Source organism: Chiloscyllium plagiosum, unplaced genomic scaffold, assembly GCF_037043375.1.
Source record: "Chiloscyllium plagiosum isolate Xiang-an unplaced genomic scaffold, Cpla_swu_hap1 HiC_scaffold_37, whole genome shotgun sequence".
Lineage (NCBI taxonomy): Eukaryota > Metazoa > Chordata > Chondrichthyes > Orectolobiformes > Hemiscylliidae > Chiloscyllium > Chiloscyllium plagiosum.
The window spans coordinates 17,205,335-17,270,283 of NW_028270175.1; the positions used below are offsets into that span (position 1 = coordinate 17,205,335).

The following is a 64,949-nucleotide window of genomic DNA, read 5'->3' on the forward strand; positions in this document are numbered from 1 at the left end:
CCATCACCAGATCCTGACCACATGACGCCTGGAGGAAGAGCATCTCAACTTCCACCTAGGAACCCTCCAACCACACGGGATGAATGTAGATTTCTCCAGCTTCCTCATTTCCCCTCCCCCGACCTTATCTCAGTCCCAACCCCTGGATTCAGCACCGCCCTCTTGACCTGCAATCTTTTTCCCGACCACTCTGCCCCCACCCCCTCTCCGACCTATCACCCTCACCCTCACCTCCTTCCACCTATCATATTCCCAGCACCCCTCCCCCAAACTCCCTCTCCCCTACCCTTTATCTCAGCCCAGTTGGCACACCAGCCTCATTCCTTAAGAAGGGCTTATGCTCAAAATGTCGATTCTCCTGCTCCTCGGATGCTGCATGGCCTGCTGTGTTTTTCCAGCACCACATTTTTCAACTCTAGTCTCCAGCATCTGCAATCCTCACTTTCTCCTCGAAGTACCTCAAGTCCTCTTCTTTTCTTGTCTTTCTGAAATGTCAAATGTCCTTAAATATTTAGGTTCCAGCATTGGTCACTTTGCAACCATGTTTATATAATGACTATCATGGCAATTCTTTTTTTTTAAAAAGTGCTGTTAATTCGTCCATCTCGTTATCAGTGCATTCAGATAAACGTTCTTTAATTCTGTTTTTATTCCCATTTTCCCCTATTCTGACCTTATTTTCTGACCCACTCTTATATTGTACATTCTGTCCCTTACTTTCACACCCGGGCTATCATCACCTGCATCTTTCCCCAGCATGATTGCTTAGTCATTCCTCTTCAACTATCTCAATCTCCCTACACATGAACCATCCGCCACCGTTTAGTTGAAAATCCTTTGATTCTCTTGCCGATTATCTTAAACCTCTGACCTTTGGTTTCTGACCTTCTGCCTCTGGAATTTCTTTTTTTTTCATCCATCCTTTTCATTATTCTGAGCAGCTCGGTTTAATTTCCGTTTTGAAGGGAAGCTGTGTGTACATGTGAAGAAAGCGGGGGAATTCTTTGGCCTGTTCTTTGACTGCAATGCTGTTTGTACTTGGCACAGTTCTGCAAAAGGTGGAATGATAGTAACATTGTACCTTTGGGGAAAGTAAACCGCTCAAAGTGGAGTGGCTTTCTGCTGTCAATGGACCACTGCAATATTCCTATTGCACGTAACCTATGTCTATGTTACCAGGCTTGGTGTGAATGTGTTACACACACGATCATATTAAAAAGGAGTCAGGATTTGGAGATGCTGGTGTTGGACTGGGATGTACAAAGTTCAAAGTCACACAACACCAGGTTATAGCCCAACAGGTTTATTTGGAAGCACTAGCTTTCATAGCGCTGCTCCTTCATCAGGTGGTTGTGGAGTATAAGAACGTAAGACACAGAATTCATAGCAAAATTTTTGCTATAAATTGTGTCTTACGATCTTATACTCCACAACCACCTGATGAAGGAGCAGCGCTATGAAAGCTAGTGCTTCCAAATAAGCCTGTTGGGCTATAACCTGGTGTTGTGTGACTTTGAACTTTATATCACACGGAACTATGCACAATGTTGCTGGAAGCTCAATTAACACAATTAGGTGCAGCTTGCAGAGTTAGTCTGTGTGATGACTGAAAAACTGTGATAAATAGAAGCGGTTCATCATAAAATAAAAATCAGGAGCCTCGCTGGGAGTGCTGCCATGTCGTAATGTGGGAAATATCGAAACCTACTAATAACCGTAACACGAGGATTCAACACAACCCCTTCTCCCTCTCAGAGACAGCTGGCGTCTCTCCATTCAGCTCAGCTCCTCCCTCTGTTTCTGTACAAAAGAGTCTGGGCTGTGAAGAGTGCAAGTGATCTAATGGCTGAGGACGGGCCATTGAAGCCCCAGGTGTGCTTTCCAAACTGAATAGATTCAATATTGAAACAAATTATCTGGCGGTTATCACATTGCCGAGGTAGGCTCTGACTATGCGCAGGTTGGCCGCAGGTTTTCAACATGACGACACTGACAACAGTGGGTTATCCTGGGATTGTGAGAAGCTCTGTGTAAATGCAGCCGAATTAATTCTAAACCTGTGCAGAAAGAAACTTTGTTTTAACAAAAGATGATCTCCTACAGAAGATGATCAGCGACTATGTTTTACGTTCCTTCGCTTAGTGGTAGGATCCTTAGGAATAGGCCATTCAGCCCTTCAACTGTTATAGCGAAAGATTACTTCACCCTGAAAATCGAGCAGGCTTGGTCTTTAAATTTACTCAAGACTTGAATGAGGGAGACGTTTGATCGACAAGGATTTTTAACTTTGTACATCCCAGTCCAACTCCAGCACCTCCAATCACGATCGGCAGGGAGTCAGGGTGCGAGAGTGTGTTGCCTGAAGAGCACAGCAGGTCAGGCAGCATCGGAGGAGCAGGGGAATCGACGTTTCAGGCATAAACCCTTCATCAGATCTGACTCTCCTGCTCCTCAGATGCTGCCTGACCTGCTGTGCTTTCCCAGCAACACACGCTCGACTCCGATCTCCAGCATCTGCAGTCCTCACTTCCTCCAAGGAATCAGGGTGCACCTTGAGCAGGATCTGATTCCTGAAGAAGGGCTTATGCCCGAAACGTCGATTCTCCTGTTCCCTGGATGCTGCCTGACCTGCTGCGCTTTTCCAGCAACACATTTTCAGTTCACAACAATGGGACCTGTTGTTTCAATTTTCTGCCATAAACTCCATTGACTTGCGGCATTTCCCTCAGCACTTACTGGGTGAATGCGCCCAGTGCAACCCGTCAACCCGTGCATAGAGCTTGCTGATAACCATGAGCGCATAGCCAGGCTCCAATCTGACACTTTGAAAGAATACTGACAAAGTACATTAAGGTTGTGTAATCGGGAACTCTTCAAGGTCTTGCGCTGGTTGATGGCAGAGGACGAGGTTGGTGGCGGTAAGGTCAGCGGGGGAGCTGGAGGCTGCTGTGAGATTCTGGGCAGAAAATTGTGATTGTGCCAGAACATGGAGCTGATTAACACGGTGCTGGCTTTGAAAACAGAGCGTGAAACGGATTTGGGATTTACCAGAGAGCGAGAAATGAGAATTGAATAGCACCCCCACTATGACATTGGCCGCCAGCTCCTTCAGCGCCCTGTCAGCCACACACACACAGTGAGCAGCGGCAATGTTCCGCTTCATTTTCCGCTGGGCCAGGGATATTGCCGCACAAGATGTGGATCCCTGATCCCTCATCATTACATTTGGTTTGGTGGTGGTGGTGCCGGGGGGGGGGGGGGGGGGGGAGATTGCAGGCTACTTTGTAAAATGCCGTAAACATTTAATCGCTCCTTTTAGAATCTGAGCTGGCATCGCTGTCACATTATCCATAGCAATGTTCCCCATTTAACAAGGGTGAGGTTGAAAGTTAACAGAAACGCGGTCACAATCATATTGTGATCCGCTTTTTGATCTATAAAGACTCTCTCACACACGCACACACCAATATGTTGCGGTGACTAAAGTTTTATTGAATTCAGCGTGAAGAACTCTCAAAGGATCGGTTAAATGTTTTACAATAGCTACCCCACCCCCATCCGTGACCAACTGGTCACACCTTCCCAACACTCTCCAAATTTCCTCACTGCGATCCTGACTCCTCTGAATTCTCCAAATACTTTTTCATCCTTGCTGTCCCCTCATTATATCAGGATCACTCACCCCTCTCTCTTTCCAATTCAGCTCTCCCTTTCCCAGACGTGGATATCTGCTCTATAGTCTAGAAATTTCACACTTGGTGTGACTGAAAAAAATTCTTCTTGCCTCTATTCAAGCCTGATCTTACACGCTCTGTGTTTCTCAATGGTTAAGGTTTCTGCTCACATTCGCCTCTATTCCGAGGTATCTCCCAGTGTTCCAAGACAGTTTTTCAGAAAATTCAGCGGGATAATAAAAAATTGCGTTTGAAGCTTGTTTCTAAGACGCAAATAGGTGATTCCCTGTCCGCCCTCCCCTGTCCTTTCTACTGAATTAAAACTGTACCTGAAAAGAGACCCCGCGGGTTGATCAAGTGACCTGTCTCTCAGGAAGATTGGCAGGTTGGAACATTTGACTCAGAATAATTGTGCTGGACGTGGGTTGGAGGTCAGCGACCCCGCGTTACCCAGGCCTTGGCAGGCTGCAACCACCGCCTGGGATGCGCTTAATCCTATTTTGTGAAAATGCCTCTCTTTTTTTCTGCTCATTTGAACACCGCGCGAGGAAACAAAGAGTTGAGATAATCTGCGGGCGAGCATAGAGAAATGTCCTTTTTCAGTTAGTAGAATAGATCGTTTTTGATTTTTAATTGGATTAATCCATGTTGAGGTGCCGCAGTAATAACTTCAAATAGACACAGCCACTTTTCTAATTCTCTCACATTCTCTCGAACGTTTCCCCTCTCTAACTGGCTCTGCCTCTAACACCAGTTCCACTTTAATTCGCATCCCTGTAATGGGAAGAAAGTGCATTCTGTTACAGTATGACATGTGTTTGCCTGTAATTAGTATTTCTTGAGGTTTGTTCTGATAAGCACAAAATGAAAAACTTTAACAAAGTGTATTTTTCTTCAGCAATACTCAAATTCTTCACTGTAAAGGATTATTTTATATTTTAATAATCTATCATAGTTGGTTCTGTAGGTACTCTCACTTATTTAAACTCGCACATGCAGAGTTTAAACTCGCACAGGCACTCTGGAAAGCAGAGTGCCTGTTGGAATCAGAACCTAACAGTTTAAAATGTTGGAAGGGTCGATTATGTTCCTTAGAAACTATTTCCTCATGTAGGAGTATCAAAGGGATATGATCTTAAAGTTAAAGTGAGGCCAATCAGGAACCACTCCGACAGAATTTGACATCCTCTCCCCTTAAAGGCTATGAAAGCGGCAGCAACTGGACCTTTCAAGCCTGAGATCAATTGATTTTTGTCGGGCAAAAGGCTATCAAGGGACACGGAGCAAAGGCACGTTGATGGTTTTGTGGTGCAGATCAACGATAATACAACTGAGTGGAGGAGAGGGCCAAAGGCCCTGAATTACCCTTTCCTTTTCTCTTTGTTCCTCTCAACTGTTCTTCACGTTTTACACTAATGGCCTCAGAATTGAGACAGAGTTGAATGGCAGATTAACTGCCATGTCTCATAGATATACTGAAGCCCAGATACACATTCAAAGATAATTTGAATAATATGACTATAATTACGCTTGTGGTGTTCGGTTTTTATTATAGTGTATGGGCACACTTTGTTTTATTATGAACACCGTGAATAGAGAGGAAATAGGAATTACAATTCTTTGTTAATTAATGACTATTGCATTCTTAATGATTAACTTAACATTTTATGAAATACGAGGAGAAAGTGAGGTCTGCAGATGCTGGAGATCAAAGTTGAAACTTTATTGCTGGAACAGCACAGCAGGTCAGGCAGCATCCAGGGAACAGGAGATTCGACGTTTCGGGCACAGGCCCTTCTTCCTTTTAATTTAGCATATTGGGTCTTAGCTCTGTTTTATTGTTGGGCTGTGCGTTTTATTGTTTGCTTCAGATCTTGTGAATAATGTGAATAATAACAACGTATAATCCTATTGCAGAGCTAGAGTCCTCAATCTGTATATGAGAAGGCTGCAAAGAAAGATAGAAAAAAAATTATCAGCCAGTGACATCAGTGAGTTGAAAGATTAAAAAAAAGTTATGTTAAATTCCGATATGCAACTGTTCCTGATACACAGTTGCTGCTTCATGCATTTTTGAATTTGACCATATTGTTCTTGATAATCTATTCTTAGACACTTTGTATCAGTTATAGTGAAAATCTGAAAGTAGTGCATATACAGCTTCTGGTCTGAGGCAAACTTAGTAACACCGCTAGCACAGCACTTCACAGAGAGAACAGAGAAGAGTTTGCATGAGTATTCGAATTCAAGTGGAAATCTTCACACTGTAATGGGGATTGTGTTTGCATTTTTAAAATACATAAGTACTTATTCATCCTAATTCACTGACTGATATGTCTATGTTTGTCAATGCCTGGGTTTTATAATTCTTAATATCATTTCCAGATTTCTCCATATCTGTGCTACTCCTTATTTTTGAAACAGCCTCCAGTCCTATAACCCTTCAATATATCCGTGCCACTCCCAATTCTGATCGCTGACACATCTCCCAATCCCTTTACCCGAAGTAATTGTGTCTTCAGTTGCTTCAGTTTTAAGTTCTGAATTCCCTCCCTAAATCTTTCTATTACTTATTTTTCTTCATTTTAGATATTTCTCAAAAGTTCTCACTTTGAGCAAGCTTTTCAACGCCTATCCAAATAGCTCCTTCTTCATCTCAGTATAAATTTTGTCTGATTTAATCCTGCCTGTCCTTGGAAGAATGTACTTTGAAAGAGTTCAATAAGCATAGGTTCTTAGATAAGTTGTCAAAAGTGTTCAATTCCTAAACATTTTCTATGGGTGGTTTAACATCACAGTGACATTGCTTTCCAAATTCTTTCAATCAAAATGGGCATGAGACTGAATTCTAATTGGTTAATCTCATTTGCCACACTGGTTTATTCCATGGTCAAGTCAAGTCAATATTTATCTTTCAGTCTGTAGAGATCAGTTTGCACCAATTCTAACATTACATCCAAATATATTAATGTAACATTGTGAACTATGCTAGATTAGGTGAGTCTTGAGACTTCCTTGCTCCAGCTGTACCAACTTCTTTAATGTTTTGTTAAACAGTGGTATTGAAACATAGCCAAAGACAAAGAGACCTCAAGCCAGAGCTTACTTTTCTTTGCGAGCTTTAATGTAGACCTGGCACTGAATGAAATGGCTTGATCTGTGTTGAATAGTTGGAGCTCACGCAGAGAGACTGGGCATATGGTCCATGATGCCTGAACACGTTCTTTGAAATATCTATTAAATCAGAGCAAGGAAGTAGGATGCTCTCAATATCTGTGCCACTCCCAATTTTGATTGATTTTTTTCTTTGAACTGTTGATCCAATTCCATGCTTATGAACATATGAATTAGAAGCAGGCCATTCAATCCCTGAAACTGGGTCCACTGTCCAGTAAGATCATGGCTGATCTGATGGTAACCTCCAATACACATTTCTACTTACCCTGATAACTATTCACGTCCTTGTTTAAAGGAATCTATTTACCTCTGCTTTAATATTATTAATGGACTCTTTCAACTATGTTTGCAGGAAGAGAGTTTTAAATAGTGGCAACACTGACAAAAAAATCACTACTGTTTAAATGGTCAATCCGTGATTTTATAACAGCGACCTCTCATTTTAGTTTGTCTCATAAGAAGGAACATCTTCTTCACATTCACCCTGTCAAAACCTCTCAAGATCTTATATATTTCAACCGTCACCAATTATTCTTTTAAACTCCAATGGATGCAAGACTAGTTTGACCAGCCTTTCATCATTAGACACCCTACCCATTCCAGGCATTAGTCTAGTAAACCTTCTCCGAGCTGCCTCTGTCATGTTTATATCCTTCCCCAAATAAAGAGACTAATGCTGTGCACAATACTCCACATAGTCTCACAATCTATTGAACTTTTATATATTCCTTTTTAAATGCATAGCTTCTGCCCATGGTCTCACCTGAAATTATGGGTTTTTTTTTAAGGAGACCAGGTTCTGGAATAGGAGAACAAGAATGAGAATAGCTCACACCAGCTGGATTTACAATGCAAGGTGTGCACACATCACTTTGATGGAGGCACTGCTGAGGTGCAAGCCCATCTCTTACAAGGCAGTTTATTTTTAGCAGGGGAAGTGCTTAAAATAGACAGGGAGGCCAGCCTACCACCTTCCCACCCACCCCAAGCTCATCTCTTAACATGAAGTTAACAGTTTTGAAACAGTGAGAAGGAATGCATTATCTCTGAAGCACATCCTTTGCAATTTGAGTGCAACCCACTAGAAAATAATAACGCCCCTTCCTTCTGAATCACATACAGAGCTGAACCCCCATGAACCCCTCATACCACCCACATGCTCACAAGGTGGTGAGCCAGTAGTCCCTGACTTACCTCATTCTTTGATCCACGGTTGTCCACCTCGTGGACCTGCCTGCAGTGTCTACAATTGAACCCTCTGCTAGCCAGGCTGGAATACTGGCTAATGAGATTGCCATTCCAGTGAGTAGGATTTCCTCCAAAGTGAGGGGCAGCAGTTCCACTTTCAGACTGTTAACGGAGGCTGCCGTGTGTGTTATTGCTGGAGGGCAAACTTTATCTTCACTGCCACAAACAAAAACAGAAATTGCTGGAAAAGCTCAGCAGGTCTGGCAGCATCTGTGGAGAGTAACCAGAGTTAATGTTTCTGGTCTGGTGACCCTTCCTCAGAACTTCCCCTTCAGGGCCTGAATACTCGTCAGCCCGTTTCTAATTACGTACTCAGTCTCCTTTCCCTTGTGAATGGAATTGTCTTAAGTTCCTCCTGGGTTTTAGCGCTTGATTTGCAATTATTTCTGAGGTGTTATTTGTACCCTCGACAGTGAAGATGGTGCAATATAACTGATCAACTCAACCATCATTGGATTATCTCCCACTGTCAATTCCCCAGACTCGTGTTCAGTTTGATGACACTTTAAAAAGAAACTCACTATCTTTTCTTGACGACCCTTGGTTTGAGATTACCTTAATTTAAAGAGCTATATTCAGTTTTCTCTAACTCTTCTCTCTTCTAAAGAGACCAGTCTACTTGATAATTCGTGTGAATTGAAAATAACCACATGGAGTTGCCTCCTCATCGAGGATGTAACTTCCAGAGCATAGTGTTTCAAACTGGTCAATAATTCCACAGAAAGCCCAGCGTTGGTCACACACAGACAAAACTTTGAGACAGTATCTAAACCTCACGGACTTTATTGTTTCTCAATATAGAAATAAAATTTCAAACTCATTTTGTACAACACATTTACACAACATCGTAAATACACAAAAATGTGTCAGATGCTAGAGAGGACACTGCAATATGTACATCACAGTCTGTCTCTACCAAGGCCGCCAGAGAGATTCTGAATCAGAGGAAAGTACATTGTCTTTGGTACGTTTACTCTGAGGAATGAGAAGCGGAAAGTGTGGGACTCTTGCGGGCTCCGGACTGGAAATCTTGTCCTTTTCCTTATCAGCCGATCGGATTTCAATCACTTGCCTCCTCTGGCAGTTGTTTCGATCTAAGTGGGGAGGAGAGCTGGGTTTGGCAGGGCTATTCACGCGGGTGGAGGCAGTAGAGAGCTCGCCCGGCGGCGGGGTGACCGCTGGCATCTGGGCGGCCTGAGCCAGGGGCGATGGCGCAGCTTCGATCCTGCAGCCGCTGTCCGCGGTGCTGAAACGGGTGCCGGTGAATACAGGGAAAGCGTTAACCAAGTGATTCAGCACTCCCAGGCGCAAATGCTCGTCTGTACCTTTGCTTCGGAGCAGATACTGGCTGACCCCGTTCAAGCAGCTCCGGAATCCAGCCTGGTATTCAGCCACTCCCTCCTGGGTCAGCATCAGAACGCCTGAAATCCCAAATACAGTCAATGTCAGTAACCTGGGAGCAAATCTTCGCTCATCAGTTCTTGAGTCCTTTCAATACATCGTCTCACAACTGATATTTAATTTTAGATTAACGTTTTATATGTTTTCTGTAAAAGGTCATGAATTGCCTACCTGTTCTAACTTCTATAGACCCACCTATTGTGCCTCTCAAGACCGAGGAAGCTTATACACTCGAAACAGATTAATCCACATCCTTCCGGATATCACTTCTCTATTTTCATTTTCATTTTGCATTTCATGTGAGATTCCAGGGCAGAAATTGGCCATTCGGCTCGATGAGCCTATTCTTACCTTACATCATTACATCTGCCTTTTTAAAAAAATTCTCGTGCACTTATGCAACTTCACTTTCAATGCATCTTATTATTTGAGATGTATCAACGCATTATACTTTAGTCGTAATCTTCCCATATTTCTATAGGGACTCCACTTCCGCAACTGTGGTATAATTCTGCACTCTGCCTTGACCTCTCCTCGTGGGGCCACGTCTGACCATCAAGCTCAACTAGAGGAGGATGCGTTTAAAGTTATACATTCACTGTTCAAACATTAAGCTGCACTGGATGACGGTGTAGCAGACATATCGCCCACATGAACATGGCCAATCAACTTTTGTTCAAAAGTCAAATCAGCCCCGCCATCAGCAAAGCACTTAATCTGACATCTAGAACACCCTGTCTCATCTCCTTACATTTAGCAATAAGGGTGCAAGACTGGGCTTGGATAGCTAACGCTATCTGGGATATGGAGCTGAGGCAAGCTACAGATCAGCATGTCTAATTACACAGTGAGGCAGACTCGACGGGCCAAAGGGCCGCTTCCTGATCCTAAATGTTGTTATCAGGAACAATTGTAGCTGTTATCAAGCAACAGCACAAACACTGTGAAACATGGAATGGAAAAGCACTCCCCCCGCCCCCTCCCCCCGATGATTTTAGCGAAAGTTGAAGCGCCCCTTAACTGCCCACCTTTGCGAGCGCCTTGCAAATCCCGCAGATGTTTCACTGTTAACTCCAAAATATCGGCCTTTTCTAGTTTCCGTTTCCTGATCTGTTGGAGAGAAATGGAAATCTGATTGAGACAGAAGTCACCTGAGAGGTGAGAGGTGAAAGCGGTTCTACAAAGCACATTCCAAAGCATCGCCCTCGCGGGATGACGGCGAGAAAGCAACGTTTGGTGGCGTTTAGAATTTCTCGTGAGTGAACACTGGAGTCTCACGTTACTGGAATAATGCTCCTCGAGTAGACACTTCAGCTGTTCCAGGCATTCGTTGATCCGAGCTCTTCTTTTTTTCTCCATCAAAGGTTTTGAAACCTAGAGATAGAAGATAAATAGGTCTAGCCACGTTGTACTTCCAACAATTCAAACACTATTTTACGAAAAGATTCAAAAAGGTCCTTCAATTCTATTGCTGTCAATGTGACACGCACCTTTCTGTAAATGCACGCTTGTGTGGTGAGAGGGGACTGAAACCGGTCCACTGGCTTGTTGATATTTTTCATCTCACGATCTGGTTTCGAGAGGGCTTTATTTTTGAGAGGCTTGGCCGTGAGGATGAGTGTCTGGTGGAATGTACTGAGCAACTCCGGGGTTTTATAAAGCAACGCCACTTTGCATCTGAATGCAGTGACTTACCGCCCGCAGAAGCAGTCACTTGCTCCTGTTGTAAGAGACCATTGTAAAAGGGAAGAGAAAGAAATTATTCCTCTGCACTGAATTTGAAACACAGAGCTGATCTTCCATTGTCAGTTGGTCGAGTGAATGATTACGTGTTGCTTAGGAAAATGAAAGGAATAATTTTATCGAGTCCACCAAAACTAAAAAATCAAACATTAATATAAGCACACAGAAGGAAAGGATAGAGGAGATTTAGACAGTGACATCCACACTTCAGAAACAGATATAAAATAGAATGATTGAAACACAATGGATTCTTGCTGAGGATTATGTGGTACTAATTTTATTATATTCACGAATAAGTTATTTGTCCACTCCTAAATGTTCATGTCTAATGTTTTACAGTTTAGTTTATTCACTCACAGTCGAAATGCACCGTGAGAGGTGAGGGATCCACATCTTGTGCGGCAATATCCCTGGCCCAGCGGAAAATGAAGCGGAACATTGCCGCTGCTCACTGTGTGTGTGTGTGGCTGACAGGGCGCTGAAGGAGCTGGCGGCCAATGTCATAGTGGGGGTGCTATTCAGTTCTCATTTCTCGCTCTCTGGTAAATCCCAAATCCGTTTCACGCTCTGTTTTCAAAGCCAGCACCGTGTTAATCATCTCCATGTTCTGACACAATCACAATTTTCTGCCCAGAATCTCACAGCAGCCTCCAGCTCCCCCGCTGACCTTACCGCCACCAACCATCCAGCAACAACCTACAACAGGAGGGCAATCCGGCACACCGCTCTCGTTATCCCGCCACCCCCTCGCCGAAACTCAGGGACTGGCGGAGAATAGAAACAACTTTCTATTCGATTGACCGGTGCTGGTTTCGAAGTGAGTCCCTTGCTCTTGAATTAACACCTTGCATTGATGTAGCACCTTCGTGTTGGCAAACGGTGAAAGTGATCAAACAACTTTTTAAAAACAATCATTTTGGGATGTGGGCGTCACTGACTGGACCAGGGTTTATTGCGGTTACCAGAGGGCAGTTAAGGGTCAACAAAATCGCTGTGGATCTGGAGTCACGTGTAGACCAGCCCAAGTAAAGATGGCCTGTAAAGGGCATGAGTGAACCAGATCGGGGTTTCCTAACAATTGGCGGTGGTTCCATTGCTATCATTAGGCTCATATTCTTATTGATTTATTTGAGTAATTATTCTTGGATCTAAAACTGACCACGCCCTATGGTGGGATTCGGACCCAGGTCGTTAGAATACTGCCTGGCTATCTAGATTAATAGCGTAGCGTTAATACCCTCTAGGCCACCGTCTACATACTCACGTTCTCTTGCTAAACACAACTGCGAGTCAGGAACTCGCACTCATGGAGAGAAATTCCGGAAGTTGGCGTTCTTTGGAAGATTGTTATTATCATTAATGATTGAATGGAGAATGGGAATGAATGGTGCGAGGTGCTGTCAGGGGGAGGGTGGCTGCTTTATTTACAACGTTGGGATTGGGGACTTTCACTGTAACCAGAGAAAGTTCTGAACCATGCGAGGTGACAATATTGCCATCAAAGAACATAAGCAAGAGGACACCTTGCGGTTCTCAATGTGCCATATAATCAAGGACTAAGTATCTTCTGAGAGAGAGAATTTCAAACAGTCAGAATTTGCTGAGCGTAGGAATGTCTCCTTCATTCACTCTACATAAGCGGACACTTATTCTGAAATCGATTCCCACAAAACAAACTCTCCAGACAATGGAAACAGCCCGATCTTTCTGGGAATATAATGCTCCTGTTTGGAGAGGGAGAAAAAGTGAGGGTGGGGGGGTCGGAGGGGGGAGGTGTGAACAGCCGGGAGATGAACTCCTGGGATTCGCCGGGAGCTGGGATAGTCCTAGAAACCAAATTCAGGGATTTATAAATCACGTCACCCTATTAAATCAGTACAACGGGGAATATTTAACGGAAAGTAATTAAAAAAAATTAAAGTCACATAATTTTGGATTCGTAGAATGTTACAACTTTCTAGATTCTCATTGATGGCATTGTGAGTCGTTGAGAGGCCGAACCTTTTCACTTAGACCGAAGCCCTCAAGCTGTAAACCTGATAGTTGGAACAATTTACCTTCCCGTCCATTCAATATTTTTGGGAATATTCTTCAGTCTGAGGAAAAGTCACTGGACCCGAAACGTTAACTCCGATTTCTGTCCTCAGATGCTGCGGAGTTCTCCAGCAATTTCTGTTTTGGAAAGCATACACTCCACGGGTTAAAAAAATTTATTGCATTAGAGTTAAAAAAAAACATCGTTTTCGCCCCATATTTTATATAATCCAGCCCTTCTGCCCATGGCGCGGATACTGGCCCTTGGAAGGAGCGCTCCAATTCCGCTCACTCTTTCCCACCATTGGCTCCTTTTGTCGAGAGTGTGTTGCTGGAAAAGCACAGCAGGTCAGGCAGCATCCGAGGAGCAGGAGAGTCGATGTTTCAGACATAAGGCCTTCATCAGGAATTGGCTCCCTTTTCAAAGGTATACCCAGTTACCGTTCGATTTGTTTCCATCGCCTCTTCAGGCTGTTAGATTCCAGTGAATTATCCCCGTGTCTATTTCACATGCAGCAATAAGGCTTTATTTATAATATTTCACACTTGTTCGATGAACAAGGTCAAACCAAAAGGCGATGTCACTGTGAGAGGCAAGGCCTTGGGAGGGAAACAGAATAGCCCTCGCTGTTACTCTACAGGCCCTTTCGCTGGATTCTTGATCACTGGGATACCATAACCCAGCCGCCAGTGCTCTGGGGTACACCCGACTGAAAGCAATGGGTTTCCTTGTGGACTGCAGAAGCGACCTGGGAAGCTGCCGAACAATTTGCGAAAGCGAAGCGGAGTGTGCCAGGGCCTTAGCTTGAAATCTTGGTCTTTCAAACGATGCAACATGGAAGGTGCACTGGAGATTTACGAGAATGCGATTTAAAAAAGTTGAGTTTATGAAACATAGGAACAGAAAATAGGCCATTCAGCCCATCGAGTCTGCTCCCCGTTCAATCATGGCTGAATAAGTTTCTCAATCCCTTTCTTCCCGTAACCTTTGATACTCAAGGACCTATCTTAGTCCTAAAAATACTTTATTTAAAACAAGAGATTATGACCATTACAAAAATAAACCTGAACTCTCTTTTCGCTGGCAAAGACCTTGGATTGATTGTCTTTAAAATGCTGGAAGAGTTGGGTAGAGTAAAGCTTTTCCAGTTGCGGGAGAGACCAAGAAATGGACCAGGAGAAAACCACTTCACCCGGGGAGTAATGAGAACGTGGGTCTTCCTGCGTCGGAGAGGGGGCCTGGCGCAAAGGGGCAATGAAGGGGAAGCGAAAGAAGGATCAGAGAGGCCCGCTGCTCGGGGTGGCTGAGTGGAGGGACACTGCTCGGGGTGGCTGAGTGGAGGGACGCTGCTCGGGGTGGCTGAGTGGAGGGACACTGCTCGGGGTGGCTGAGTGGAGGGACGCTGCTCGGGGTGGCTGAGTGGAGGGACACTGCTCGGGGTGGCTGAGTGGAGGCTCGCTGCTCGGGGTGGCTGAGTGGAGGGACACTGCTCGGGGTGGCTGAGTGGAGGGACGCTGCTCGGGGTGGCTGAGTGGAGGGACACTGCTCGGGGTGGCTGAGTGGAGGGACGCTGCTCGGGGTGGCTGAGTGGAGGCTCGCTGCTCGGGGTGGCTGAGTGGAGGGACGCTGCTCGGGGTGGCTGAGTGGAGGGACGCTGCTCGGGGTGGCTGAGTGGAGGGACGCTGGCGAGCGTCAAGGAGATCGGCGCAGTTCACAGGAGCGGAACTTCAGTGCAATGGAACGACCAGGTAAATCCGCCTGATACATGAGTGGGCATTCGGAGAAGGTGGGAGAGGCACAGTATTAGTCTCAAGATTTTGTTTTTGGAGCGAGGGGAAGGAAGTGTTGAGGTGGCCATTTCTGAGATCGATCATGTAGAGTGAGATAAATAGTGCAGAGGAGATCTTGAAATTTTTTTACACAAATTGGAAATGGGGAGGCTGACCCTGACCCTAACACTAACCTTAACGAGAACCATGACTCTAACCCTGACCCTAAATCTATACCTGACCCTAACCTAAACCTGACCCTGTCCCTACACCTAACCCTAACCTTGTCCCTACCCCTAACCCTAACTCTGACCCTGTCCCTACTCCTAACCCTAACCCTGACACTGTCCCTACCCCGAACCCTACTCCTAACCCTAACCCTAATTCTAACCCTGGCCCTGTCCCTACTCCTAACCCTAACTCTGTCCCTAATCCTAACCTAACCCTAACCCTGCCCCTAATCCTAAACCAAACCCTGTCCCTAATCATAACCCTAACCCTCTCCCAAACCCTAACCCTAACCCTGTCCCGAATCCAACCCCAACACTGTCCCTAACCCTAACCCTGTCCCTAATCCTAACCCTGTCCCTAACCCTGTCCCTAATTATAACCCTAACCCTGTCCCTAACCCTAACCTTAACCCTGTCCTGCTGATGGACGAAGGGAGCTGGCCGTCCTCGTGATTTAAACTGCTTCTGAATAAATGTTTGAACGAAGCCAGTTTTCCTGCCGCTGAACATTCCATTTCCCAACATTACATTCTCCCACCCACACCGCCATCCCGTTATAAATTCCCTGTCATTCATACTTTGCTGCAATCTTGACTCAATTTCTCTCCCGGTTTGAATCCAATCTCATCAACACTTTTACTTTGTAACCTGCTCAAAAGAACAAAAAAAAAACAGCATAAAAGGAGCAATTCGCTGAGCTGGAGCGAATCCCCGGGGCCTCCTGTTTATCATATTCAATGGGAGCCAGTCCCTGACAGCAGCCTTCAGCCAGGACGGCTCCTCACAGCGAGGAAAATCGCGGAAACGCCTCCGTCTCATTGAGATCCCCCCCGAGCCCCAACTCGGGACCAGAGACAGACAGAGAGAGAGAAGGGGCCAGCTCCCGGCTGCACAAAGTGGGAGCATCTCTGAGACATGGCCTGGACCCTGCAGCAAAAGATGCTGCAATGGGAAGCTGCAGCCAGTTTTGGGAGCAGATTGAAAGGGGGGCATTGGCACGCGACAGGCCTTTGAAAGAACTCAAGCCCAAACACAACCTCGATGGACTCTTCTGGAGCTTGTTTAAGTCACTCGAGTTTGATTTGAGACATAAAAGCTCGAGGGGGGAATGAATAGCCGAGAATGCCCCAATGAGCCGCATTAACATCCCATTGAGTTCAGGCCAAAGAGTTGAAAGGAGTTTGTGAAGAGGCAGCAGTGAGTTTATAGCCACCGCCCGGGACAAACACTTCATTGTCTTTTAAAACAAAGCAGCCAGTCTTCATTGTGAAACATGAGCTGCTCCCAATGGCTGTGGACTGATGTGGAAACATCTGCCGGAGGAGACAAAAGAGACAAACAAATGTTGGGATGGGAAAAGGTGGGATCAAGGACCTGGGTTATATGAGCTACTCGGGAACAAAATAACGTTTCACTCTCTGTGCCCAATCCCTGTGCACTCACTGCCCACATTCCGCATACACTGGACAGGTCAATGTTTCCTTCCTCATCCAATGCACACACTCCCTTAACAACACAAACTTTGGTAAATACAGTATACAACTAAGGAAGGCTTTTAACACAAACGGAGTCGCTTCTAGCTTTGATAGAATCAAGCACTACAGCAGGTTCGGCCCTTGGTGACTGTACTAGCTTTTTAAAAAGGGGCTGTCCTGGAAGAATGATCCCAGGGGTGAAGGGTATGAGGTCTTTGGGTGCGAACCTGATGGAGTTTGGCGGTATGAGAGGAGGTCCAATAGAAACTTACAGAATATCGAGAAGCCTGGATAGAGTGGACATGGAGATGCTCCCACTAGTAGGAGAGACTAGAAAACGAGAGCACAGCCTTAGAGTGAAGGGATGACCCTTTCGAACTGAGATGAGGAGGAATCTCTCCAGCCACATCGTGGAACTCATTGCCACAGAACTCATTGCTGGGGAGTCATTTCAGACAGAGATAAGTTCTTGATTAGTGAGGGGATGCAAGTTTAAAGGGAGGAGATAGGAGAATGGGGTTGAGAAACATATCAGCTACGATCCAATGGCGGAGCAGACTTGATGGGCCGAATGGCCTAATTCTGCTCCTGTATCTCATGGTGCCAAGTTTCAGTCTGATGCCCCTTCTCCAGAATGTTATTCTGTTCACATATACATGGAAACCTCGTGGGGAAGTTTCTGCTGAAGTTGCTTTCAGTACATTAGATCTCTCTCCCTCCTCTTCTCTCCTTGTGTTACTGACTTTGGGATTCACATAAATCCTCTTTTGAAACAAGGAATGCCCGTTCAGATCTACAAAGCCAGGGATTAAATCCCCGGAATAATGTATTCCTGCCGAACAGAAAGCTTCCTCAGCCTTGGAAGCATAGGTTTCTCCAGGAACACAGGAGCCACCAGGTTTGAATGAGATACAGTGGGATTGGTAAAGATCTGTGGGCCTCATGGTTGGTAATTGTGTTACAATGAAACCCTGAACCGCTGAGATTTGTAATGGAGCTCGTTTCGGTCGCTATTTCGATGGAGCAGTGAATGAATGGGGACTGACCCCCACTTTCAGCCGATTCCCCCTCCCCGCCTAGAGAAAGCAGCTGCTCTCAGTAGGACAGCGGCTGGAAACAATTGATCAGGAGAATGAATGGGGATTCCTCACGCTGTAAACTTCACTTAATTGTTCCTTTGACTTTTCACAGCGGGTTCAGGTAACGATAGCAGTCATAGAATGTCGTGGACAAAATGAATTTCAGCGAGTGAATTGCAGAGGAGCAGAAATAGAAAGCGGCAGTCGACTTAACCCACAGACACGGAATTAGCACAAGGTTACATTGAGAGGCACGCTCGAAGGAGGCGGTGGTAATGTCACTAGACTAGCACCCTAGAACCTCAAGCTAACATTATGGAGACATAGATTCAAAACACAACATGGTAGATAATGGAAGCTGAAGTTAGGCCCTCTTATGGCCCCACCACTGCACTAGGAAGCTTGGGTTCAAATCCTACCTGTCCCAGAGGTATGCAATGACGATTCAGTTAAATTTTAAAAAGTTTAAAAATAGACACACTCCACTCTGTCCACTCCACACTCTCCAACAGAGTATCACACGGATGTGGGAAGGAGCCATTTTCAGGACGGCAACCCTGTAACTCGGATTCCTGAAGGGCTCCTGCCTGAAACGTCGATTTTCCTGCTTCTCGGATGCTGCCTGACCTGCTGTGCTTTCCCAGCACCACTCTAATCTTGACTTTAATCTCCAGCATCTGCAGTAGCCACTTTCGCCCAACCCTGTCACTAGTGGCATTCCACTAGGATCACAATGAATTACAACGTATAAATGATTTAAATGAGTAAAGTCAATGTACTGTAGTCATGTTTGTGGATGACACAAAATTAGATGGGAAGGCAAGTAGTGAGAATGTTACAAAAAGTCTACAGAAGGATAGAGAGAGCTTATGTGAGTGGGCAAAAACTTGGCAAGTGGAATATAATGTGGGAAATGTGTGGTTATGCACTTTGGCAGGAAGTATAGAAGAGCTGAATATTATTTAACTGGAGAAAGATTACAGAAAGTTATCAAACAAGGGTTAGGGAGGCCTTATCCGTGAATCACAAAAGCTCGCATTTCTGTTCAGTGGGTAATAGGGGTGGCAAATGGAATGTTGGTCTTCATTTCAAAGGAACTGGAGCATAAAAGTAGAGGTTTTACCTCCCTAGTCAGGCCACAGCCGGAATACTGTGGACAGTTTTGGGTCTGTTATCAAAGGAAAGAGACACTGGCATTGGAGACAGTCCAGAGAAGGTTCATGAGAGTGATCCTGCTTATGAAGGGACTGTCTTACAAGGAGAGGTTGAGTAGACTGGGCCTGTACTCCTTGGAATTTAGAAGACTGAGAAACAACCCGATTGAAACATACAAGATTCTTGGTGGACCTAACAGGGTGAATGCTGAAAGGTTGTTTCGCCTTGTGGGACAGTCTAGCACCAAACGGTACAAATCTCAGAATAAGAGGTCACCTATTTATAACAGGGATGAGGAAGAATTTCTTCTCCCAGAAAGTAGTGTGTCTGTGGAATTCTCTCCAGCAGAGGGCTGTGGGGGCTGGGTCATTCAGTATAATCAAGGCTGAGATAGACAGAGTTTTGGTCAGTAAAGGAATCAAGAGTAATGGGGAAAGGCAGCAAAGTGGAGTTGGAGATTATCAAATCAGGCCTGATAGGCTGAAAGGCCTACTTTTGCTGTCATGGTTATTGTCTCATGGTAAAAAATGGTTATTGGGATTTGAATATTATAGGTGGAGATTTATACTTCTTGGTAGGCAAGGTAATCAAATATTGTCAAGAGTAGGTGGGAATGTGAAATTCAACACTAATACAAACAACAGATTTAAGGGGTTGAAATTGCCTACACTTGACCACCTTTAAAATGTCCCAGTCACTACTATCCTATTGATACCCTCAAATCTGCAAATTCTGAACTATTTGACTTTGGTGAATATCATCTAATTGTATCCTCATTGACTGTCACTCAAAGGTGGTCAGGAATTCCCTTTCACTGCCCTCACTTCCTGAACAGCACAGAGTATACAGTAAATCTAGACTGGAACATCTGTAAAGCACTGATAGTTCACAAATAAACAGCTTCACATCAGGGATCTAACGAAGGTACATTTACCTGACAAAACTGTCACCCCAATGATTACAATCATGTCATGGTGGTGTAGATTGTCATATTATATCACAGTGTCAAAAGGCAATGAGGGAAAAATCGACAGGGGAGAGCATCAAAGAGCAATATGAGTTTTACAAGGTGCAAAAGTGAGGGCAGTTATGCCACAATGACATCAACCATCTTTTGGGCATGAAGTCACTTAATCAATAATAAAACAAAGAATTGCCAATACTTGAGATCTGAAACACAGAAACAGAAATTTGCTGCAGAAACTTAGTAGCACCTGTGGACAGGAATTCCAGTAACCCTTTTTCAGAACTGATAGCAACTAGAGAAAGGTGGTATCTGAATGAATAAAGAGTTGAGCTGGGAAAAGCACAGCAGGTCAAGCAGCATCCGAGAAAGGGATTCGACGTTTCAGGTCAGAATCATTCATCAGGACTCCCCTACTCCTCTGATGTTGCTTGACCTGCTGTGCTCTTTCCAGCTCCACTCTGACTCTCCAGTATCTGCATTTATATCAAAGGTGGTATGTCTGCTGATGATGGGATGGAGTAAAAGTTAGAGATGGAGCTCAGAGAGAAAAAAAGTAGTTAGACAAAGGGATTGAGGTAATGAGCCAGGGAAGAAAGTTAGCTAGGTGATAGTGGGGGCCATATGTAAGTGAAAATGGCTTGGATTGCTGGAAGCAACCCATGGCATGACAGGACCTGCAATGTGGAGGTGAGTAATAGACATGGAAGAAGGTAGTGATGCTTTAAAATTAAATGATAATGAGTTTTGAAGGTTGTAATGTTCCCAAGTGGAAAAAGACATGCTGTTCTTTCAGCTTGTGCTGAGCTTGCTGGAGCACTGCAGCAAGCCTGAGACACACATTCGCTAGGAAACATGGTAGGGTTTCGAAGTGGCAGGCCATTGAAAGTTCAGGGTCATTTTTACAGATAGAGTGTAAGTGTTCTGCAAAGCAGTCACTCTGCCTGCATTTCATCTCCCCAGTGTAGAGTAGACCACATTGAGATGCAGTGAATACAGTAGATTAGATTAATTGTATTGTAGGTAAAGTTTTGATTCATTGGGAAGACCCTTGGATATTATAGAATATAGAATATTACAGCGCAGTACAGGCCCTTTGGCCCCTCGATATTGCGTCAACCTGTGAAATCAATCTGAAGTCCATCTAACCTACACTATTCCATTATCATCGATATGTTTATTCAATGACCATATAAATGTCCTTAAGATTGTCGAGCCTTTATTGTTGCAGGTAGGACGTCCCACACCCTTACTACTCTGAGTAAAAAACCTACCTCTGACATCTATCCTATATCTTTCACCCCTCAATTTAAAGTTATATCCCCTTGTGCTAGCCATTACCGTCCGAGGAAAAAGGCTCTCACTGTCCACCCTATCTAATTCTCTGATCATCTTGTATGTCTCTATTAAGTCTCAAGTCCCCCAGCCTTTCCTCATAAGACCTTCCATCCATACCAGGCAACATCCTTGGAAATCTCCTCTGCACCCTTTCCAATGCTTCCATATCCTTCCAATAATGCGGCAACCAGAACTGTACACAATACTCCAAGTGCAGCCGCACTAGAGTTTTGTACAGCTGCAACATGGCTTCATGGCTCCGAAACCCAATCCCTCTACCAATAAAAGCTAACACACAGTACGCCTTTTTAACAACCTTATCAACCTGGGTGGCAACTTTCAGGAATGTACATGGACACCGAGATCTCTCTGCTCATCCACACTACCAAGAACCTTCCCATTAGCCCAGTATTCTGTATTCCTGTTACGCCTTCCAAAGTGAATTACCTCATTTTTCCGCAATAAACTCCATTTGCCACCTCTCAGCCCAAGTCTGCAGCTGGTCTACATCCCTCTGTAACCTGTAACATCCTTCCGCACTGTCCACAACTCCACCAATCTTAGTGTCATCTGCAAATTTACTAACCATCCTTCTACACCCTCATCCAGGTCATTCAAAAAATGACTAACAGCAATGGACCCTTTGAGAAGGTGATTGGGTAAACTGGGATGATATGGCAAAGTATTATGAGGGTATTTGGGAGAGGAGGACAAGCGTGTCCCAGAGGGAATGGTCTCTGCAGGATGCTGACAGGAAATGTGTGTCTAGTGGTAGCAGAAATGGTATCTTACGATCCTAAGTGCCATTTCTGCAAAGAACCATCCTTTGCTGGTCTCTGAGGAAAATAGGTCTCACAACTTAATTCTCAGAGAGAAAAATGTCAAATCTCAAAGTAGGAGGAACTGAATTTCTAAACCCTTCCTAACAAGGTGAAACATATTAGAACATAGAACGTTACAGCGCAGTACAGGCCCTTTGGCCCTCGATGTTGTGCCAATCTGTGAAAATAATCTGATGCCCATCTAACCTACACTGTTCCATTATTATCCAAATGTATGTCCAATGCCCGTTTAAATGCCCTTAACCTCAGTGAGTCTACCACTGTTGTAGGCTTACTACTCTCTGAGTGAAGAAACTACCCCTGATATCTTCCTAAATCTATCACCCCTCAATTTAAAGTTATGTCCCCTTCACCATCCAAAGAAAAAAGCTCTCACTGTCCACCCTCTCTAACCCTTTGATTATCTTATACGTCTCAATTAAGTCACCTCTCAACCTTCTTCTCTCCAATGAAAGCAACTTCAGTTCCCTCAGTCTTTCATCGTAACACCTTTTTTTCCATACCAGGCAACATCCTAGTAAATCTCCTCTGAACCCTTTCCAAAGCTTCCACATCCTTCCTATAATGCAGTGACAAGAACCGCACACAATACTCCAGGTGTGGCCTTACCAGTGTCTTGTACAGCTGAAGCATGACCTCCTGGCTCTGAAACTCAATCCCCCTATCAATAAACACCAACACACCATATGCCTTCTTAACAACCCTATGAACCTGGGTGGTAACTTTCAGGGATTTATGCACCTGGACACCGAGATCTCCCTGCTAATCTACACTGCCAAGTAATTTACCATTCGCCCTGTACTCTGCATTCCTGTTATTTCTTCTGAAGTGAACTATCTCACACTTTTCACATTAAACTCCATTTGCCACTTCTCGGCCCAGCTCTGCATCTTATCGATGTCCCTCTGTAACCCACAGCATCCTTCAGCACTATCCACAACTCTGCCTACCTTAGTGTCATCTGCAAATTTACTAACCCATCCTTCTATGCTCACCTCCAGATCATTTATAAAAATGACAAACAACAGTGGCCCCAAAACAGATCCTTGTAGTATACCATTGGTAACTGAGCTCCAGGATGAACATTTCCCATCAACCACCACCTTCTGTCTTCTTTCAGCGAGCCAATTTCTGATCCAAACCACTAAATCACCTTCAATCCTGAAACTCTGTATTTTATGCAACAGCCTACCGTGTGGAACATTATCAAATGCTGTATGAAGTCCATATACACCCAATCAATCGCTTTACCTTCATCCATCTGTTTTGTCATCTTCTCGAACAACTCAGTAAGGTTAGTGAGGCATGACCTACACTTCACAAAACCGTGTTGACTATCCCTAACCAAATTGTTCCTTTCCAGATTATTATAAATCCTATCTCTTATAACATTTTCCAACACCTTACCCACAACCGAAGTAAGGCTCACTGGCCTATAATTATCAGGGTTGTCTTGACTCCCCTTCTTAAACAAGGGAACAACATTTGCTATCCTCCAGTCTTCTGGCACTACTCCTGTCGACAATGATGACATAAAGATCAAAGCCAAAGGCTCTGAAATCTCCTCCCTGGCTTTGCAGAGATAAATCCCATCCGGCCTCGGGAATTTATCTATTTTCAGATCTTCCGAAATTGCTAAAACCTCCTCTTTGTCAACCTCAATCCCATCTAATCTTGTAGCCTGTATTTCAGTATTCTCACTAACATTGCCCTTTACCAATGTGAATACTGATGAAAAGTATTCATTAAGCGCTTCCTCATGTCCTCAGATTCCACACACAACTTTTGACTATGATCTTTGATTGGCCCTAATCTTACTCTAGTCATTCTTTTATTCCTGATATACCGATAGAAGACCTTAGGGTTTTCCTTGATCCTATCCGCCAACAACTTCTCATGTCCCCTCCTGGCTCTTCTTAGCCCTCTCTTTAGATCTTTTCTGGCTAACTTATAACTCTCCAGCCTCCTATCTGAGCCTTCACGCCTTATCCTAACATAAGCCTTCTTCTTCCTCTTGACAAAAGCTTCAACTTCTTTGGGAAACCATGGCTCCATCTCTCGATAACCACCTCCCTGCCTGATGGGTATATGCTTATCAAGGACCCGCATGCTCCTTGAAAGAGCTCCACATTTCAAGTGTGTGCATCCCCTGCAGTTTCCTTCCCCATTCTCTGCATCCTAAATCTTGCCTAAACACATCACAATTGCCTTTCCCCCAGTTATACCTCTTTCCCTGCGATACATACCTAACCCTGGAAGGGCTTTTGCCCGAAACGTCGATTTTACTGCTCCTTGGATGCTGCCTGAACTGCTGTGCTCTTCACCACTAATCCAGAATCCACATACCTAACCCTGCCTATTTCTATTGTAAACGTAACTGAATTATGGTCACTATCGACAAAGTGCTCACCTACTCTTCTCAACATCTAGATTCAGGATTATGTGTTTCATAAAGATCACTACATATTATTATATTCCAATGGATATAGGCCCAACGTACTCAAACTTTCAACGTGCACATTTGGGCACTCCATCTTAGTTCAGGTGCTCTGAGGATAACTGTGAACTCTCATTTACTACTCTAATCTCTCAGCAAAATGCAGCAATCTGAAGTTGAAAGATTTCATTAGTGTCAGGTCAAGGTTCTATCTAACAGTTGAATGGAGCATCTACATATATACACATTAGGTAAACATAGTCCCAGAGGGTAAGGGGTGGTGCAAGGGAATGGCTATGCTCTGGTCTATCACATTACAGATAGCAGACATCCAACTGCCTTCCGCACATTACACGCTTCCTCCAGCACAGCAAGATTCACAGAATCCCTACAGTGTGGAAACAGGCCCTGCGGCTGCTTGTCAATATATCTTTGAAAACTTACGCAAGTTTGTAGATCGAGAAATGACAGGGTAATAGAAATCAGCTGGAAAGAAAATCACAACACAGGTGACCACAACACAGATTATCACACACAGATGATCCGACTCATTCTGTGGACCACTGCATCAAAAGAGTTTTATAAAATCATGAGGGGCATGGATGAGGTGAATAGCCAAGGTCTTTTCCCCAGGGTAGGGGAGTACAAAACTAGAGGGTGTAGGTTTAAGGTGAGATGGGAAAGATTTAAAAGGGACATAAAAGGCAACGTTTTCATGCAGAGGGTGGTGCGTGTCTGAAATGAGCTGCCAGATGTGGTGGGGGCAATGCTGGAAGCAGGAATGATGGGTATAACTGAAAATCAAACTGAACACCGAAAATCGAAAACGCACAAGAGGCCGGAAATGGAGGTACAGCTCTGTCATGTGAGTATGGTGATTAAAGGTAAGTTGGTGTACCAACTGCACTGCTCCCAACATCAGGAAGCAATTCTGTATCAGTCCTGTTTCCAGCAGCACCACTACTCACCCTTTACAAAGTAACTGGTGTTAGGTTCACAGCTTGGGACACAGGGACCTGAAAGCGGGATCTCTTGCTCCAGTTGCTCATGAGTAAAGTTGTACCATCCTAACCATCTGTTATCTAGCACCATCTTGTTAAGAATAGTTTGATAACCTTCTACAGTGTGAAACAGTAGAAAATCCATGCCTGAATATACATCAACATAAGCCCCTTTGACAGAAGCAAATAGAACAGAAGAGACGGCTATTCCACGTTGCCCTAGGATGACCAGATTCTGGGACTTACTGAGATCCACAAGCAGCCCCCTGGATGTCAGCTGTTCCCAGGGAATGGCATTCACTTCTCGGAGTCAGGAATTGGTGGGATCAGGCCCTGCTCCAGAGTCAAAGGGCTTCCTGATGAAGGGCTTATGCCCAAAACATCGACTCTCCTGCTCCTCAGATGCTGCCTGACCAGCTGTGCTTTTCCAGCACCACACTCTTCGACTCTGATCTCCAGCATCTGCATCCTCACTTTCTCCTGCTTCAGAGTTCCCAGCACAAAATCCAGGCCAACATACCAAGGCTACACTGAGGGAGTGCTCCTGTTAGAGATGTGTCTCTCAGATGAGACGTTAGAGCAAGAACTGGTTTCACTCTCAGGGGTATATAAATGATTAACCTGTAAGACTCACAGAGAAGGCAAGGTCAGCCTGGTGTCCTGGCCAATAATTGTACTTTAACCAATACCAACACAGAATATCTGGTATCACCACAATATTATCAGTGGGAGCTTCCTGGTCACAATTTAACTGCAACATGACAACAGCGATCACACTGTAAGAAGTACTTTAAATATTGGCAAAGAACATGGAGACTTCCAGAGGTCACGGAAGGTGCTATAAAAAGACAAGTTTAGTCTTTTAATCTGTTTTGAGTGGCACTGATCATTCTTATACACAGGATGAGGCGGCTAGACTGTGTTTATCTTGTCAGCAACAAAATTAACAGTAAAAATCCCTGAGAATCCAGCAGAGCCCAGGATGGGGGCAATACCCAATGAGCTCATGTACTGACCTTGCTGCCAGGAGCAGACATGTTGTGGTCACCGCCCACCCATGTCGAGCAGCTGGATGGGCACTACAGCGTTTGTCCCCTGATGCACTCCGCCACGATCTGTTCCTCACTGCGAGTATGCATCTGCACCACCTTTGGGATCAGGTTCAACTTCCGGGACACCCCTTTCTGCTCGAGCACAGTTGCGGGCATATGGCACAAGATCCCACAACCTGTTAAGGTAAATCAGAAACACACACACACACACACACACACATCACTCACCGGATCCTGAAGAGTTCAGCTTCTTTTAAGTTCAGTGCTGGAGAAAACGGCCCCTGGTTACATTCTAAACAACAACACAACTTTATTTATGGAGCACATTCAACACAGGAAAATGTCCCAAGGTGTTTCACATGAGCAGAATTTGACACTGAGCCACATCAGGAGATATTAGGATAAATGAGCTAACATTCGCTCAATAAGATAGGCTTTAAGGACCTGTGCGACCGAAGAAGCAAAGGCAGAGGAATTGAGTCCGAGACAACTGAAGCTACATCCACCGATGGTACAGCAATAATATCTTGGGGTGCACAAGAGGACAGAACTGGAGGGAGAAAGAGTTCCACCTTTATGTTGGATCCCAATATTTTTAAATTCTAAATGTACACAGACTTTCTCTCCCTCTTCAACTTGCTGTCACTCTGGGTATCTGAAACCACAAGTTCAACATCTGGTCTGGTCAAATGACCACCCTCTGAGCAAGAATGGATATTTCAACTCTCAGCCACCTCTTCTGCAATGCCGAGTTAGAGATAAAGGCAATCTCAGCCGGGAATTCCATCTCTGGACTATGCCGTGCCCTCATCCCTTATCCAAACTCAAACAAGGGCATGTGTCAAGTTTGGGTGGATTGGAGGGTGGAAACATGGCTGAAATCTGAACAAGGGACAACTTTCAGCTAGAAAAATCTCTGACATTTTGGGATTGCTGGACCTATTCTTTAACCATGAGGCTATAATCCCCATAACTCAAAAACTCAATGTGTGAAATCACAGTAATATCCAGAGCAGTTTCACAGTCAGGTAACTCACATTCTTAAAAGCAGAACAAAAGGGAAGTCCACAGATCAATCCCATACCTCCTGAGACTGAGGTCCATCCCTCTAGCCACAGCTTCGTTTCCTGATTGTCTTCAGATGAAGAGTTTTCTTTGTTTGAAGACTGACGTTTGCGTTTCAGTGAAAGTATGCTGCAGTTCTTCATACTTGTTGGGTTCACTGAAGCTTTCATCCATTGTTCAGTCCACCCACATCAGTGACGTGACCATTCCTGACAGTTCAAGGTGTGGGGTTAGGGAATGAGCAAGGTTCAGGGTCTATTGGAGCAAAACCCCATCTTTGGCTCTCGATGTAGAGTGGGCTTTCCCAACCAAAGCTCAGTCCACAGCTACATAGGATGGGAACTGGTATTGGGAGGCTTGGACAGGGAGGTCAGTACATCCTCACAAAGTTCCCCACCCTGACACTTATGAATAGAAAGAGTCACACTTGAAAAGCATATCCCAATTCACAGTATTCCAATCAACATTCCAAGAGGTCTTACATAGTAAACAAAATCACTGTTATTCAGAAGCAAAAAATGATGGTGACTTGACTAGCTGGAGGGTACTGAGGCAAACTCCAATTCTTGTATTACCCCCTAACCCTTAGGGAGGGCATGATATGGTATATTGACCCACACTGGTTTCCCAAACTGAAACCAGCCAACCATCGAGCCCTGTCACATGACAATGCTATCGACACAGTTGAAGTGCTGATAGGACGGGAGTTTCTGCTGAATTTTGGCAAGGTTCCCTCTGATTGTCCCAACATCTTCTTTCACTGATGTCTGTGGGGTGTTCTTGGAAACCATCTCATGTCCTTCTGTGAAGGAACGTTTAATTTGATAAAAACCTCATGGGAAGCACATTGAGGACAAGCTTTGCTTCAATCCAATGACATTCTATTGACAACATGCAGGATCAGGGAATGAGTCATCGTCACTGGTTCTTTCCTGTGGAGGCAATATGGTGGGACACAGCCATGGCAGCAGACTTCAGAGAAGGAAGGGTTTCAAGAAATAATGGGTGGGGTATGGCTTTGAGATTTCAAATACAGATCCGTTTATATAGCCTCAAGCCGCCCCAATATGTCTATAGGCTAATGAATTATTTTCGCAACAAGGAGTCAATTTGTCCACAGCAAGTTCCCACAAACAGGATTGTGAGAATGCCCAGATATTATGTTTTAGAGACTTTTGCGAAGAGTTCTTGTTTGCCTGTTACAGCAGGGATAACTGCCCTACTCTTCTTCAAACAACACCAGTGGATCCTTGACATCCACCTGGAAGAGTAAACAGGGCTTTAGTTTAACTCCTTGTCTGAAACACAGCAACGTCAACTACGCAGCCCTCTCAGTCCAGCACTGAAGAGCCAGCCGTGGTGTTCTGCTCAGATCTCTGGAGTGAGATTTAAACCCATGTTCTCTGACTCAAACATGAGAGAGAATTACCAACCCAGCCATACCTCGGAGTAAAGTTGAATTTCAAAATCCTGTTGATTGCAGGAGTAGGGTAAACTCCAGGGACTTGAAGAGTTTCACAGTTTAGCGAGCTCAGAAGGACTGAGTTAAGAGATGTACGCGAAGAGTTGAGCCTAGGGATGGGCTGACCAGCCTTCTGTACCTGTATCAAACTTTGAAGAAATGAATGTGTGAATCGGCTGCTGTCACCTTCAGCTGAGGAACGGAATGTTCAGAAGATAAATGGCCAGACTAATGTGGATTAAAGACAACCAGAAAAGGAAGGTAGTGGCAGGGAATAAAGGTTTCGCAGCCTTGGTTTAAAAGGTATAAGGAGTAAGCAATGTTTCAATGGTTTAGAACTCAGTACAAAAGTATTCAACTCAAACATAAAATACACATTCTCCAATTTAGCATTCCCTCCTCAGCCTGGTATCACATTGTACCCAGTCCCCTGACTATTCACTCTTCCTGGTGTCCCACTGTCTCCTGTCCCCTCTACAACTCACTCAGGATGTTACCACAGTACCTGTATAGTCCTCTAGTGTGATTACTTCTGAGTCTCTATACAAGGCAGTCAGTCGCTCTTCTTAGTCCTGTTCATATCAGCACAGACCTGCTGAAGGCTGACCTGAAGGACCAAAGAGAAAACAGCAGCCCTAAACTCAAACACTCCTAACCACCAGACACGTGTATTTCTGGAGGTTTCATTAGAGGCTCCCAGTTCCAAACAGTTAAACAACTTGTCTGCTTCAGTAATTAAAAACAAAACAAAAATGCCACAAATTTTTAAACCCAATTCTTCTCCTTGCGCTGTCCACAATCATACACAGAGAATGGATTTTGGGAGGTCTCTGAGACTTCAGGGAAACTGGAGAGGGTTGGCAATGACTACACATAGATGATGAAGTCAATGGCCACTGAATTTGATTGCCATAATGAATGCAGTTACTAAGACCCTTTCAAGTCAGGAACTTCTGATGAAGAACCATCATCAAGCTGAAGTGTTAACTCCGTTTCTCTCCCTTTATATGCTACCAGACCTGCTGAGTTTCTCCAATATTCTCTGCCTTTATTTCAGGTCAGAGAAGATTTTGGGTTAAGGCTGTGGTCAGGAATATGAAGCTGCAATTTTTATTGACTGCCTGTCACCAGATGGCAGAGAGCACAGATGGTCATATGACCCCCACTAGTGGCAGACAACCGCTACTGCAGCTGCTGGCTACACAATTGGCACAAGCGTCAGGGGGCACAGAAGGGAACTTTTATTTTCAAGTGCAGCAACTTGTTACGATTGAAATGTCTGGCTGGGAAGATAGTGGAAGCAGGTTTATTAGTAACTGTGAAAAGGCACTGAAGTAAATGTTTGAAGCAGAACACTTTACAGCGCTGTGAGGAGGAGCAGGGACGTGGAACTGGACGGGCACAAAAGACTGAATTGTGTTTTCTGAGCTGTATCCGTCTATGATAATTCCCACTTCCCTCACAGATCCAAAGCTAATTTGGTCATCCAAAACCATTAGCAGCAGGTCTGAGCCCATTGACTTGAACGAATTGAACACCAAACTATTTGCTGGTGATGAGAGTACAGGTATCAAACATTAAACAGTAGGTATCTGCTGTTCTCTATGCACTACCTCTGTGTAGTACCCATTGTTATCACTGGAGTAAGCTATGCTGAGGAAATGCTTGTGAGAAGCATTGCTGCCCAGGCTTCCATATCCATTGAAGCAGTCATTGTGCACTGGCTGTAAGAGGGAAGGGGGAGCGGCTTCAGCTGTCAAGTCATACGGCATGGACACTGACCATTAAGTCCAACTTGTCTGTGCCAACCAGACATCCCAATCTGACTGAGTCCCATTTGCCAACATTGACCCATATCCCTCTAAAACCTTCCAAATGTGTACCCATCCGTATGCCTTTTAAATGTTGTCATTGTATAAATGAATGACTGATTAATTATCATATACATCTTGTGGGTGCAGCAAAAAAAATGTTTAATCACCACAATCCAGCACCATTTTGATTTACAATAAGGATGAAAAGAAATTACTTAAGTTCTGTTCAAATTGGGGTCTCAAGCACAGGTTCAGGGCACAGTCTCTGCAAAGTGTTCTAGTCCTCAGGGAGCCCCGCTCTGGGAACAGCAATACCGATGTTGATGCCCCAGGAGACCTTGGCCCTGCTGCTGCCGTGCCTCACCAACCCCACCAAGAGACCCTGCTTTGGGCACCGACCCCACCAAGACACCCTGCTTTGGGCACTGACCCCACCAAGAGACCCTGCTTTGGGCACCGACCCCACCAAGAGTCCCGGCTCTGGAGTACCCTCCTGCACCACCTCCACCAGCAGTTAAGGTTTGTAACTCAAAGGACTCATGGAGGGAGAGACCCCAAAAATGTTTTGTTTTTGTAGCAGGTTGCTATGAGCTGAAAGGCCAGTGAATGCAAATTCAATGCTAACCAGGGAATTGGCTGAACAATTGAATGGGAGAAATATTCTGATTACTGGCGAAGAGCAAAGATTGGGACTAATTATATCATTCTTTCCAAGTCTCACACAGACACCATTGGCCAAATGTCTTCCAGTCTGTACTGAGCAATTCTTCCAAGTGAAACCAGCGATGGACAGTGAAAACAAATTCTTGATCACTGCTGGATAAGTCTCTTGTGACTGGGTCAGAAGTCTAAACACACTTTTCTTATATTGGTAAGCCCTTTCTGAAAACGGACCTGAGTTTTTGCATGCGACTTGTTTTCAGGCTCCATGCTTCCGTGTTAGTTATTCGTCCACACCAGACATTGCAGGTGAGGTAATCCCATACTTAATGTAGACCAAGGTGCAGGAAGCCTGGCCAACATGGGAGTGAACCTGGGACTCTCACGGCTTGAATGGCTCAGTATGATACCAGGCACAAGTGGAATCACTTAAACACAACTTATCCTCATGGACTGCCCAAGCCTCAATCAATAGAACTATCTGTCAATGTGAAGGATGAAACAAGAACCTATTTATGTAAAAACTCAGCAGGTCTGGCAGCATCTGTGGACAGAAAGTAGAATTAATATTTTGCGTTCTGAATGTTCGGAAAGAGTGTCACTGGACCCAAAATGTTAACTCTGCTTTCTCTCCGCAGATACTTCCAGACTTGCTGAGTTTTCCCAGCAATTTCTAGTTTTGTTCTGGATTTCCAGCATCGGCAAGTCTTTGGTCTTTTTAAATTTACTTTGTCGTGCTTTTAATATAGCAAACCATTCCAAGGTGCCCCACAGCAATATTATCAGATTAAAACTAAGATAGTTAGAACAAACGTTGTGAAAAAGCTTTTAAGAAACATTTTGAAAGGGTGGAGAAGGAGAGAGGAAGGTTTGCAGAAAGAATTCCAGCATGGGACCCTTTGGACTGAAGGAAGTGAGGGGAAGAAATAAAAAGGTCAGAATTGGAGGATCCAGGGTTATAGGACTGGAGGTGGTTCCGGAAATAGGGACGAGCAAGGCCAAGGAGATGGATAAATCAATGAAATTCCATGCAACACTGTCAATCAACGCTCACTTCCAGCAGTATAATGGATCACACACTGGATCTCCCAGCACAAACTGAACTTTACATCAACACCTAGCAAACCATAGAGACAGAGAGTTTGCACAGGGCTATGAATGGGCTCAAGTGTTGTTCAAATGTTCTTGGGACTGACCTATAGCAGCAGTCTGTGGATCTGTTTCTGCAGCTCCTTGATCTCCTTGCTGACGTGAGGCATCTGTAGGTTGTCAGCTGCAAACACATCTTCATTCAGCGGAGTCCTGAACAGAGTACAAATAATCAGTACCTTGTATGAATTCACAAGAACACCATTTAAAAGCAACCACAAACAGACATTTCATAATTCTTGGCCAAGCCCGATCTCAGTGAGAAAGATGTATTTCCTGTATCCAAAACAAGGAAGTTAAGGATAGTGTTAAACTGAAGGAAACACTTACAAAGTCTGCAAAGATTATTGGTAGGTCAGAGAATTGGACTGACTTTAAAAGAACCAGCAACAAATGATTTGTGGGCGGCACGGTGGCACAGTGGTTAGCACTGCTGCCTCACAGCGCCTGAGACCCGGGTTCAATTCCCACCTCAGGCGACTGACTGTGTGGAGTTTGCACGTTCTCCCCGTGTCTGCGTGGGTTTCCTCCGGGTGCTCCGGTTTCCTCCCACAGTCCAAAAGATGTGCAGGGTCAGGTGAATTGGCCATACTAAATTGCCCGTAGTGTTAGGTAAGGGGTAAATGTAGGGGTATGGGTGGGTTTCGCTTCGGCGGGTCGGTGTGGACTTGTTGGGCCGAAGGGCCTGTTTCTACACTGTAATGTAATCTAATCTAATTAAAAGGACAATAAAGGCAGAGAGGAGAGTAAGAGAGAAAGCTGGCTAATAATATAAAAGCAGATAGTGAGAGTTTCCACAAGTATTTGAATAGGAAGAATAACAAAAGTGAGTGTTGCCCTTTCAGAAAAGGAGTCTAGGAAATTGCTAATGGACAACAAAGAAATGGTGGAGGTTTTGAACAGGAATTGTGTGTTTGTTTTCATGGTAGAAGACTTGGAAAACTTCCCAAAGATAATTGAAAATCAAGAGTTAATAGGGAGGGATCAATTCAAAACAATCCCCAGGAGAAATTCTTTAGGAAAACAACTGAACCGAAAAGGCCAACAAACCCCTGTGACCAGACAGCTTATATTCCAGGGTGGAGTAGAAGTGGTAGCACAGAAAGAAGATGTACTAGTTATCATCTTCTAATATCCTTAGATTCTGGAAAGATTGGTTTGGAAAAAAGCAAATGTTTTTTCTTTATTTTTATTTATTCATGGGATGAGGGCGTTGCTGGCTAGGCAGCATTTATTGCCGATTGTTAATTGTCCAGAGGGCAGTCGAGAATCAATTACATTGCTGTGGGTCTGGAATCATTTGTAGTCCAGACCACGTAAGGACGGCAGATTTCCTTCCATACTGGACACTAGTGAACCAAATGGGTTTTTCCGACAATTGGCAAACATTAAGGAGGTGGAAAGCAAATAAACCAAAGGTTAGTTCACGTAATATCTGACAAAGGGAAGTTAAGAGAATCCATTATTATATAACATACTTAGAAACTCATGATGTAACCAGGCACGGTCAAGAGGGCTTTGTGAACAGGGAAGTTATGTTTAGAGAATTTTGAGGAGGTCATATTCACACTGAATAAAGGGGAACTGGTAGATGTGGTTTACTTGGACTTCCAAAACAAATATATTGAGAGATTAAGTGAATGAGCTTAAAGATGTGTTGCTGGAAAAGCGCAGCAGGTCAGGCAGCATCAAAGGAGCAGGAGAATCGACGTTTCAGGCATAAGCCCTTCTTCAGGAATGAGGAGGGTGTGCCAAGCAGGCTAAGATAAAAGGTAGGGAGGAGGGACTTGGGGGAGGGGTGTTGGGAATACGATAGATGGAAGGAGGTTAAGGTGAGGGTGATAGGCCGGAGAGGAGGCGGGGGCGGAGAGGTCGGGAAGAAGATTGCAGGTCAAGAAGGCAGTGCTGAGTCTGAGGGTTGGGACAGAGATAAGGTGGGGGGAAAGGGAAAATGAGGAAGCTGGAGAAATCTGCATTCATTCCTTGTGGTTGGAGGGTTCCTAGGCAGAAGATGAGGCGCTCTTCCTCCAGGCGTCGTGTTGCTATGTTCTGGCGATGGAGGAGGCCAAGGACCTGCATGTCCTTGGCGGAGTGGGAGGGGGAGTTAAAGTGTTCAGCCACGGGGCGGTTGGGTTGGTTGGTGTGGGTGTCCCAGAGGTGTTCTCTGAAACGTTCCACAAGTAGGCGGCCTGTCTCCCCAATGTAGAGGAGGCCACATCGGGTGCAGTGGATGCTGTAAATGATGTGTGTGGAGATGCAGGTGAATTTGTGGCAGATATGGAAGGATCCCTTGGGGCCTTGGAGGGAAGTGTGGGCGCAAGTTTTGCATTTCTTGCGGTTGCAGGGGAAGATGCCGGTAGTGGAGGTTGGGTTAGTGGGGGGGTGTGGATCTGACGAGGGAGTCGCGGAGGGAGTGGTCTTTCCGGAACGCTGATAGGGGTGGGGAGGGAAATATATCCTTGGTGGTGGGGTCTGTTTGGAGGTGGTGGAAATGACGAAGGATGATACAATGTATCTGGAGGTTGGTGGGGTGGTCGGTGAGGACCAGTGGGGTTCTGTCCTGGTGGCGATTGGAGGAGCGGGAAGTGGAGGAGATGTGGTGGAGAGCATCGTCAACCATGTCTGAGGAGAAATTGCGGTCTTTGAAGAAGGAGGCCATCTGGGTTGTTCGGTATTGGAATTGGTCCGCCTGGGAGCAGATGCAGCGAAGGCGAAGGAATTGGGAATATGGGATGGCATTTTTACAGGGGGCAGGGTGGGAGGAGGTGTAATCTAGGTAGCTGTGGGAGTCAGTCAGTTTATAGTACAGCTACCTAGATTACATCGAGGTAGGGAGCATCTGCGCCCACACCTCCCCCCTCACTTCCCTCCAAGGCCCCAAGGGATCCTTCCATATCTGTCAGAAATTCACCTGCACCTCCACACACATCATTTACTGCATCCGCTGCACCCGATGTAGCCTCCTATACATTGGGGAGACAGGCCGCCTACTTGCGGAACGTTTCAGAGAACACCTCTGGGGCACCCGCACCAACCAACCCAACCGCCCCATGGCTGAACACTTTAACTTCCCCTCCCACTCCGCCAAAGACATGCAGGTCCATGGCCTCCTCCATTGCCAGACCATAGCAACACGACACCGGAGGAAGAGCGCCTCATCTTCCACCTAGGAACCCTCCAACCACAAGGGATGAATGCAGATTTCTCCAGCTTTCTCATTTCCCCTCCCCCCCCTTTTCTCAATCCCAATCCTCAAACTCAGCACTGCCTTCTTGACCTGCAATCTTCTTCCTGACCTCCCCGCCCCCACCCTCTCTCCGGCCTATCACCCTCACCTTAACCTCCTTCCACCTATCGTATTCCCAACGCCCCTCCCCCAAGTCCCTCCTCCCTACCTTTTATCTTCGGCTGGTTGGCACACCCTCCTCATTCCTGAAGAAGGGTTTATGCCTGAAACGTCGATTCTCCTGTTCCTTTGATGCTGCTGCGCTTTTCCAGCAACACATCTTTAAGCTCTGATCTCCAGCATCTGCAGTCCTCACTTTCTCCTAGATTAAGTGAATGGCCCATTTGTAACACTCTGGCTGAAGACAGTCTCTGAGATTCCTCATGATAAGACAGAACACTAGCCTGACTCACCTTAAGTCGAAGAGTATGGTGCTGGAAAATCACAGCCGGTCAGGCAGCATCCAAGGAGCAAGGATGCCTACCTTGAAGTTCTCCTCCTGCCTCTACAAGAATCTCAGTGAGCCTCTCTCTCACCACACCCCCCAGGTTGTCTCTATCTCTCAGTCCCCTTGGGCCACAAGCCTCATTCCTGATGAAGGGCTTATGCTCAAAACATCAATTCTCCTGTTCCTCGGATGCTGCCTGACCTGTGTCTTTCCAGCACCACACTCTTCGACTCTGATCTCCAGCATCTGCATCCTCACTTTCTCCTGATTCTCCTTTAGGGACTGTGAAAAATTCTATACCTTCTATACTTGCTAAACTCATGTGGCCAAAATTACATTGAGCAGTAAGTGAATCTGTGGATTGGGACAGAGCACTCAAGGGTTGATCCCCTTTCTGTACAGCAGTGAAGTTTCACTTAGTACCCAGAACAAGAGCTAACTCAATAGCGAGCATCAGCTCAGAGTCAAAACGTTGTAGGCTCATGGAGACACCAAACCAGATAATCCACCACTTCACTGAAATACTGAGGGAGTGCTGCATGATCAATGGTGCTATCTTTCAGGAGACATGTTAAAAATATATCTGAGGAAGGGCTAGGCTGTTCTCCTAGTTCTGGATTAGTGGTGCTGGAAGAGCACAGCAGTTCAGGCAGCATCCAAGGAGCTTTGAAATCAACGTTTCGGGCACAAGCCCTTCATCAGGAATAAAGGCAGTGAGCCTGGAGCGTGGAGAGATAAGCTAGAGGAGGGTGGGGGTGGGGAGAAAGTAGCATAGAGTACAATGGGTGAGTGGGGGAGGAGATGAAGGTGATTGGTCAGGGAGGAGAGGGTGGAGTGGATAGGTGGAAAAGGAGATAGGCAGGTAGGACAAGTCCAGACAAGTCATGGGGACAGTGCTGAGCTGGAAGTTTGGAACTAGGGTGAGGTGGGGGAAGGGGAAATGAGGAAACTGTTGAAGTCCACATTGATGCCCTGGGGTTGAAGTGTTCCGAGGCAGAAGATGAGGCGTTCTTCCTCCAGGCGTCTGGTGGTGAGGGAGCGGCGGTGAAGGAGGCCCAATCATCCCCTCCCCCACCCACCCATTGTACCCATCTCTTACTCCTTGTGGGATCCTGTGGTGCACAGATTGCTGCTGGGTTTAAACCATAAAAGCATTGCGACTCCAGCTGAATGAGCACTTCAGGAATGATGTACCTTCAAACATCCCAAGGAAAGTCTTTCTTTCTTCTGAGATATATGGTTAGGCAGGAGTGGAAAGGTCAGGACACTAGCTCATTTACACCCAGTGAGTGCAGCTCGAAAGCATGCTTGTAAGTAATGGATGACAGGAGGGTGAAGCCTTGAGTGGTTGCACTGCCTGTTAAGATGCCCACTTTGGGCATACACATGAAATATAGCTGGTACCTAGCAATTCTGGTTACCTGGCCTTTGCTGGGCAGATGGTGGAGAAACTTCATGTCTCAGGATCAAACTGTACATCAAATGCCTCAGTGGCATGCTTAGTGACAGAAATCTGGATTAAACCTTTTTCAAGTCAAAATACCAAGAATATTCAACGCACAAACAGCTTTTTCGACAATTGAGTAAAAGCCATATCTTGACCTGTATCAATCACTTGCCTCATGGATCAATGATTTACCAATTTGATGTCACAAGTGGGATTTAGGATATCCCACAAAGTGACGCAAGTAGACATTGATGTAGAACCACAAGAGGAGTACTGGAAGCACTGTGGGTGTCAGAGCGGAGTGTGGGATTAGGCAGGGACAACTTGCATGACCACTGGGGAGAGGTGCCAGAGGGCTGCCTACATTAGCAAAGAGAAACAGTAACCACGCTCCTCAAACCATGTGAGCTAACCCAACCGGTTTCATATGGATGGAAAGCATTAGCAGCCTGTCGTCTGGATGCAAATACAGAAGGATCGATGTTCCAAGCAGGTTCTGGGGCAGGGAGCCTGAAGGTGACACAGCCCTGAGGAAAAACAAGCAGCTCTGATACAGGATCACTGCCACATAGGTTCAGATGTACATACATATGCATGGTTGCTCACACACCACATGTGGACTACCTCTTGCACATGCACCAACTGCACCACAAACACACGTACTGTGTACACATATGCACTCTCACATGCAACTAATGCGCTCTCACATGCACTAATCCAGCTAGCTCAGAGCTATGCACTGGACAGGTTGGACCAAAGGATCTGTTTCCATGCTGTACATCTCTATGATTCTATGACTCTATGCACTCTCACATGCAACTAGTGCATACTGAAATGCACAGGTGCACACTGAATTAAACAGTCAGTTTCTCAGAGTGCTGAAGGACCCTTGACTAATCTGGCCTTGAAGTGAAGTGGAATTGCACAGCTGTACTGAACAGTCAACACAGAGTAACTTCTCACAAGCAGGATGAATGAAGGAAGGGCACAGCCCTGTCTAATATAAACCCATTATCGATGTTCAGCAAAACACACTCAGGGGAGTGGGGCGTTGTGAAAATCCTCTTCTCCACTGGAGTCTTTGGGGCTTTTTTTGGGACAATTTACAAGATGCACTGCAGTAACTCACCAAGACTCCTCTGAAAGCACTGCTTAAATGCACGATGACTACTACCTAGAAGGACAAGAGCAACAGACACATGGGCCCATCACCACCAACAAAGCTCTCCTCCAGCCACACCATCCTGATGTGGAACTATAAGACTCTTTCTTCAATAATACTAGATCAGAACTCCATTCCTCACAGCACAGTGCTGTCCCGACACCACATTGGGAAGCTCAACATCACCTTTGAGAGCAACTAGGAATGGGAATCGAATACCCAATGATGCTTAACTTTCTCATGAATGAATATATTAAGATAAGTTGGCTTTACACAGATGCTTTTCTCGAGTGTGTTCCACTCTCCTGTCAGGGAATGTTATGGACCAGACCAAACCCTTTCAAAATAGATTAAGGTAGCTTGGACCCTAACCTTTTCTTATTTGCATTGCTATCCAGATGCAATTCAATTGGTCAAAGTACTTGACTTTATGCAAAACACATTATTTTTACACTATGGTTAAAATACAGACAAAATAAAAATAAAAGAATTAGCGAAACTCTATTGAAATGCTTAACAACATAATATACTACTACTATTAATGGTTCCAAAATAGTAACACCCCATAACGCACCCTTGGCAAAGGCAAATTCAGTAAAATAGATGGTCTCACAGGCAATTCTAGCAGCAGAAAGAAAACCCCAGCTGTAACAGAGAAAGAAATAACAGCTTCCATATCCAGCATCAAGACCCCAGCAACTGCTGAAAGCGAAAACTAAAAATTCTGGTTCTGTGGAAGTTTGACCACAACCATTCAGGCTGCTTTTATTGTTTCAAATATAAAATTAAAACCCAAGGGCTCACAAGCCATTTACATTATTGGCTTTGAGCATACTTCTCCACATCTCTGTCTGCACCTATCTTCAGATAAAAAAACCCAAAATATACACCTTAAAGCCGTAGTATCATCAAAGGGAACAAAACTTTCTTTCAATCACTCCTCTTATTCTGAATTTTCTCACCACAAAATAAGGTTATTCATCCTATCATGCCAATGCAAGCTCTTTGAAAGAGCTGTGCAAATCATCCCATGTGTCCTGCTCTCTCCCATTGCCTTGCAAAGTTGTCCTTTCACTATTTATCTGTGTGTTGAATTCAGGGCAGTTCCACTTAAAACTTGGAGCTTTTGCCACCCTACCTGATTCGACAAAAGAAAAATTTCACTTCTAAGAACTGGAATGATGGAGCTCCTGGAGAAAGATGAAGAAGAAAGTCAATTCTGTGACCATAAAAATAAAATCAATCTAGAACTCAAGTACAAAGTCCTCAGCCTGACTCAAAGTAATCCTATATCCTATCCAGCAACACTTCAACGGAAACACATGGACTATAAATATTCCCACCTCTTGTGGTGTTAATTCTGGGTGTTTGGGTAAATGGGATGAGACAGCTCACTGCGTTTTTTGTAACCATGATTTGGAAACTGGGGTGTACAAAGTTAAAAATCACCCAACACCAGATTATAGTCCAACAGGTTTAATTGGAAGCACACTAGCCTTCGGACGACACTCCTTCATTAGGTGGTACCACCTGATGAAGGAGTGGTGCTCCGAAAGCTAGTGTGCTTCCAATTAAACTTGTTGGACTATAATCTGGTGTTGGGTGATTTTTAACTTTGTTGTAACCAGCAGTGAGTGGATAAAGTGCCACCTCTGGAGGAAGAACAAACAGCACTTGTTCAGCATCGTCTGTTGATTTTATTTGACTTGTGGTAAACGCCAGGAACAACCTCAAGCATCTTCATAGAATCCCAATATTGGGCCATTTGGCCCATCTTCTTTATCCCAACAACTGAACTATAACCCACAGGATGGCTCAGCTTCAGCTGGTGTCACCCTCAGCTAAATTGCAAATATTCCCATCCAATGAAATGACGCAAAGGTCATTGTCAACAAGGTGACACCTTCCCCACCCCCACTCTGGTCCCAGAGTAAACAGAATCCCGTCCATAGGCTGACCAACCTACTGCACAGCATTGGCTTCTATCACGCACCAACATACACAACCAGTCATTCATGGCATCACTGATGTCTCAGGTGGTGGTTGTCAAACCCCCATCTGGGATCTGAGGTGAATTCCATGAGATGATAGAACCAGTACAGATACAATGGGCTGAATGGCCTCCTTTTCTGCACTGTTATAATGCTGAGATTCTGTGAACTAACCCAGACTGATGTGTCAGAGTGCTAGTGAGGGAGAGCTACCAGCTTTCAGATAAGATGTTAAATCAAGATCCCATGAGAGAAGGGGTGTCTTTCAAACATTAATATCTCAACCAAAGCTTTCAAAACTGACAATTTGATCATTATCTCAATTTGCTACTTTTGGGAACTTTTTGAGTGAAGGTTGCCTACCGACCTACCCAACAGAGGTATCTGAGTGACACTTGGGACATCTTGAGGATGCAAGTATTTTATAAATACAATCTCTTCTGTAAATTTTTTTATCACTGGGAAACTGCGGTATGAACTCACCCTCAAATATAGTCTCATGCATTTTCACTTAAGGCTCATGGTATAAAGCATTCTGAGTTTACACAGCACCTTTCACAACCTCATATGAGGTCCTTATATCTTTTGCAACGTATGAGGACAATGTTGTCTATGTAGAAATACATTAGCCAATTTGTATACAGCAAAGCCCTAGAATTGGTAACATGTTAATAGAGTCATAGGGATGTACAGCACGGAAACAGACCCTTTGGTCCGACTTGTCCATGCTGACCAGATATCCCAACCCAATCTAGTTCCACCTGCCAGCATCTGGCCCATATCCCTCCAAACCCTTCCTATTCATATATCCATCCAGATACCTTTTAAATGTTGCAATTGTACCAGCCTCCACCACTTCCTCTGGCAGCTCATTCCATACCCGTACCACCCTCTGCGTGAAAAGGTTGCCCCTTAGGTCTCTTTTATGTTTTTCCCCTCTCACCCTAAACCTTTATTTGTAGTGATGCTTCAGAGATTGACAGTTGCATTGGGGAAAACTCCCCTTCTCTTCAAAACAGCACTTTGGGATAGAAACATAGAAAAATTAGGGGCAGAAATAGGCCCTTCATACATACTCCACCATTCCATGGTTATGGTTTGTCCTTTATTTCAATACCATATTCCCACTTTTAAAATCTAAAAACGCACCTATCTCCTTCTTGAATATATTCAGTGACTTGGCATCCATAGTTTTCTGTGGCAGAGAACTCCACAGGTTCACTACTCTTCCAACAAATACAGTTTTCCTCATCTCAGTCATGAATGGTCTACCCCAAATCCTGAGATTGCCCCCTGCTTCTTGACTCCCCAACCAAGAAAAGAAAATCCTCCCTGCATCTGATCTATCCAGTTCTTTTATATGATTCAGTCAAATTCCCTCTCATCCTTGTAAATTCTGGACCAGGATCATTTCTCAGGGAGAAGACAGGGACTCCATCTTTTGGAAGAGTAAATTACCGCAGATGCTGAAATCTGTACCGAAAACAAAAAATGCTGGAAATCTCAGCGGGTCAGGCAGCATCCATGGAGAGAGAGCAAGCTAACATTTCAAGTCTAGATGACTCTTCATCAAAGCTGACATCATGAAGAGTAATGTAGACTCAAAACGTCAGCTTGCTCTCTCTCTCCACGGATGCTACCTGAGCTGCTGTGATTTCCATTACATTTTGTTTTTACTCTATCTAATGAATCCTCCACTGACAGGGAAGCACTCCCTTTGTACTGCAGTGTGCTGTCAGCCAGATCGAGGGCTCAGACTCTGGAGTGGGATTTGAATCCACCACTAAGAGGTCATGGCATAACCACTAAGCCACTGTTGATAGATATCATCTGTCATCGATCTAAGGGACTTACTGCAGGCAGGCTGTGCCCTCACCTCCAGCACTGCCTCCATTCCAGGGAGTAAGGCGGGTCTGTGTGGTACACTCATAGAATACATTGACATCCGCTGGGAACAGCAGCTCCAACAAGCTTCGAGAATTGCACAGGCTTCATGTTCAGGGTGAAGTTCGCCTGTCCAGAAACCTCACCATCCATGAGTGAATAAACCATGGCAAATGTGTCCTGTCAAGACATCACAAAAAGCTCAGGAAGGAAGAACCCACATTCATACAGCATTTTTCAGAAGTTCAGGATGTCTTGAAATACGTTACTGCCTAAGAAATGCTTTTGAAATTGCAGTGACTGTTTTAATGTGGGAAAACAAAAGACTCATCTGAGTCTCTTGCCCATTGGGGGAAAAGAACCAAGTGTAACCTTCAAGAAAAGTTGAGTTGCTGAGCAAAACATGAAGGGACCAGGGCACACAAAACATTCGCCATCTGGAAAATAAAGGCCAGAACACACTGGGACATACTGAACAGCCAGTTAAAATTCCTATCTTTTTCTCAAAAGCCATTTGTCTGCCTTTACGTCAAAAATCACACATTGTTTTGATATTATTTAAAGCTAAATAGGAAAACATTGAACAGCAGAGGGAGAGGGGGCTGGACCTGGCTCAGGAACTGGGAGACACAAAAGAAAATCTCAGGCGCTCTAGCATTATTGCAGTAACGTGGAATTACAGCATGCTAAGCCTGGACAACTTACACAAGCCAAGAGGCTGAACCATATCCAGCACTAATGCATCGGATGACACTGGGCATCTCTTGGCAGTACAGTGCAAAATGTGGAAGCACCTCAGCATTCATAGAAGCCCAGCAGGAGTTCTATTGAGTCACCAGTGACCCCAGTGTTTGGGTCAGGCTAATGTACAGCAGCCTCATCCTTAAAGGCATGTTCTATTACTATTAGCACAAGACCAGGTCACCCAAATCTGAAAGACAAGGATGTCTGCAAGCATAGGAACACAGGAACAGGAGTAGGCCATTCAGCCCCTTGAGCCTGTCCCACCATTCAATGAGATCATGGCTGATCTCTGGCCTAACTCCATGTTACTGCCTTTGACTCATAATACTTAATACCTTTGCTTAACTAAAACAAATTAACAACTGATCCAGCATTCACTGTGGTTTGTGGGAGAGAGTTCTAAATACCTACCACCTTTGTTGTGTCGCAATGCTTCTTAACATCTCTCCTGAACTGTCGGGCCCTAATTCTCTCCCCTAGATCTAGAATCGCTAACCACTGGAAATAGTTTATCTTTATCTACCTTGTCGTTTTCTGTTAATATCATGAAGACTTCAAGCAGATCACCCTTAACCTTCTCAATTATAAATAAAACAGGGCTAAATTTTGAAGTCCAGATCCAGCAAGACTTCAGCTTGGCTGGAATAAGTTGATGCATGGGGAAATCCCTGCTGTTAACCGGGTGCTTGGAGACAGGAAGGACATGGTAAAAACAGAATACAAAAAAAAATGACCAGATAGTTGAACAGAGAGCCTGCTGGAATGGAGAAAGTAGCCATTCAACCTAGGGGCAGCAGGGTGGCTCAGTGGTTAGCACTGCTGCTTCACAGCTCAAGGGACCGGGTTCAATCCCAGCCTTGGGCGACTGTCTGGGTTGAGTTTGCACATTCTTCCTGTGTTTGGGTGGGTTTCCTCTGGGTGCTCCGGTTTCCTCCCACAGTCCAAAGATGTGCAGGTCAGGTGAATCGGGCATGCTAAATTACCCATAGTGTTAGGTACATTAGTGAGAGGGAAATGGGTCTGGGTGGGTTACTCTTCGGAGGGTCGGTGTGGACTAGTTGGGCCGATGGGCCTGTTTGTACACTGTAAGGAATCTAATCTAAAACCTTGGGCCAAAAGATATTCATCTGTACAAGCTGTGAAAAGGAGCAAGCAGCCTCTACAGCCACAGCAGATTGTGTCCAATCCAGCAGTGACATGGGCTCCAGCTAAAGTACATCATATTCTGAGATGGATGGATGCCAGTGTGCAGCATGTTTAAACAAAGTGTTCTTGTTATAAGATGCAAAATTTATAATGGAAAACATTAATACAAAAAAAGCACAGTTCAGAAGTAACTTCTTGTAGAATGTGAAGGTTTTTGCAAAACAAATGTAGATTTATTTCAAGTTTGCAACATAAACCTGCAAAGACACAAATGGGCAGAAGAGCTCATTATGTGCTACATCATTCTCTGATTCTAAAGTGACCCCCTATCAGAACCCACCCAATTTCAAGAGTTGGTGTCAGTTTTCAAACAGACTGGAAACCTTTTAAATTCCATCAGGTTTAAACACTGCCTCCTGAACTTAATACTGACGTGGACTCACTCCCATTTCTTCCCTGTTTAGCTTTCCTTGTATTCTCTGTCACCGTGTCCTCTCTCCCCTCCTCCAACCCCAGTGTGACTATCCATTCTTTCCAGTTTGGTAGTTAGACACACCATTGTTCTGCCATTCTCACATTCCAATCACTTATGCACACTTCCTCCCTTCCTCAGCACTCCAACACCCACCCGCCCCCAACTATTGCATAAGTGCTGTCCCTTCCATACTTCACGTCAGCTTGGATGAAGAGTCATCTAGATTTGAAACGTTAGCGTGCTCTTTCTCTATGGATGCTGCCTGACCCGCTGTGATTGTCAGCATTTTTTGTTTTCAGGTTTAAACACATGGCTGGATAATGACAGGCAGGCTTGAAAGTTGCAGGAACTCTCAGGGTTTTTCAGTGAGATTTCTGATGCAACGGTCTCCAAGTCCTCTGCAGTGTAAATGGGTCGGTCCACCTCAAAGTCCTGGCTTTCTCTCGCAGACAGCCTGTAGAATTCCCAATTTGCTGCAGAAAAGTATGGATGGACAAATCAAACCACCATTTGAACCCTGAAATGTTTATTGTATCTTTCTGTCATTGTTGTCACAATCCTTATATTTTGGGACAGTTGGCTCAGCCCCATGATAGATGTTGGTTTCACCTGCATTCACACAACAACTTGACTTTAATTTATGAAGCACCTTGAACACAGTATGAAAAAGTCCAAAGTTTTTCATCGGAGGGTTATCAAACATAGACTCCAGCCACATGAGGAAATGCTAGAATAGACGGTAAAAAAGGTGGCTTTTGAGGAGCGTTTTTTAAAAAAAAGAGATGGTATGAGGTTTACAGAGAAAGTTCACATGTTTCGTGACCAGGCTATGGAAAGCATGTTGAACAACTAAAATTGGCCAGAATCTGAGGAGTGCAGAGATTGCAGAAAGTTAGAGATATCCAGCACGGAAACAGACCCTTCATCTCAACTTGTCCATGCCGACCAAGTTTCCTAAACTAAACGAGCCCCACGTGCCTGTGTTTGGTCCATATCCCTCTATATCTTTCCTATTCATGTATCTATCCAAATACCTTTTAAATTTTGTCACTGTATTTGCATCTAGCACTTCCTCTGGCACTTTAATCCACATTTAGACCACCCTCTGGTGTGAAAAAGTTTCCCCTCAGGTCCCTTTTATATCTTTCTCCTCTCATCTTAAAAATGTACCTCTAGTTTTGAACTCCCCTATCTTAGGGAAAAGACCTTTGCTATTCATCTTATCTTTGCCCCTCATGATTTTGTATGTCTCAAATAATGTCAGCCCTCAACTCATATGCACCCTTGAAAAACATTCCAGCTTATTCCGTTTCTCCTTATAACTCAAACTTTCCAGTCATGGTAAACCTTTTTTAAACCCTTTCCAATTTAATAGTATCCTTCCTATGGCAGGGAACCAGAACTGTACACAGTACCCCAAAAAGTGGCCTCATCAACGTCCTGCACAACTGAAACATAACGTCGCAAATCCTATACCCAGCAGACAGAACAATGAAGGCAAGCGTGCTAAACACCTTCTTAAGCACCCTATCTGCGTGATGCAGCTTTCAAGGAACTTTGTATCTGAAGCCCTCAGTCTCTTTGCTCAACAACACTAACATTAACTCTACAAGTCCTGCCCTTGTTTCTCTTACTGAAATACAACATGTTGCACTTACCCAAATTAAACTCCTTCTGCACTTCGCAGTCCATTGGCCCAATTGATCAAGATCCCTTTATAATCTTAGATGACTTTCTTCACTGTCTGCTATACCACCAACTTTGGTATCTTTCACAAACTTACTAACCATGCTTCCTAAATTCTCATCAAAATGATTTATATAAATGACAAACAACTGTAGAGAAGGAGGTGGTTACGGAGATAGGGAGAGACAACAACATGGAAAGGTCTGAAAACTAATGTGGAGGAGTTGCCAGAATTGGACTCAATGTGCAGTTTGGTCAGTGAACACAGGGGTAATAGAAGAATGGACATTGTGAGAATTGGGATACAGGAAACAGAGGTTTAGGTGACCTTAAGGTACATACAGACGGTAGAAGATGGAAGGCTAATCAGCAGTGTGTTGGAATAACCTGGTCTAGAGATAAAGGCACTGATGAACATTTCAGCAGATGATCTGAGCAATGTTACAGAGGTGGGAATTAATGGTCATCAATGAAGCAGATTTGTGTTTGGACAAATGGCAAAGTTGCAAACACTGTGGTTCAGCCTTAGCCTGTTGTCTAGGTGAGGGGTTGAGTTCATGACTAGGAAACAAAGTGTTTATAATTTTCAAAAACACTGCACAGTGCAATGTCCAAATGTCGGACAAAGACAAAGGAAATAGAATTTTCAAATGGATGAATTGGGGAAATCAGTCTTTTAAAGAGAGTAGCTGATAACTTTTTTCAGCTTGTTGGACTTACCATGGACCTGTTTCACACACTTAAGTATGTAGTTAAGGGTTTGTGCAGTGCTGATGTTGGATTTGTTACAATTCCTGCCCTCTGCCATCCTTCGCTTCATCTCCTGAATTGTTTGTGCCGCTTCCTTGTGAATTCTGCTTTGGGTGAACAAACTACAGCAGACCAAATTGGAGATTGTCTCTTCAGAAAAACTGCTGGGCGTTTAAAAATAAACTTTGCAAACTTGCTCCACTCCGTGTGGCGCTCGTTCTGTATCAGAAGGTGTATACTCTACTCAGGCAGCTACATCCTCAAGTCCAGACAACAACAATAAGTAACATTTACCACAGTCAAATCATCTCAATGTGATTCACAGGAATGTTAGCCAATAAATGTGACAATAATCCATATAAAGATGTCAGGACAGAGAAGCAAAAGCTAGTGTTGAAGATGTAGGTTTTAAGAAGGAAAGACTGGCAGGAGGATTAGGGAAGGAATTCCAGATACTTGGGAATGTCAGCGTATCACATCTGAGGCAGATCCTGTCACAACCTGATAATGTCACATGGGTTTTGACTGGGAATGTCGGACAGCTGCCTGAAGTGGGAGTATTCCTGAATCCAGGAGAATCGAGAACTGTGGTTATGTTTATGTGGCACCTTTAATTTTATGGAATGGTTGAAGGTTCCTCACAGAGGTGTCATGAAACAGATGATGACATTGAACCACATAAGGTGATGTTAGGCCAGGTGACCAAAGGTTTGGTTAAAGAGGTCAGTTTTAAAAAGGCTCTTAAAAGCGTGAAGTGAGGTAGAGAAGCAGAGAGGTGTAGAGGGGCAGTTTGGAGCCTATGGAACTGAAGGCCTGGACAGCAGGGGTGGAGCAGACATAATGTGGGATGCTCGAGAGGCCAGAGTTACAGGAAGGAAGAAAGCTTAAATGGGTGTAGGTTTGGAAAAAATTACACAAGTAGAGTGGATCAAGGTCATGAAAAGATGTGAAACAACACTTTTTTAAAATCAGCATGTAACAAGGGGGCCATAACTTAAAATCAGAACCAGGCCATTTTAGAAGGAAATCAGGAACCATTTGGTTTCACAAAATTCTCAAAACAATGCGAGTAATCATTTGGAACTTTTAAGATTGAGATGGATACATTTTGGTTGGGTATCAGTTTCCAAAGAACTAGGAAGAAAGACTGTAAATGGAGGAGTTGGATTGTAGGACAGTCAGGATCCAACTGAATGGCAGAGCAGGTTTAAGAAACTGAATGGCATCTTTCTGTTCCTACAAGAGCCAGCCCTCAGGTCAGCTCTGGAATACTCCTCCCACATGAATTCATGGCAACCTCATTGCAATATTCCCAGCCAACAGCATTGGGTTGTAAGAGAGTTATCTCCCATTTCCTAAGATCATTCAGGAGTTTCCAGTTTCGAACCTGCTGGCAATATACAACTAACCCAATGCTGGGTTTCAGCAAGTGTAGAATGAAGACTGCATATTTCTCAAAACGCAAGATAAAGGAAAATGAATTAGATGCTGGACTAGGCCATTCAGACCCTTGAGTAAGTAAAATACCCCAAGGTGTTTTATATGAGCTTAGACAAAGTTTAACATTAAACTTTATAAGAAAATATTAAGGCAAGAGACCAGGAGCTTAACAGATAAAATTTCTCCCTGATCCTTAGAAATTCTGCAGAGAAAATGAAATATTGCTGCTTATCATTCCAGATTTGATCTTTTACCTTTTTGTTCTCTTTAGTGCTGAGGCCTTAACTCCTCTGTGAACCAATCCTGGGAAACGTCCCACCTTCAAGAAGGTGTCTCTGCTCTTGCTTGGGGATGACACCTTTCAATGAAGCCACTTTTGTCTTGATGCTGCTGAACAGAGCTCTGTTCTAGTAATTCCTTGGCCAAGATGCATCCTCATGCTTTGATGGTGAAGTCCAGCAGGCATCCCCAGCTCTCGGATTTCACAAGTGCATCAGTGGACACAGTCTCTCTGGGCTCTTGATAGTTTGGTTCAGTCTTCTATGGCTTTTGATGACTGCAATTCTGCTCTTATACATTTCCTCTCTCAAGCTGTGGAGCTTGAAACAGTGACACTGTACTGCCTCAGCAACATACCAAGTGAAACCTTCAACTCACAAGGTATCCAGAACCTTCTATTTTTAAATAAAAGGCAGAAGTCACAAGTTTAAAAAAACTGGTCAGACAATACAAGTATCATGAGTTATACTTAACTAGAGTATTGATAAATTGAATCCACCATTAAGATAATCTAAAACTCTGATTGCATTGTACTTTGGTCATAAGGTCAAACATGTGTGTTCCTAATGTTATGAAGTTGTAGCTGTGTACTGCACCTTTAAGAGAGTGAAAGTTAGATTAGATTAGATTACTTACAGTGAGGGAACAGGCCCTTCAGCCCAACAAGTCCACACCGACCCGCCAAAGCGCAACCCACCCAGACCCCTTCACCTAACACTACCGGCAATTTAGCATGGCCAATTCACCTAACCCACACATTTTTGGACTGTGGGAGGAAACCAGAGCACCCGGAGGAAACCCACGCAGACACGGGGAGAATGTGCAAACTCCACACAGTCAGTCGCCTGAGGCGGAAATTGAACCCAGGTCTCTGGCGCTGTGAGGCAACAGTGCTAACCACTGTGCCACCCACATGTGCAACCGTGCCACCCACAAGTTGGCAAGGTTTTAACAAGCACAAAGTGTGCTGAACAATTTAAAAATGTAACATTTCACCGTGAAACAAATAGTTGGAGCTGAATTTGAATTTGGCTTATCAGTTTAAAATATGTCCCAAGAAACCAAAATCCAATCGAATTTGAATTTTAATGTTTTGACGACATCAAACCAATGAGCTGATCCAATGTTTTGGGGTATAAAAATCGGGCATTTTGAACAGTTAGCCAGAGTGGCAAAGAGCACTGACTGCCTACAGAGACACTCTCTGAAAGGTACCTGTTCATGAAATCTGTGCAGTAGAAGAGCGAAGAAAAGACCCAAGAAAATCTACAGGTGAAAATACAAAGGGAAGACACAGCTGACTGGTTTTGAAATTTGAATTTCTTTGTAAATCTGAATCGGGGGGGGGGTTTATCGGATCAGTATATTGTTATCGAGTGGGAGGTAGGTAAATCAATCAGACAAAGGAAGCTTACAGTGTAGATAGTTGTTGCTTTTTTTTCTTGGAGTTAAAGAATAAATTGTTAATTTTTTCTTCAAACAGTGGGATTTGGTAGCTCTTTGTCACTCATATCTTTACAGATTACGAGGCGAGGTGAGCGTTTGTGTGTCTGGTTTAAAGTAGCAGAACGGCTTACCCTGTATCATAGCAGGAGTACTCACTTCATTTCCACATTGCATTTAAAGAACAGGAAGTATGGCGACAGATTGCTCAGCTTTCTATTTTTTGTTCTAGTTATCTCTTCTGAGCCTATGGGAAAATGTCATTACCCCGTTGCTATTTGTGGGATCTTTCTGTGCAAAATTAGCTGCTGCAGTCCTTCATTTTAACCTATCAAACTGTTTAGAGATATTATTACGCACCTCTGGAGCAGGTGGGGCTTGAACCCAGGTCTCTCAGTTCACAGATAGGGACTACCACTGTACCACAAGAGGACCCTTTCCTTCATTTTAACAGCGACTGCACTTCAAGAAGTATTCATTGGTTACACGGCAACATGGAAAACCCAGAGGTTCTGAAAGTCACTTTATAAATACAAAAGAGCATTTTTTTTCCAAAGTCAATTCCAAGGTAACCGCTCCCCTCTTTTACTCCTGCAGAAGAAATATACACAATGATAAAGGTCCTGGGGAGTGATGCTGAACAACAAGCTTGGAGTGCATGTTCATAGTTCCTTGAAAGTGGAGCCACAGTTGGCTGGGATAGTGAAGAAGGTATTTGATACACTTGTCTTTGTTGGTCAGTGTATAGGAGTTGGGAGGTAATGTTATGGCCGTACAGGACATCTGTTAGGCCACTCTTGGAATACTGCATGCAATCCTGGCCTCTCTGCTAATAACAAGGATGTTGTGATACTTGAAAGGGTTCAGAAAAGATTTACAAGGATGTTGTCAAGATTGGAGGGTTTGAGATATAGGTCGAGGCTGAATCGTCTGAGGGGTGACCTTATAGAGATTTATAAAATCGTGAGGGGGATGGATAGGGTAAATAAACATGGTCTTTTCTCCAGGGTGGGAGTCCAAAACTAGAGGGCATAGGTTTAGGGTGAGAAGGCAAAGATTTAAAATGGACCTGAGGAACAACCTTCTCATACAGAAGGTGGTGCATGTATCGAATGAGCTGCCAGAGGAAATGGAGGAGGCTGGTACAATTACAACATTTAAATGGCATCTGGATGGGTATATGAATAGGAAGGGTTTAGAGGGATATGGGCAAAGTCATGGTAGGTCGGACTAGACTTATGTAGGGTATCTGGTCAGTATGGATGAGTTGGACTGAAGGGTCTGTTTCCATGCTGTTCATCTCTATACTCTAGATGCTTTGTAGAAGAAAGTGAGGACTGCAGATACTGGAGATCCGATTCGAGAGAGTGGTGCTGGAAAAGCACAGCAGGTCAGGCAGCATCTGTGGACCAGGATAATCCACCTTTTGGGCAAGAACCCTTCATCAGGAATGAGGCTTTTGAGTCAAGGGTGTGGAGAGATAAATGGGAGGGGGTGGGGCTGGTAGTTGAGAGTGCGATGGGTAGTTTGGAGGTGGGGGGAATAGTGACAGGTCAGGGAGGAGGGTGGAGTGGATAGGTGAGTAGGAAGATGGACAGGTAAGACAGATCATGAGGACAGTGCTGAGTTGGAAGATTGGAACTGGGATAAGGTGGGGGAAGGGAAAATGAGGAAACTGGTGAAATCCACATTGATGCCGTGTGGTTGGAAGGTTCCAAGGCCATGACCCCACCCCACCACAGTGCCCCACCCTTCCCTCCCATCACCTTCCCCTGCCACTGCAGGAATTATAAAAACCTATGCCCACATCTCCACCCTCACCTCTGTCCGAAGGAGCCTTTCACATCCATCAGAGATTTATTTGCACTTCCACACATGTCATTTACTGTATCCGTTGCTTACAATGTGGTCTCTTCTACATTGGGGAGACAGGACGCTAACTTGCAGAGCGCTTCAGAGAACATCTCTAGAACACTCGAACTAATCAACCCCTCCGCTCCGTGGCCGAACACTTCAACTCCCCCTCCCACTCTGCTAAAGACATGCAGGTCCTGGGCCTCCTCCATCGCCACTCCCTCACCACCCAACACCTGGAGGAAGACCTCATCTTCTGCTTTGGGACCCTTCAACCACACAGGATCCACGTGGATTTCACCTGTTTCCTCATTTCCCCTCCCTCCACCTTATCCTAGCTACAATCTTTTGACTGGGCACCACCCTCATGACCTGTCTCATCTGTCTATCTTTCCTCCCACTTATCTGAGCCACCCTCCTCTCCAACCTATCACCTTTACCCCCACCTCGATCCACACTCTCAGCTACCTTCTCCCAAACCCCACTCCTCTCCCATTGATCTCTCACCCCCTCACCTCCCAGCCTCATTGCCCGAAACGTCGACTCTCCTGCTCTTTGGATGCTGCCTGACCGGTTGCGTTTTTCCAGCACTACACTCTCGACTCTAAATGCTTGTGTTTCACTTCCTCGGGAGTTCTCCCTCCCAGCGCTCAGTTTCCACATTCAGGTCAGTGCAGAGACTACTCAATTCAGCCTGGCTCCAGTAGTCAGGGGCTGAAAAAACTAATTTTAGAAACAAAAAACTAACCGGACTTCCTGTGTCTGACCACGACCCGATTTCCATCTAAACACTTATACATAAACTCCCGACTACTCCACTCTGTGGAACCCTGACTGGCTGAAGGCTACAGGACAGGAATGAACTGGAATAACAATAACAAACTCCATCAGATCAACCACAACATCCAAATCTTACAGCATTATCCAACCTGAAGGCTATTTGGCCCATTGTGCCTGTGTCAGTTCTGTCAAGACACTCCAATTCTTTTCACTTAGCTGCTGTTCCACCACAGCACTCCCTGTATTCACTCCCGTATTTATCCAACACTTTTTCCAAAATTAGTATTGTTTAGGTTTCTAGTCTTTTCATTCTGGGTATTCCACAAATCACAGGCTGAGGGGTGACCTTCTCGAGATTTACGAAATTGTGAGGAGCATGGATAGGATAAATAGAGAAAGTCTCTTCCCTGGGGTCGGGGAGTCCAGAACTAGAGGGCATAGGTTTAGGGTGAGAGGGGAAAGATGTAAAAGAGACCTAAGGGGCAACTTTTTCACGCAGAGGGTGGTACGTGTATGGAATGAACTGCCAGAGGAAGTGGTGGAGGCTGGTTCAATTACGACATTTAGAGGCATTTGGATGGGTATATGAATAGGAAGGGTTTGGAGGGATATGGGCCGGGTGCAGGCAGGTGGGACTAGATAGGGTTGGAATGGACGGGTCTGTTTCCATGCTGTACATCTCTGTGACGCTATATTTTATCAACTACAGTACGTCACCCTGAATTGCATCCTTCCCCAGCCCCTGCCGGTTAGTAGCACATTCACTTCTTTACTCTCCGTGGAAATTCTTCAAATTTGACATCTTTATTAAATCTCGCCTTAAACTTCATCCAACGCTCCCTCAGTGTTTCAGTTTGTTGCTAGTGGGTTATTGCAAATTAAAATGTCTCGTAATAAACACAAGAACACTCTCCACAGAATCACACTGACGAGAAAGCCTCGAGGATAGACATTTTACTAAAGTGAAATGATCAGCTGCACAACATAATGCAACTTATTTACTGGTTTTAAAGCATCACTTACGCACAAAAACCGCCCCAACAGATACGCTGACTTTATTTCTGTACTGTATCCGGTTGGTGTGGTGCTTGAGATCGGATCATATCCTGGAGACAATCCCTGGAAAAAGGTTAGATTTCCTGTGCAAGCACTTGTTGTGGCTCTGGTTCAATAAACAAGAGGAAAGTGAGAGGGGAATCCGCTCCCAGGAGAGATCGCGCTTAGAAAACAAACCCTGCTTAATCCCCCACCCAGTCCCGGACTCTCAGGCCCTCGCTAAAACCTGACAGCTGAGACTTTCACTGGGATCCTCCCGTGTAGCTACACCCGAAAGTCACGTTGCAGTCCGATTAAGCCGCCTGCTCCAGAGAGTGGTGGAGGACTATGAGCATTTTCAGTTTTCACATTCTCATGTAGCGCCATGTGGTTGAGTTCAGAACAGTGCCTCTAGATGCGTGCTCTGCATTTCAACATGTCCATAATCTCTTAAAACAGATTAGCAACATCATGTGTACACACACGCGGAAGAGGCCACCTGATTTACACTAGTCATTCTCTATGTACAACACCGTGGTGGTAATAACACATTGGAATGGGTCATAACAATTGGGGCATGCACATACATTCCACAACACCTGCCATGCTTTATTGATTGATTTCACGGTTCTTATTCTGTGTATCCAAATGGCGACACTAAAATGGATTTCTTCATTGCAGCTGAGGTTACCATCTCTGATCTTTGCTCTTCAAACTGTACTGAACACAAGCCTTCCCCTAAAACTCTTAGGCAGCGATTCCAAAATGAACTGGAGAATTTTACAGATTGCATTGAGTTGATTTAAGACAAATAAAATCAGATCAGTGTTGGAAAAACAGGGTCTGGGTCCTGGGGCACTGGCACCAGTACTGGGGAAAGATAGCTGTCCTATTTGAATGGGCTTCAATTCAGCTATGCTGGGACTGGTGTCCTGAAATATTGTATAGTTAGGATTATAGACAGGACTTTAAAATGATCAACTTGGTAAGTTCAATTGAAGGGAACTTTAAAAAATAAGCAAACTAAAACAACAGAAATGCTGGGTAGTGAAAATGCAGGGTAGAAAATATATACAGTTACAGTCCAACAGAAAGTGGAATCAAAGTTATAAAGGTTAAGAAGTCAAAGCTTAAGGTCTGATACCTGAATGCATGCAATATTTGTAATATAACAGATGAGTTGATAGCACAGATAGCTATGAAGTCAGATTAATTTATTTCCATTAGAGACATGTTTGAGGGATGACTAGAACTGGGAACTCAGTATTCAAGGGTATTTGATGCTCTGGAAAAATAGGCAGAAAAAAAAGATGAGGTAGCACTGTTAATAAAAGGTAGCGATAAAGAGAAATTGATCATGATATGGAATCATATTAGTTTGAAGCCAGGGAAAGTAATCATGGGTAGAACAAACAAAAGCAGAAATAGCTGAAGAACTGAGCAGGTCAGGCAGCATCTGAGGAGATAGAGAGAGAGAGAGCGACGCAGGTCAGGCAGCATCCGAGGAGATAGAGAGAGAGAGAGAGAGAGAGAGAGAGACTGAGAAAGATGCAGGTCTGGCAGCATCTAAGGGGGGGTGGTGGGGGGGTTGAGAGAGAGAGAGAATGAGAGAGACGCAGGTCTGGCAGCATCTCAAGAGCAGGAGAATCAATGTTTTGGGTATAAGCCCTTCATCAAGAAGGTGGAGGCTGGAGGGGGGGGGGGGGGAAGGAGGCTGAGAGATACATAGGAGGGGTATGTGAGGCTGGGATGGAAGATAGCTGGGTTGGCAATAGTTAGATGCAGGTGAGGGGTGATGGTGATAGGTGAGAAGGAAGATGGACAGGTAGGACTGTTTAAGATGGCAATGCCAAGTTGAAGGGTTGGACCTGGCATGAGGTGGGGGGAGGGGAGATGAGGAAACTGGTGAAATCAGTGTTGATGCTGTGTGGTTGAAGGGTCCCAAGGTGGAAGATGAGGTGTTCTTCCGCCAGGTGTCGGGTGGCTAGGATTTGGTGATGGAGAAGGCCCAGGACTTGCATGAGCTTGGCAGAGTTGGGGGGGGGAGGGGGGGAGGGGAGTTGAAGTGGTTGCCACAGGGCAGTGGGATTGTTTGATGTGTGTGTCCAGAGATATTCCCTGAAACGATCCACAAGTTGGCGTCCTGTCTCCCCAGTGTAGAGGAGACCACATTGAGAGCAACAGACACAGTGGATGAAGTGTTTGGATGTGCAGGAAAATCTCTGCTGGATGTGGAAGGATCCTTTGGGTGCTTGGATGGAGGTGAGGGGGGAGGTGTGGGTGTTTGGAGTGGAGGGTGGGTTTTTTTAGGTGCGGGTGGTGGACCTAATGAGGGAGTCGTGGAGGGACTACAGTCAGATGCCACCACTAGAGATATTTCCCTCCTCACCCTTATCAGCATTCCACAGAGACCATTCCCTCTGTGACTCCCTTGTTATGTCCACGCCCCTCCCCCCCAACAACCACTCGATGCCTGGAGGAAGAACACCTCATCTTCTGCCTTGGGACCCTCCAATCACACAGGATCAATGTTGACTTCACAAGTTTCCTCATCTCCCCATTCCCCACCTCATTCCAGAACTCCTGTGAAGAGCATGTTAGAGACCCTATATAAACTTTTGCTGTTCACTTAGTTTGTTGTGATATCTGTAAAGGACTAGGAGAAAGTGAGGACTCCTGATGAAGGGCTTATGCCCGAAACGTCGATTCTCCTGCTCCTCGGATGCTGCCTAGCCTGCTGTGTTTTTCCAGCACCACATTTTTCATATCTGTAAAGCACACCCTGCAACAGCCAGGGAGCACAGGTATCTTCACTTGATTTTTATCTCCATGACTCTGGTTCTTTAATTTCTCCAGTCAAACTGGTGGCATTCTTGCTGCATAAATGACCTGATCTAAAAGGCAGCATCCATACAAGTATCACTTAGATTAGATTCCCTACAGTGTGGAAACAGGCCCTTCGGCCCAACCAGTCCACACCAACCCTCTGAAGAGCAACCCACTCAGACCCATCTCCCTCTGACTAATGCATCCAATACTATGGGCAATTTAGCATGGCCAATTCATCTGACCTGCACATCTTTGGATTGTGGGAGGAAACTGGAGCACCCGGAGGAAACTCACACAGACATGGGGAGAATGTGCAAACTCCACACAGACAGTCGCCCAAGGTGGGAACTGAACCTGGGACCCTGGTGCTGTGAGGCAGCAGTGCTGACCACTGAGCCACTGTGCCACCCTGCCCTTATGGAAGGACAAATGCAAAAATACACTTGATACAGACATAGATATTGAATACACTTCCTCTTGGGTGTGGGAAAAGTTGTTGGCTTTCACATTTCCAGCCAAAGTTTGGATGTTTGGAAATTAATCTAGACCCCTAATCATTTACTACTATCCATTGAGAGCATTTTTTAATCACAGAAGGACAACATTGTCATGAATGCTAAACTAACAGGAGGCAGCTCCTCAAGCTTCCCTGTACCCTCAATGATGGAGGAATCCCAGTGCCAAAGACAAGGCTAAAGGAATTGCACCCATGGAATGCGAGAGAAAGTGTACAATTAGAACATTTAAAAGACATTTGAAAAGGTATATGGAGAGGAAAGGTTTCGAGGAATATAGAGCAGGTGCAGGCAAATTAAACTAGCTTGGTTTAGGAAACCTGGTCAGCATGGACGAGTTGGGCTGAAGGATGACTCTATATTCACCCAAAAGAGTAATGTCATAGTCATAGAATCAGAGATGTACAGCACGGAAACAGACCCGTCGGTCCAACTTGTCTGTACCAATCAGATATCCTAACCTAATCCAGTCCCATTTGCCAGACTTGGCCCATATTCCTGTAAACCCTTTCTATTCATATACCTACCCTGATGCCTTTTAAGTGTTGTAATTGTACCAGCCTCCACCATTTCCTCTGACAGTGTTGATTGGATGATCCATCTTGATTTCCCCCAGAGGTTTCTAGCATCACAAATGCCAATCTTTGACCAATTTGGTACACTCCACATTATCAAGAATGCAATAAGTACATTAAAGACTGTGGGCCTGAACAATATCCCAGCTGTAGACCTGTGCTCCAGAATAAGCCATACACCTAGCCAAAACATTCAGTTGGTTCTGCAACAATAAGTATCTAGGGTGGCACGGTGGCTCAGTGGTTAGCACTGCTGCCTCACAGCACCAGGTTCCCAGGTTCAATTCCAGCCTTGGGAGACTGTCTGTGTGGAGTTTGCACATTCTCCCTGTGAGTTTCCTCAGGATACTCCGGTTTCCTCCCACAGTCACAAAGATGTGCAGGTCAGGTGAATTGGCCGTGCTAAATTGCCCATAGTGTTAGGTGCATTAGTCAGAGAGAAATGGGACTGAGTAGGTTACTCTTCGGAGGGTCGGTGTGGACTGGTTGGGCCGAAGGGCCTATTTCCACACTTTCGGGAATCTAATCTAAAAAGTGTGGAAAATTGTCCAGGTATATCCTGCCTACAAAAATCAAGCCGAACCCAAACCTAATCATGGCCCCAGACTATTCTCATCACCAGATCAATGCAAGGTGTTGTCAGTGTTATGAAGCAGCACTGGCCAAAAGCAGAATCATGAATACTAACTTCAGTTTTTACCAGGATCATTCAGTTCTAGACTTCATTGTAAACTTAGTCCAAGGTTATAAAAAAAGGGCAAAATTGCAAATGTATTGAGACAGCAACTGTCTTTAACACCAAACGGGAATCAGGGAAGAAATCTTTCCACTGGTTGTGAAGTCATAAAGGAAGAGCAGAAAAGAAGATGGTTGTTGCCTTTGGAGGTCAGTCATCTCATCCCCAAGACATTACAGCAGGAGTTCCTCAATCGTGCCCTACTAATGACCTTCTCTCCATTATGAAGTCAGAAGTGGAGATGTTTGCCAATGACTGCACAGTGTTTGCTTCAATATCTCAAGCGTTGTAAATGATGTTATCTGTGCCCTCATGCAACAAGCCAACAAGGACAAGTAGGAAGCAACATTTACACCAATGAGCATCATTTATACTTAAAACAAAAGAAGCCAACTCTCTCCATCAGTGAATCCCCATCAAATCCTGTTCTCACTGGCCAAAAACTGACCTGAACCAATCATATAAATACTGTGTCTGAATTAGAAGGATACAAGGCAGAAGTTAAAAACATGATGGGATGGACGTCACTTGACTTCATGAGAACAGCTCAAACAACTTGTTCAATGCCATTCAGGATGGAACAGTTTGCTGTCACCCATCCACCACCATTCATTCACTCCACCACCTGATGCACACTGGCAGCTCTGCATAATGCACTGCAGCAACAAAATGAAGGCTCCTTGTACATGTACTTTCCAATCAGCAAATGGAAAGACCAGGACAACAGATGGATGGGAACACCACCACTTGAAAGCTTCCCATATGATTTGAAATTCTATTATTATTTCTTCACTGTATCAGATCTTGAGCATTTTTTCCCTCATAGATGCTGACTATGGTGTGGTGTTAGGTTAGATGGGCTGCAACAGTTCGAGAAAATGGCTCACTTAGCATCTTCTCAAGGGCAATTAGGGATAGGGAATAAATGTTGATCTTTCCAGAGAGTCAAACCATGAACAGACCTTCCAAAAAACAACAATGGGGCTAACGTATCTGGAAAAGTAGAGATGGGACTTTATCAAGGAACAGGAGGTTAAATTCCATTCCAGGCACTGAAGCAGAAAGTTGGGAGAATTGTTGGAGCTGCATTAACCCAAACAAAAGGAGGAGATTCCATAACATTTCTGACTTGTACCAGGAAGATGATCGAACTGTTTTGGGGAGTCAGGAAGGCCAGTTACACACTGCACATATCCCAGTCACTAAATGGTTTGGTAGCCATAGCTTTTATTTGATTGGAGTTGAAAAGTGTGGTGTTGGAAAGGTACAGCAGGTCAGTCAGCATCTAAAGAGAGGGAGAGTCGAAGTTTCAGGCATAAGGCCATCATCAGGAATGTGGTGGGAGTGGGGATGCGGCTGAGGGGGAGGTAGCTGGTTGTTCTAGTCAAATATTAGCTCATACTAACCTCTAGGTGTTGATGTAGTGTGGCATTGAGGTATTGTGACATTCAGAATGAGTTTGACTAAGGCCTCATCTATTCTAGTGGGATCAAAAGATCTCCCATCACAATTTGAATACCAGGGACAGCCATTCTCACTGTACTCTAGTTAACATTTATTCTTTGACAACATCACTGAAACCAATTCTCCAGTCACTACAATTGTAGGACTGTGCATGCAAACTGGCTGCCATGTTTCTTACAACTAACTTTCAAAAGTACTTTCAAAGCAATTTGGTTTGTCCTCAGCTAGTGAAAGGTACTACAATGATGCTGAAAACAAACTCTCATGTTAAGGTAGACCTTTAGAGGTGTGCAATTGGCCAAACGTTGAAGAGGACAAGAAGAAATAGAGGGATATGAGAAAAGGCAGGATTTTAAATCTCCAAGCAAAGCAAGGATAACGGGGAAAAGGCAATAAAGCAGAGAGATGGATTATCTGATCAATGATATTGTTGAACAGCAGAGCAGTCTCAGTTGGTTGAATTTCTACTTCTGCTCCTAGTCTTTACAGTCTTGTACTCTGGTTGTGGCATTGCACAGGCTCAGCATAGTATTTAAAATAAAGCTAGGTTCAACATTATGGGATTGTTGGGCAGTGTATAGAATTAAGTTAGCTCAATGTTAAAGGCACATTCTGTCCTTATTTCAATAAGTCACAGATAAATACCCACATATGCATTTACCATGGAAATAGCTTGCTAGTGCAGCCATATGGGGACGCTACAAATCCTCAGCTGGCCTTGTAATTACATTGTAATAATTACGTACACTTAAGTTTACACAAGTTTGCATTCCTTAGAAAAGCCACCAAAATGTGCAGATATTTTAATGTATATTTCATTAATAATTATATACCTGGACAACTGACACACTCAGTAGTAGAGGGTTCACATAACTAAAATCAAGCAGAAGTGACTCAGAACTGATCCAACATATGTGGGACCTGTGTCTCATTGCTTTAATGCATTGTCTGAGCTGAGATGTCACTTTTTATTAAAAATATAAAACCTTAAGTTATCTCAGGATTGTGACTTGAAAGAGGTTCTTTGAGGATGTGACTAGAAAAGTTGATGAGGGTCGAGCTGTGGATGTGGTGTATATGGACTTCAGCAAGGCATTTGATAAGGTTCCCCATGGTAGGCTCATTCAGAAGGTCAGGAGGAATGGGATACAGGGGAACTTAGCTGTCTGGATACAGAATTGCCTAGCCAGCAGAAGACAGCGAGTGGTAGTAAAAGGAAAATATTCTGCCTGGAAGTCTGTGGTGAGTGGTGTTTCACTGGGCTCTGTCCTTGGGCCTCTACTGTTTGTAATTTTTATTAATGACTTGGATGAGGGAATTGAAGGATGGGTCAGCAAGTTTGCAGACGACACAAAGGTTGGAGGTGTCGTTGACAGTATAGAGGGCTGTTGTAGGCTGCAGCGGGACATTGACAAGATGCAGAGATGGGCTGAGAGGTGGCAGATGGAGTTCAACCTGAATAAATGCGAGGTGATGCATTTTGGAAGGTCGAATTTGAAAGCTGAGTACAGGATTAAGGATAGGATTCTTGGCAGTGTGGAGGAACAGAGGGATCTTGGTGTGCAGGTACATAGATCCCTTAAAATGGCCACCCAAGTGGACAGGGTTGTTAAGAAAGCATATGGTGTTTTGGCTTTCATTAACAGGGGGATTGAGTTTAAGAGTCGTGAGATCTTGTTGCAGCTCTATAAAACTTTGGTTCGACCGCACTTGGAATACTGTGTCCTGTTCTGGTCACCCTATTCTAGGAAAGATGTGGATGCTTTGGAGACAGTTCAGAGGAGGTTTACCAGGATGCTGCCTGGACTGGAGGGCTTATCTTATGAAGAGAGTTGACTGAGCTCGGACTTTTTTCATTGGAGAAAAGGAGGAGGAGAGGGGACCTAATTGAGGTGTACAAAATAATGAGAGGCATAGATAGAGTCAATAGCCAGAGACTATTTCCCAGGGCAGAAATGACTAACACGAGGGGTCATAGTTTTAAGCTGGTTGGAGGAAAGTATAGAGGGGATGTGAGAGGCAGGTTCTTTACACAGAGAATTGTGAGAGCATAGAATGCGTTGCCAGCAGCAGTTCTGGAAGCAAGGTCATTGGGGACATTTAAGAGACTACTGGACATGCATATCGTCACAGAAATTTGAGGGTGCATACATGAGGATCAGTGGTCGGCACAACATCGTGGGCTGAAGGGCCTGTTCTGTGCTGTACTGTTCTATGTTCTATGCTGTAAGTTCTGGGATTTAGAAAATTAATCACTCGAAACCTGCATCCGCATTTTAAGTGATTAAAGACCTAACAGCAATCTAGGTTTGTTTAATATATTGCATCAGTTGTATGACACTTTGATCTTTCACTATACATTCTATGAACTATGATCCTGCCCCACCTGATAAAGGAGCAGCACCCCGAAAGCTTGTACTGTACTTCTAAATAAACCTGTTGGACTATAGCCTGGTGTTGTGTGATTTTTAACTTAATCCAACATAAGACTTTGAAAGAGGTGATTCCGGAATATCTGACTGATAATACTTGATATACGTAATCTTCACTGCTTTCTCCCTCACCCAACACCACCCCCCTCAAAAAAAAAAGAGGGGCCTGGTGATATTCTTTCAAATACATACACTTGGACCTCAATTTCTAAATAGACAAGTTATTTTGCAGATAATCCCTCTGGTTACCAGAGGGCCAAAGACCTACATCACCAGGACAGAAACATGTCCTTTCACTCAAGGATTTGATTTAAAAAAAAGATTAAAAATAGAACACTCTCTGGAAAGGGACTATTCCATTTGTTGATTTGGTACTGGCTTTAATCTGGCAGAAAATAAAATCATATCTGATTCAGTGTGCAGCAGAGACTGTATGACTGCAAGAACTCAAGGGAAAAAAACACAAACAAAACTGAATACTGCAGATACTGGAAATCTGAAAAAAGGAAAAAACAAATTCTGTAAACAGCCCAGCTTGCTTGTTTCTAAGTAGGTCTGGTAGCTTCTGTGGGCAGAAAAAAACAAAGTTTTCAGGACATCAACTTTGGGAAACATGGTCACTTCTAGATTTAAACTGTCATAATACTTGGTTTCCATCCTGCACTAACTACAAACTTTAGTCACCTGAACCTGGTAGCTTAGCAGTCATAAACCTTTTTAAATTGAAGAAACAATCTTGTACTTAGTGCAAGCCATAGAGAAATGACTCCATAGTTCCATATAAATCTAATATATTCATTTTGTCCTTTACCCACCAAGTCTCAATATCACACCTGCCACTGTACATTATCTGCTGCTGTTTTGAAATATGGTTTGTAGTTGGAGTCTTTTAGTTGTATACAGACCAAAAAAGGTATCTGAGAGGCAGATGCGAGACTTAAACTTGATTATCTTCACTTTGGAAATTGCATCTTAGAAGTAAATGGAGTCAAATTAAGCTTTCACTTTAAAAACATAGGGAGGGGGATTCAAAATGGCAGTAACCTAACAGGTCTGCCTTTCTGGGCTCCGCACCATAATCCAGGTAGAGTGGCCTCGCTTTCCTGGCCATTTTTGTAAAAATCAGCAGTTTAAAGTCCCCAAATTAGTAATCTAATTCTCTGAATATTACTTTGAACATTTGGGGGAGATGGCTAAAGGGGCCGCGTGGATCGCAACATGCAAAGCACTCCCCTACAGCAATGGACGTGCCCGTGGCCGCAGTGCCACCTCCCACGGAGGTGTCTTTGAACCCACCTGAGCAGCACAGTCTGGTCTTGAAGTTCATCAAACTCCGAGAGAAGATTGAATCAGCACTGGGGGAGTCCCAGACCAGACTGGAATCGATCTCGGCCATACTACAAAACACGAGCAGGTGATCCAACATCTTGGGCAGCGCGTGGAGGAGGTGGAGCAGCGAACCGCGATATCGGAGACCGGGGCAGAATCCTCAGAAGGGTGGGTTCAGGTCCTGGAAGCACAGGTGCAGGCCTTGATGGATCAGGTCGACGACCTTGAGAATCAAGGTCGGAGAAAAAATGTCTACATCATTGGGTCGCTGGAGCGAGAGGAAGGTCGTCATCTGGTCAGTTTCCTGGAGCAATAGCTCCCACAGCTCCTGAGACTGGAACCCGAATCGGGCCAGGTGCGAGATGAGCGGACTCACCAGATCGTGGTGCACGGGCCTGGATCGGACCAGCGCCACCCTCCGCTCTGAGTGCGATTTCAGTGTTATAGAGATAAACAAATGGTTACAGAAGCTTCCAGAACGTTCGGGAAAGACCCACAGGCCCTGATCT

The 64,949-nt window shown here is 44.6% G+C and overlaps 1 protein-coding gene across 6 annotated transcripts; it reads right to left on the reverse strand.

Annotated features, from left to right (window-relative positions):
* Positions 1-8,872: 8,872 nt before the first annotated feature.
* hes3 (hes family bHLH transcription factor 3) lies at positions 8,873-55,016 on the reverse strand. Of its 6 annotated transcripts, XM_087980398.1 has the most exons (10): positions 54,549-55,016; positions 51,252-51,482; positions 49,424-49,843; positions 32,818-32,923; positions 26,585-26,796; positions 13,301-13,415; positions 10,991-11,220; positions 10,779-10,874; positions 10,529-10,610; positions 8,873-9,520 (listed from the first exon to the last, which is right to left on the reverse strand). In XM_087980398.1, the coding sequence occupies exons 7-10, from the start codon at positions 11,060-11,062 to the stop codon at positions 9,012-9,014; spliced, it is 759 nt and encodes a 252-aa protein (XP_087836524.1). In that variant the 5' UTR covers positions 11,063-11,220; positions 13,301-13,415; positions 26,585-26,796; positions 32,818-32,923; positions 49,424-49,843; positions 51,252-51,482; positions 54,549-55,016; the 3' UTR covers positions 8,873-9,011. The 6 variants fall into 6 exon arrangements, with proteins under 6 accessions (XP_087836524.1, XP_087836525.1, XP_043531942.2 ...); XM_087980399.1 differs by lacking the exon at positions 51,252-51,482 and having other exon boundaries at positions 49,424-49,840; XM_043676007.2 differs by lacking the exon at positions 51,252-51,482.
* Between the last annotated feature and the right edge of the window lie 9,933 nt (positions 55,017-64,949).

What these genes read in the sequence shown, in the direction of transcription:
- hes3 (XM_087980401.1), bottom strand. Translation starts at nt 11,062, where the DNA reads ATGAAAAATATCAACAAGCCAGTGGACCGGTTTCAGTCCCCTCTCACC. An exon ending in AAGCGTGCATTTACAGAAAG is followed by an intron (nt 10,875 to 10,990) that starts GTGCGTGTCACA and finishes TTCTATCTCTAG; the next exon opens with GTTTCAAAACCTTTGATGGA. An exon ending in AGGAGCATTATTCCAGTAAC is followed by an intron (nt 10,611 to 10,778) that starts GTGAGACTCCAG and finishes TCTCTCCAACAG; the next exon opens with ATCAGGAAACGGAAACTAGA.